This window comes from Bos javanicus, chromosome 15 (assembly GCF_032452875.1).
Source record: "Bos javanicus breed banteng chromosome 15, ARS-OSU_banteng_1.0, whole genome shotgun sequence".
NCBI lineage: Eukaryota > Metazoa > Chordata > Mammalia > Artiodactyla > Bovidae > Bos > Bos javanicus.
The window spans coordinates 21561833-21633921 of NC_083882.1; the positions used below are offsets into that span (position 1 = coordinate 21561833).

The window sequence follows — 72089 nt, forward strand, 5'->3', positions numbered from 1 at the left end:
TAGTATTTCTCTGCATTTTCATTATTTTTTTTTTTTTTAGCTTATTGTGTTTGAGGTCTCCTTTTCCCAGGCTTCAAGATTGAATTCTTTCTTCCTTTTGGTTTCTGTCCTCCTAAGTTTGATCCAGTGGTTTGTGTAAACTTAATATAAGGTGAGATTTGTGCTGAGATTTTGTTTGTTTATTTGTTTTTCCTCTGATGGGCAAGGCTGAGCGAGGTGGTAATCCTATTTGTTGATGATTTGTTGTTGTTGTTGTTCTGTTTGTTGTTTAAATGAGGCATTCTACACAGGGTGCTACTGGTGGTTGGGTGATGCTGGGTCTTATATTCAAATGGCTTCCTTTGTGTGAGTTCTCACTACTTGATACCCCCTAGGGTTAGCTCTCTGGTAGTCTAGGGTCTTGGAGTCAGTGCTCCCACTCCAAAGGCTCAGGGCTTGACCTCTGGTCAAGAACGAAGATTCCGGAAGTGGTTTGTTATTGTATTGTGAGATTTAAACAAATATCCAGAAACAAGAAACAAAGATGAACCCCAGGCAAATGGATGTTACAAAATCAGACAAATAATAATTAAAATAATGGAATATATACATATACATCTATGAGCAAAGTCAAAACTGTCCAACAAAAATAAAGTACAGTAGATTGACCAGGCAATCAAAGGAAATCAAAAATTATATTTACCAATTAAGAACAAAACTGACTAAAGCACAAACTGGAAAACAAAACTAGAGCAAGGTGCCAAGTGGGGAATAAAGCAATGAAAACAAAACTAACAAATATGTTGAGAGGAAAGGAAAGAAATAAAGAATAGACAGAATAGACATGCAAAGTTAAATAGAAGTAGATGAAGAAGATTTATATACATTAAAGATTAACTGCAAGAGGGAAAATCAGAAGGGAAGGCAAACAAAGGAATAAATGTAGAAAAAAATAATAGGTCTTTAAAAATTAAAAAAAGAGAAAAGAAAAAAATGGAAAAAGAAAGAAAAAAGGGGGAAAAAGGAAAACTCTACATAACTGCAAAAGCCCAATGTAGAGGCAGAGGTTTATAACAACAATGAAAAGTGTGACTGAATATACACATATACCCATAAGCAAAATCAAAACAGTCCAACAAAAATAAAATACAATAGATTGACCCAGCTAACAAAGGAAACCAAAAATGATATCTACCAGAACAAAACTAACTAAAGCAAAAACTGGAAAACAAAACTAAAGCAAGGTGCCTACTGGGGAATAAAGCAATGAAAATAAAACTAACAAATATATTGAGAGGAAAGAAAAGAAAGAAAGAATAGATAGGCAAAGTTAAATAGAGGTAGATAAAGAAGATTTATATACATTAAAGATTAACTGCAAGGGGAAAAGAACAGTAGGAAAAGAAAACAAAGGAATAAATGTAGAAAAATAATAATAGGTTTAAAAAATTTAAAAAAAAGAAAAGAAAAAAGGGGGGGGTGGACTCCACATAACTGCAAAAGTGGCAGAGGTTTATAACAACAATAAAAAATATGACTGAGGAAAATAAAAGCTCAAAAGCTTAATTAGATTTCATAGCGCCAATAAAATGAACAACTACAACAGAGTGGGAGGAAAGGAAGAAAAAGAAAAAAATCCAAAAGAATCTACAGAACAAGTCAAAACATAAGAATAATAAATGTTTTTCTAAGTCACTGCTGTCAGAGTCCTTTCCCTCCCTGGGAGTCACAGTACACCTTGCCTCCCTAGGACGCCCTCCAACACTGTGCTGATCTCTGGACCTGCTGTGGGGGCAGCTCAGATTCTAATCTGGTCCTATTCCTATGTGTTCTTGCCTCCAATGTCTACAACTATCAAAAGTAGTGTGTTTTCTTTTGTGGGAGCTCTAAATAACCTTTTATATAACCCATAGACACAGAGTCTGGTTAGTTGGTTGTGTGGATTTAATCTGCCGCTTGCACAGCTGGTGGGAAGGTTTTAGATATTCTTCCTTAGCCATACTGCCCCTGGTTTCAATTGTGGTTTTATATCCACCTCTGCATATGGGTCGTGCACTGGGTTTGCTCCTGAGGCTGCCCTGGAGGACTTGGGTTTGCCCCTGTGAGGGCCAGGTATGGAGGTGGTGCAGCTGCTTGGGTTGCAGGGGTTCTGGCAGCACGAGGTACTCAGGGGAGTTGGTGGCTAGGGTAGCAGGACATACAGTGCTCTAGAAGGGTATGGAAACCACTATTGGCCAATATGCTCCAGTATTCTTGCCTGGAGACCCCCCTCCCTGACAGAGAAGCCTGGTGCACCAGTCTACAGGGTCCCAAAGAGTTGGACACTACTGAAGTGACCCTGAGAGCATAGATGCAAGACTTTTTTAGCCTGTGGGAGCTCTGCCCCAGTGAGAGTTGAGCGTTAAGATGGTGCAGCTGCTTGGTTTGTGGGGACTCTGGCAGCACCAAGTGTGCTGGGATATGGACTGCTTCTGCCGCAGGAGTTATGGTCCTCTCAGAGTCTTTTTTCAAGCCTCTTGTAGATGGCAATCAGAAGGCCTCTTTGGCCAGTCTTTCTCTGTAGCTTCACCCATTCAAGCACTTAGAGGGCCCCCTTGCCTGGGGTCCTACTCTGTAGTTCAGTGCACCAAGCACTTAAGGGAGCATCCTGGCTGGGGTCCTGTTCTGTAGTTCAGTGCATCAGGCATTTGATAAGCCAGCTTCTCTATTGTTCAGCTGCTGATGCTGGTGTGTGGGGAGAGAGAGGCTATGGTGATGGCTCCACCCCCTACATGTGACTCAACAGTATCACCTTGCTTCCATGGCTGCCTGGCTTTCCTCCACAGTCATTCCCACCACAGCCTCCTCCCTCATATCCTCTCAATTCATCTCTCTGCAGTCGACAGCAGCCCTCACCCTGGGATTGCTACGCAATCCCTAAATTCTAGCTCCCAGCCACTGTGCCTTCCAGGGGACCTGCATCCCTGTCCAGGGTATGTATGGCTGTGGCGAGGACTGTCTGGTTCTCATTCCGATTAGGCTGCCACAGATCAGCTGTTACCCTCTCAGCCTTAAATGTTTCTCCTCTGACTCAGACAATTGCCCTGATGTGGGGATTGGATCCCTGCTTCAGTTCCCGGAGGGCAGGTCCAGTCCTACTAACACTTCTGTTTTTCCCCCTAGTTCCTTCATTCTACTGAGTTTTGCGTGGTTCTATATATTATTTTCCTCTGGTGAGGTACTCCTATCCACTCTCAGCTGTTGTTCTGCATGCACTTCTGTGTCTGAAGGTGTATTCCTGATGTGCCAGTGGAGAGAGAAGTACTCCACATTCACCTACTCCTCCGCCATCTTGTTCTCTCCAGGGGATTTCTTTTTAAATGTATCTAATTCTATGTAAACAATTCTGGAGTTCTATGCAAATACAGCAAGTGTACTACAGCGTACTTTTAAAGCTCAAGCTTGTATCGATTGCAAATCAATTTCTCAACTTCAGTGCAACTCAGGTCTCCCAATGATGTCTAATCTCTGAAATACTTCTGCAGTGTACTAGACATTTCTGCATTAAAATTCTAGAAAATCATCATGACTTTGAGCTATAGATGCAGGAGCAGCCTACAGGAAGATGGTTACAAACTCTTTGGTGTTGTGTTCAGTTGTGTTCAGTTTGTGGAAAGAGAAAGGTTATATAGGGTTGGCCAGAAACTTCATCCAGGTTTTTCTGCAACATCTTATGAACTTTCTGGCTAACTCAGTACTTGTGATAATGTTTCTCTACCATGAAAAATAATGGAATTCCCTCTGCTATGCTTTATTTCTTATTGCTACTTCTACCCAGTAACTGTCATCTCTGATGCATTCTGTAGCAGGGTTCAGTATGGCAGGCACTCGCTGGGGACTTCTAGGTGCACAGCACCATCAACACAGTTAAGAGCAGAATACAGAGCAGAAGGGAGAGGCATTCTGCCTGGGGATGGGGGGTGGCTACGCCAAAACCATTGACCAGAATAGAAAGCAGCATGAAATCAGTGCCATTAGAGACTCAAGCAAGAAGCACCATGAAATGGGCCACTGAATCCATCTTGATGAGTATACAGGCAAATTGCCTGGAGAAGGTAGCATTTCTGCTGAATCTTGAAAACCACTGAGTGGTCAGTTCTAGCTAAAGCAAGCCTTAACCTTCAGTATTTATTAAGAGCCACAATTATAATGTACAATGCAGATTATCTGACAGGATGGCCAGATTTATCCTAGATTCAGTAAATCTAAGATGGACTGCATTGATTGAGTGTTGCAGGTAATTCTGAGGCAGGTCAAGGCCCACACTCTGCACTGGGTTGGAGGTTGTGCTGGGGGAAGAAATGGTAGACAGGAAGAAAGATAGAATGGGCCAGACCATAGAAGTGCCATGCTGAGGAGGTTGAGCTCTTTTCTTTCAGCAGCAGGTGCTGTATCTATGTTTGTAAAAGGTTCCATTCTACTTGAAAGTTTTATAATGTTCCAGCTCTTTTAAAACTATAGCATTGAGAAGAATATACATGTTAAAGGATTGGCTGTGGCTTAAATTTTTATATTTTATTTTAATATAGAGCTATTGGTTCAAAGAGTAAGCAAGAATGAATTTGGACGCCCACCAGGGCACTCCTGCTTAAAATAGGATCCAAATCACAGGCTCTAGGACCAATGTGGTTATCCTCTCTCTGTGTCCTCTCATTTGCTTAAAAGAGTAAAGAAAACAGGTGCAGGAAACTGGAAAATTGAAATAAATTTTGTCATTTTGGTTTTCTTATAGAAATGTGGAGACCACAAAGGGGTTTTCTATCAGTAAGAGAAATGCAGACACAAGGTTCTTAAATCTACTGTGAGTTAGAACATTCCAGAAACTCATTTGAACTACAGATGTTCTTCCAGAGCAGAGTTTTCAAGCTATTCAGTCTCAGAACCCCTTACTTTTTTACACACTGTTGAGGACATCAACCAGCTTTTTATAGGACTTATAATCACATATATATATTACATTGTAAATTAAAACTCAGTTCAGTTCAGTTCACTCGCTCAGTCGTGTCCGACTCTTTGCAACCCCATGAATTGCAGCACGCCAGGCCTCCCTGTCCATCACCAACTCCCGGAGTTCACTCAGACTTACATCCATCGAGTCAGTGATGCCATCCAGCCATCTCATCCTCTGTTGTCCCCTTCTCCTCCTGCCCCCAATCCCTCCCAGCATCAGTCTTTTCCAATGAGTCAACTCTTCGCATGTGGTGGCCAAAGTACTGGAGTTTCAGCTTTAGCATCATTCCTTCCAAAGAACATCCAGGACTGATTTCCTTTAGAATGGACTGGTTGGATCTCCTTGCAGTCCAAGGGACTCTCAAGAGTCTTCTCCAGTTCAAAAGCATCAATTTTTCGGCACTCAGCTTTCTTCACAGTCCAACTCTCACAGCCATACATGACCACTGGAAAAACCATAGCCTTGACTAGACGGACCTTTGTTGGCAAAGTAGTGTCTCTGCTTTTTAATATGCTATCTAGGTTGGTCATAACTTTCCTTCCAAGGAGTAAGCGTCTTTTAATTTCATGGCTGCACTCACCATCTGCAGTGATTTTGGAGCCCAAAAAAATAAAGTCTGACATTGTTTCCACTGTTTCCCCATCTATTTCCCATGAAGTGATGGGACCAGATGCCATGATCTTCGTTTTCTGAATGTTGAGCTTTAAGCCAACTTTTTCGCTCTCCTCTTTCACTTTCATCAAGAGGCTTTTGAGTTCCTCTTCACTTTCTGCCATAAGGGTGGTGTCGTCTGCATATCTGAGGTTATTGATATTTCTTCCGACAATCTTGATTCCAGCTTGTGTTTCTTCCAGCCCAGTGTTTCTCATGATGTACTCTGCATATAAGTTAAATAAACAGGGTGACTATATACAGCCTTGATGTACTCCTTTTCCTATTTGGAACCAGTCTTTTGTTCCATGTCCAGTTCTAACTGTTGCTTCCTGACCTGCATATAGGTTTCTCAAGAGGCAGGTCAGGTGGTCTGGTATTCCCATCTCTTTCAGAATTTTCCACAGTTTATTGTGATCCACACAGTCAAAGGCTTTGGCATAGTCAATAAAGCAGAAATAGATGTTTTTCTGGAACTCTCTTGCTTTTTTGATGATCCAGCAGATGTTGGCAATTTGATCTCTGGTTCCTCTGCCTTTTCTAAAACTAGCTTGAACATCTGGAAGTTCACAGTTCACGTATTGCTGAAGCTTGGCTTGGATAATTTTGAGTATTACTTTACTAGCGTGTGAGATGAGAGCAATTATGCGGTAGTTTGAGCATTCTTTGGCATTGCCTATCTTTGGGATTGGAATGAAACTGACCTTTTCCAGTCCTGTGGCCACTGCTGAGTTTTCCAAATTTGCTGGCATATTGAGTGCAGCACTTTCACAGCATCATCTTTCAGGATTTGAAATAGCTTAACTGGAATTCCCTCACCACCACTAGCTTTGTTCGTAGTGATGCTTTCTAAGGCCCACTTGTCTTCACAGTCCAGGATGTCTGGCTCTAGGTGAGTGATCACACCATTGTGATTATCTTGGTCATGAAGATCTTTTCTGTACAGTTCTTCTGTGTATTCTTGCCACCTCTTCTTAATATCTTCTGCTTCTGTTAGGTCCATACCATTTCTGTCCTTTATTGAGCCCATCTTTGCATGAAAGTTTCCCTTGGTATCTCTAATTTTCTTGAAGCAATCTCTAGTCTTTCCCATTCTGTTGTTTTCCTCTATTTCTTTGCATTGATCACTGAGGAAGGCTTTCTTATCTCTCCTTGCTATTCTTTGGAACTCTGCATTCAGATGCTTATATCTTTCCTTTTCTCCTTTGCTTTTTGCTTCTCTTCTTTTCACAGCTATTTGTAAGGCCTCCCCAGACAGCCATTTTGCTTTTTTGCATTTCTTTTCCATGGGGATGGTCTTGATCCCTGTCTCCTATACAATGTATAGTATTTAAAATATTTATTATTCATTTAAAATAGTTGTGATAAACCATAACATGTCAACATAAATAACTTTTAATTAAAATAGCTATGATTTCCAAACCGCAAACAAATTTATTGAAAAGGGTAAGCACTGTTTTACAATTTTACAAATGGCCTGACTGCCTGGCTTCAGAAAAACAGCTGGACTCTATCTGCTTCTCCATTCAATATGCTATAGTATCACAGTTCATGTAGCTTCTAGAAAACTCCTCTGGGCAGTCATGAGAGAATGAGAGAATAGAGGGCAGCTAATTTTTTGTTTTTATTATGAAATCAATTTCAACTATGCTAATCTCCTGAACCAGTCTCCAGGACCTCGGAAGATGTCCAGAACACACTTTGACTAAAACACAACCACTGTTGTCTGGATTCCATCTGTCTGAAATGCACATGTGATGCAGACCTGGAGAACCACTTGTTGTCACCTATTTGAAGGCATGAAGTGTTGGTCGCTTAGTCATGTCTGACTCTTTGCAATCCTATGGATCGTAGCCCTCCAGGTTCCTCTGTCCATGGGGATTCTCCAGGCAAGAATACTGGAGTGGGTTGCCAAGGCCTCTTCCAGGGGATCTTCCTGACCCATGGATCAAATGCTGGTCTCCTGTATTGCAGGCAGATTCTTTACTGTCTGAGCTGCCAGGGAAGCCTGAAGTCTTGAAACACCAAGTGTTATACAAATCCAGAACAACCAGGAACTATCTTTGTCCAGGCCTGGGAGACCAAAATTAAGCTACAATAGTGGGTAAAAATAATGAAAATATCAGAAAGGACCTCAAATTTGGTTTCTTTAAATTTTGATCTAGAAGATTTTATGCTGACTGTGCATTAAAAAAAAAAAAAAACTTTTTTAAACTCAAAAAAATTTGTTTCAAAATATAGCTCTCTGAGCCCTAGTTCAAATGATTCCGAATTAGAATTGGCTGTGTGGTTGGGCAAAAATATTTTGTTGTTGTTGTTGTTTGTTTGTTTTGTTTTTGTTTTATTTTTAAACTTTACAATATTGTATTGGTTTTGCCATATATCAACATGAATCCGCCACAGGTATACATGTGGCGAAAGTATTTGTAAAAAGCTCCACTAGTGATTCTGTATTACTGCCAGGTTGTAGAAACCTCTAATATAGATATTTATGCTTTATATATAATAAAAAGGCTATCCCATTGTATTAAAGTGACATTCATTTTTCTTTTTATTCCTAAACAAAAACAACTTCCTTTCTGAATTCTATCTATATCTAAAAGATACCTAGCTTATAAACATCATGTATTCATAATTACAGAATTAACAGTATAATAACTATATATTCCCTACTGGGAAATAGGTTTTTTTCATGTACAGTATTTTTCAAAACCGAACTCTATGTAAAAAGGATAAAAAATTCCACAGCTATTCATAAAACAAATAATAGATTCCTTGTTTCCATAATAAATGTTTAAGAGAGTTTGTTCCTAATGGAAACTCATTGTTACTGAATAAAAATCTACTTGGGGAGGGAAAAAGTACCTTCATATATAATCTACACAGGGGATGCAAATTGTAGAGAAACAGACACCAAAGGATTTGCATTTAATCAAATCTAAAGCAAGTCATTTCAGAAGCATCATTACCATGTACAGAAGCCTTTCCCATCAGAATCAGGCTGACCTTTCCAGAAGACTGGCTCCCTTGTCAAGGAAAATCCACCATTCACCTGAAATCCTACGTTGCCATTAAGAAAGAAATTTACCAGAACCATCCAGAATGGAAAGTGGTGAGTCAATATCGATTATCTAAAACTTTTTTTAAAACTTGAGAATCCTAGTGTTTATTTTTGACATCACAAAGCTGTAACAGAAAGCAAAGGACAAGAAGAAATATCCCTAACTCTAGCTAGAGCATGAAAAGCTATCAAAACACAGACCAGAGATCAACAACTTAAAACTCTTGATAATATTTTCACAATTCTGTTCACATTTAATTACTAATTGTCGGATTTATTTTGCTGTATCAAGTACATGAGAGTATGTTTTCTGAAAGATCAATTATGCTGAACATTACTTTTATAAAATAAGAACCTGGATATTAAAGCATTCTTTTCCAGTATAGCCATATAGTATATCAGATGTAACAACTTCTAGCAAGTTTTCAACTGTAAGGAAAATGAAGGAGAAGAATCCACATTTATGGACAGCTTGAAATATCTTTTATTCATGCATCTTGCTTTTAAGATTAAGGATGAAGGGCTTTCCACGTACACATGGTAAGGAAGAGCTGTTATTACACGAATTCAAGCTGTATATAGATCTTTCCCAGATTGTTCACTCTGAGGATACAGATATTAGTGTCAACATAACAGTATTAGTCTAATATTAGTGTCAAGTTTGTGTTTCAGACACAAACTTGAGATTTAAAAGTTAGCATTGTAAATGTTAATAAATGATAATAGAAGAAATATTCTCTAAACACTTTGTAAAGTAGCTTGAAAGAAAAATTAATATTTTTTTAAATTCTACTGCTCCTCAAAGACTGATCCCAAAAGATTTTTTAAAAGCCTTAAGAGCATCTGTCTCCTGCAGTACAGAACTGGTTATAAATGGAAGTTTTAAGTTTTTGGATCCAGTTCTGAGGCTTAAAAAGTGCCAGGGGGTGACTACTGGGAGGGGCTCGTGGGTGCCTACGGTAAAGGGTAAACCAAACTTCTACAAAATCCTCACATATTAACTAATTTAGCTCCACTTCCTTAAAAGTTTTCATCTTTATTTCAGAGTGAAATTTCATAAGCAGTATATATAAATTAACATACTGAACATTTCCCGATTAGTTGCTGAACTTGTTTTTCCTTGTGTTCTCCTGGAGGCTTCCCATAATAAACTAGTATAGTATCATTTCCCCAGACCAGGAGCAGAACCACAGACACTGAGCCTTGAGTGGGCATGGAGGTAGCACTGTATTCCTACATGGGGATCTGCCTCCTCTTGGGGAGAGGGCTCTTGTCCTGAACAAGACAGGCTGAGGTTGGTGGGGACTGAGAGGGGTACCCACAGCCCCAGAACTGGCACCTGAGCCAGACTGTGGGCCCACTCACTGTATTGCCACTGGCCTGTCCAAGACCTCACTCTTGGCACTTCCCTGACAAGCAGAGAAATGGAACCACTGTGGATGCTGTTCACCAGTAATCCATCATTCAGGATGTTTATTCTGTTCTACTTGAGTGAGAGTGTACCTGCGTTTCATACCATCAGGAACTACAATTCAGAGAGACATCATCTCTTATCTTAAATTTACCATTGTCTAATGCTGTAACTCAAAATATGAATTGTCTTCTAAAGTTATGGAATGGTTTTTTGTTTCATCCTCATTTTGTTTCAAACTCTCTTTTTATTCCCTTACCTTATGTAACACACACCTGCTTAGAGACTCTAAAGAATTTAAAAGCAAGAAAATGTATTCCAGAGACTGTCATAAAAAGTAGTAAAATAAGGTGCTTCAAATGTCATAAATGTATTTTATATTTCATAACTAAAAACAATTGAGGAATATCCTACATTTTTAATAACAAGTTGCAGAATGTATGAGTTTGATTTGACAGAAAAAAAAACTTAAATTTTCAGAAACAATATTAAAGCAATAACATCATTAAATCTACTATGGACCAAGTTCTTCTTCAAAGTGAACAGGAATTAGGAAAAGGCGTGACTGAGACAATTTGCTAAGTATACATAGTCACAATAATAATGCAGAAATTTTTCCCCAAAATTCGAAAGGATGCATGGATTCTTATTAACAAATTTGCTTGTGCTTTCTCTCTGGAAACACGTCTTTGTTTTCTCAACAACTGATCTGAATGTATCTAGAATATTTGAATAAAAACTCTTCAGCATCTCCTGGTTTATACAGGTGTGCATTCTTTAAATAGACACAGTATACAAGGGGGAAATGATTTGAAAGTAGGAATATTGGCAATATTTTTAAACTCTAAATATCATTCCTCTTTTAAAAAGGATAGGGTAGGTTAAGGAACTTTCAGAATTCCCCAAAACAGGAAAAATAATCTAGGTAATAAGTTTAAAGAATTGTTAAAGTTTCCATGTTTTAATAAGATGTATTTTAATTAACCTTTTTTGTATCCCCTCAGAGCCTGGTTTATCCCCATTGTCCTTGTTTTCTTAACACCCATGCTCCAGATGAAACTGATCTGCCCCACATTCTAAAGATCTCCAGCCTTCTTTCTGTGCCCCCATTTTCCTCAGATTCTCTAAGGCATTTTATTTACTCCACAAATAGTTATTAAACACCTACCAAGTACTCTTGCCTGGAAAATCCTATGGATGGGGAAGCCTAGTAGGCTGCAGTCGATGGGGTTGCCAGGAGTTGGACACGACTGAGCAACTTCACTTTCACTTTTCACTTTCATGCATTGGAGAAGGAAATGGCAACCCACTCCAGTGTTCTTGCCTGGAGAATCCCAGGGACGGGTGAGCCTGGTGGGCTGTCGTCTATGGGGTCGCACAAAGTCAGACACGACTGAAGTGACTTAGCAGCAGCAGCAGCAGGTGCCAGATACTTGACACCACTGATTATTCCTCTTTCTCTACACTTCCTCTTTCCATCATGCCCCTGTTGCTACCATGCCACAGCATCACATACCTACATATCTGCCCTGTCCCCCACCCGCATCTGCCTTGACCATCCCCATCCCCTCCCTTTCCCTGGGCATCAGAACTATCACCTTTTCCCAGGGCTTGGATTTCTACTCCTTTTGCTAAAAAGTCTTCTTGAAGAACTTTATTTCCATAGTTCTAGTTAGCATAGTTTTAGAGAGGTTTCTTAGATATGCAATTCTAACCCTGGTCAAAGTTCTCATCTATCCAAAGGATAATTTCACTTTATTAAGCCACCACAACCTCAGAGTCAGCATATTCAAAACGGAACTCTTTTTTCCATGTCAGAACCAATCTTCCCTGGCTTCTTGGGTTCTCTTCTTAATCATAGTAATATGTGTCTGTACATGTGTGTGTGTGTGTGTTCTTTTGAAAAAGACGTTTAAGATTCCTTAAACCTGCCCTTTCCTGTTCATTTCCAAAGTTTCTGGCTAGCCTGTCACTGTGTTATCATTTCCCATCCTCTCTGCATCTGCATCATAACCCATCCTGAGGTGTGCCCTTAGATTAATCTTCCCCCCAGAATTCCAATTCTTTCTAAATATGGTAAAGTCATAATACTCCCCTATTCAAAAGGATTAGTGATGTTCACCATCTACAACCTAAAGAATAGAATTTTACAGCCTGATTTTCAAGATATTCAATATTTCCATTATTCTCAACCAAAAAAATATATATATACTTTCAACAGATATTTACTGGAGGGCTACTAATTGCCTTTCCATTACTCTGCCTGGAGAATTCCGTGAACTGTATAGTCCATGGGATTGCAAAGAGTTTGACACAAATGAGCAACTTTCACTTTACTAAGTGCCAAGTACTGTTCTAGGCAATGGCACTTAAAATGTTCCAATGAGTTAAAACAAGCAAAGATTCCCATCCTTGCGGAACTTACACTTTAGCAAGGAAAAGGAAGACAATTAACAATAAACTTAATAAATAAGGAAAGTACATAGGATATTTAAAAAGTGACAAGTGCCACATAGAAAAAGTAGAAGAGGGTAATTGCAACTTTAAATTAAATATGTTCTCCTTGAGAAAATGACATTTGAGCCAAATCTTGAGGGAGACAAGGGCATTTAGTCATGTGGGTGATGGAGGGAAGAATATTCCAGCTAGAGGGGACAGCCTCTAATGCAAAGGTCCTAAGGCAGAAGTGGTGTGGTTGATGTGTTTCAGAAACTGTCTGGAGTACATATAGTATCACGAGCTGAGATCAGAGGTGTGGGGGCACAAGTTTATGTTGGGCTATCGTGAGGACCTTGGCTTTTACTCTAAGTAAAATGGAGAGCCATTGTGTGGTTTTAAGAGAACTGAGGCAACTGGAATTTGTTTTAGAAAGAATTACTTTGGCTGCTGTGTTGAGATAGACTGGGGATGGAGGAAGAATACAAGCAAAGAGATGGGTTGGAAGGCTACTGCCATATCTTTATGAGAGATGACAGTCACTTGTACCTGGATATTAGCAGCAGGTCGTGGCGGGGAGCCGGGGGAGGCACTTCCCTGTGGCTCAGATGGTAAAGAATCTGCCTGCAATGCAGGAGACCTGGGTTCAATCCCTGGATTAGAAGATCTCCTGGAGAAAGGAATGGCTAACCACACCAGTATTCTTGCCTGGAAAACTCCATGGACAGAGGAGCCTCATGGGCTCCATGGGGTTGCAAAGAGTCAGACACAACTGAGTGACTAACAAACAGATTACCAGTAGAGCTGGAGGAAAATCTGCAGATTCTGGTCTGTTTCATAGGTGGCACCATCAGAAACTCCTAAAGGATGGATTGTGGGCTATGAGAGAAAAGAGAGGAACCAAGAGTGATTCTATAGCTTCTGGGCAATCAGAAGAATGGAGTTGCCAATCAACTGAGATAGGAAGGGGTCTTCCCAGGTGGCACAGTGATGAAGAATCCACCTGCCAATGCAGAATATGCAAGAGATGCAGGTTTGATCCTGAGGTTGCAAAGAATCCCTGGAGTAGGAAATGGCAACCCACTCCAATATTCTTGCTTGGAAATTCCATGGACAGAGGAGCCTAACAGGCTACAGTCCATGGGGCTGCAAAGAGTCGGACACAACTGAGCCCAGCACCACCACCACCACCGAGACAGGAAGGTTTCAGATAAGTAAATATAGAGGGAAGAACAAAGTTCAGAGGTGGGTATCTGGAGTTTGAAATGTCTACTATACATCTGAGAAAAGATGGACATCGAGGTCTAAAGTCCAGGATAGGTCTGGGCTAAGGGTACCCATTTGAACTTCATCTACATATTGATGGCATTTAAATCCATTAATTCCAGTGACCTTAGTTTGTTCCCTTTATTTCCACATGCCTTTCTCTTTCCCGCCTGCCTCTGTCTTTGCTCATGCCAAGTCTAATATACAAGACCCTTCTCCCTCCTCCTAACCTATCCACGTCAGTCTGAATCGAGCTTAAGTCCCACCCCTTCCCACAAAGTTTTCATCAACAAACCAAAACACACTCTTCCCCCTCCCTTAATCCCTCACAAGTGAATGTCTATTTCTCTCACTAAAATAAGATGTCTTTGAGGACATCTGTTATAAGTTCTAAATTTATTTTGCATCCCCTGTGGCATATAGCCCCATATTTTGCACTAAAGTCAGTGCCAACCAGCACATAAGACTGATTTTTTTATGGCAAAACTTCAGACGTTTTGATCTGTTTGTTTGTCATCTCGTGAATTTTATCCCTCTGTTAGTCTCCATGTGGTTATTTGTTAAACTTATTTAGAGTAGGTATATTTCCTCTAGGCTTTTTGGCATACATATAAAACATAAATAAATAATTTAGATTGAACCCATCAATTAAAAAGCCCTTCCCAAAAAAAGTAAAAACAAGAGAGTCTGCAAACACACAAAGGGTCAGCCTCGACCTCTTCAACATTCACCCCAAACTTCTCAGACCCAAGTCCACACCTCCATCAATCAGCCAGACATTCCCCCTTTTTGCTCAGCTAGGAATGCCTAGGTTAGAGCTGGCCCCCGCCTCCACAGAAAACTTATAAAACCCCTGCTGCTGCTGCTAAGTCGCTTCAGTCATGTCCGACTCTGTGAGATCCCACAGACAGCAGCCCACCAGGCTCCTCCATCCCTGGGATTCTCCAGGCAAGAACACTGGAGTGGATTGCCATTTCCTTCCCCAATGCAGGAAAGTGAAAAGTGAAAGTGAAGTCGTTCAGTCGTGCCCGACTCGTAGCGACCCCATGGACTGCAGCCCACCAGGCTCCTCCGTCCATGGGATTTTCCAGGCAAGAGTACTGGAGTGGGGTGCCATTGCCTTCTCCATAAAATCCCTACTCATTTGTATATCTTTGGTTCTCAGACTTCAGAGAACATCAGAATCACCCGAAGGGCTTGTTAAAACACAATTGCTGGGCCCGCCCCTACAGTTTCTGATTCAGTATATCTGAAGCAGGACCTGAGAACCTGCATTTTTAACACATTCTTAGCTAATGCTACTGTTCCTGACCCAAGGTTCACACTCTGAGGATCACTGGTGTGTACTCTCACTTGGAGTTCTCTGTCTTGCTTTGACTCCTGTTTTGTTCTCAATTTTAGTGCTTGAATCACTCTCATATACCAGGCTGCTAGATGGGCACCAGAGGCATCTTAGTTACTGACCACATGCTCCAACCACCACCCCTCCCCTGCCCTTCTTTATTCCAGGCTCAAAGATTGAAAGCCAGTTTGTGCCCTTGACCCCAATTTCTTGCTTCTTTTTGAAGATCTCCTTCCATCATTTTTCCCCTTTCCTAAATTTTCAGTCCCTCTCTCTTCCTGTTCAAATTCTCAAATATCTCCTATCCAGGAACTCACTAAATGGATAAAAAAACATACGCAAACCTCTCCTTGACCCTGTAGTTCTCTCCACTGATCATCCAACCTCTTGTTTCCCTTTCTACTTCAAACTTCAAGAAGTAGTCTCCCTGTCTCCCCCTCTGCCTTTGACATTAGTACCTGGCTTCTGGCGGCCTCACCCTCCCAAAATTGATCTTACTAAGTCAACACCAACCACTGGAGTGAAAGCAATGGATGTTTTGCAGTTCTTATCTTCCTGGACAATTCTTCTATATCTCATTCTTTTTCCTTCTTTCTCAAAATTCCTTCCCTCAAATTCTGTGATGTCTTATTCTCTTCTTGTTGTTGTTTTTCTGGTTCTTCTCTGACCATTTCTTTTTCACTAGGATCCCCTTCATCTCCTCTGACAACTCTTCAAATGTGGATATTCCCCAGGCTTCTATTTTTGATCATTTGGTCTACAGCTTCCCAAACAGTGTGTCAGGAATCATCATTGTAGGAGTTCCCAAAATAGTGATCCTCCTGAACACCTCTTCCACCTCCCTCCCCATCCCATCCCTCTGGTTGCTGATTCATGCCATGAATGGTGCACATGTGCTAAATTGCTTCAGTCATGTCTGACTGTGACCTGTAGCCCTCCAGGCTCCTCTGTCCATGGGATTCTCCAGGCAAGAATATTGGCATGGATTGCCATGCCCTCCTCCAGGGGATCTTCCCTACCTAGGGATTGCCTCCTGCATTGGCAGCTGAGTTCTTTACCACTAGGGCCACCTGGGAAGCCCATGCACAATGGTATGGTTCTAATTTGCAAACACTCCAAGAAAGTTTATTCTCTTTCTTGGTTTCATTACTACTGGCATTATGATGGCTCTGAAGCTTGTATACCCAGACCAATCCCATGGTGGAAGCCTGAGAATCACCCTTGAATGTTCCCTCCCCTTTCCCTCCTACATCTAAATAATAATTTCCAAAGCTGTCCTCTCCTTGCCCTCCTATCAACCCTTACTCAGACCCCACAATCTCTTGGCTGAATTATCCTGGAGTCCTGCTGACTGTTCTCCCTGTAGCTCTGTGATTCTTAAATCTGAATCCGCCCTTCATACAGCTGTTAGAAAAGTCTATCTCAAATGCAAATCTAACCACACTACCCCCATACTCAGAAGCCTCCAATGGCTCACTGCCGACAGGATGAAGCCCGAACTCCTTTACCCACGAGAAACTTTATGACTGAGGCCCATTCATTTCCTTTCCCCAACCTCATTTTCTCCCTCCTTCTGGTCTTGCCTCCAGGCCTTTGTCCTGCTGCCCTCCATACCTGGATTGTTCTTGCCCATTATCATCATACCCACCTCTACTATCGCCTTGCCTTCCCTAAATCCGTCCCCATACTCATGAAGAACTGACACGCTCTGTTTTTCTGAGTATTCTGTTCGTGCATATTTCTGTACTTGTACTTAGCACATTTGCCTTATAATTGAGTATTTCCTGCCTCCCACAAGATAGCATGTTCTTTTGTATTCCCAGCTCTAACACAATGCCTGACACATAAAAAATACTCAATAAATTATTGATAAATAAATGTACCCTTAGAGTTTTCCCCCAAAATAAGGCCTCAGACACAATTCTAAGAGCAATACTTAGATTCCTTTGGAACAAACATAAAATCCTTAAGCTTTCAATTTGAGGCTGATTTGAAAGAGATACTTCAAGCCTCTTTAACTAATACAATTATGTAAAGTTTAAAAATTAAATAAAATTAAAAAAAACAAGATACACAGACAAAATCCTGTCAAAATAAGACCCAAAGGATCAGTTAAATAACTTTGTTTTGCCAAAATCAGATTGCATGTGAACTTTATTTGAATTGAATGATAAATTGTCTTGGAACCTAGTTTTTTTTTTTTTTTTTTTGTCTCCCTCATTGTGTACAGACATTTTGTATTTACTTTGGTACTTTTTGTAACATTTTCATATGCATATCTTATAAAATTTTGCAGTCAGTTTTAGAGAGATTATTATACCCATTATACAGATGAAAAAAAAACAGGGCTGAGAAATTGTAATTTTCCCAAGTCAGTGGCTCATACGAAGTCAGCAAGCACTGATCGCCAGGTCAGCAGCCTCTTTCACCCAACGGTCCACTCTATCTCTCATTTTGATTTGGGTTTCTTCTTTCTTTCCTTCTTCTTATTCTTTTTGTAATAAGATTTGACTCATAAGTCAATCCTAGACTAGAGAAGATGTTTTGGTTCTATGCCGTACAGACTAATGCGGAGTTCTGTGCCTGCTGAAAGTGCTGGTAAGCCAGCAACACCTCAACTAAAATGAACTGAAACCAACCAACCTACTATAGAACAAGGAGTTCAGAGTTAGAAAACATCTTGTAATTCCTGTAGTCCAACTGCTAATTCAGTGCTTAAACGCTTTCTATAACACTCCAGACGAAAGGTGCTTCTGTCCCTGCCTGACCACCCTCAGTGACAATGAAGTCACTGCTTACAGCAGGAGTGGCGCCAATTTCAGAACATCGGGGGGATATTTTTGTCTATTGTCTGTTATCTCTCTGTTGTTTCATCGCAGTGAAAAGTGGAGATTTTTTGGTAATTCGAGCTACAATATGACCTAAAGCTGGATCCTAGCTCAGTTTACTAGCAGCTATGAAGCCTTTCAAATAACTTAGCCCCAGACCTCAGTTTCTTCATCTGTGAAGTGAATCAAATGAAATAACACAAGTAGCCTTGTATTTAACTTCAGAAATTAAAAATACATTAAGTAGGGGACTTCCCTGGTTGTCCAGTGGCTAAAGCTCCACACTTCCTATGCAGGTGAGCCAAGGTTCGATCCCTGATCAGGGAAGTAGATCCCACAGGCTGCAACTAAGACTAGTTGCAACTAAATAAATAAATTAATTTGAAAAAATAAAAATACATTAAGGATTAGCACAGTGAAGAGATTAAAAATAACTTCCTTCTTTAGAACATTATCTTCTTAAAACAGTTCAATTGACCTGTTCACCCACATCAGGTAGGAAGATGATGCAGCAAGAATGTCACTCTATAATCTGAATTATGCAAATCCAACTTCTGCATCATATGCTAAGCATTATTTCAAGTTGCATCCAATCCCTGATCTTGTAATTAGAGCATAAATTATAATCTTTCAGGAGTAAATCTTGGCAAATTAAGAATACAAAAAAGAGGACACTTTGAGGAGCTGTTGTATAAAGGAAGGAGAAGTGTTTCTTTCACTTAAGCAAATCTTGGATCGGTTTCTATCAGAGACCAGGCAATAGGACTAAATAAATGACCTCTGTTGAAACCACTTCAAATTCAAGTCTACCATTCTAATAAGAAAATAACATCACAAAAATTAGCCCTTGAATACATCCCTAGAGAGGTTAACCTAATTATACCATCTACATTTGATTCTTACTATTCCATTTGCTTAAGTCCCAGGAGACTACAGCAAACGAGTGTATCAAGGAGTGAGAGTGAAGCACACAGTGAAAGACCTACTGGCAGAAAAACGATCCAGGCAGACAAGTAACTCAAGATTTAATGTAAGTCTCAGTCAAATACGTTCTAAAGTCTTTGGGAACTACGTCCTCTATTATGGTTAGTTATCTCCCCTTCCTTTTATCTTCTTCACACCAGTCTCTCACCTCCTGAGTCTGATATTCTCCATAGCAAGTGTTAGCCAGGGTTTCCCTGGTGACTCACAAGGTAAAGAATCTGCCTGTAATGCAGGTGACCTGGGTTCGATCCCTGGATCAGGAAGATTCCCTGGAAAAGGGAATGACTACCCACTCCAGTATTCTTGTCTGGAGAATTCCATGGACAGAGGAGCCTGGTGGGCTACAGTCCACGGGGTCTCCATTGAACTGGCACACACTATATAATGACTATTATTAACATTATGGCACATCTGTCAGTCTATGAGCAAAGAATCCAAGAGCTCTATGAATCTATAGGTTGCCCACTTCAGCTCATGGACATGAAAGGATGATGTATCCTGACATTTCCATTTACTCCAGTCAGGAACTAGTAAAGGTTCATTTGGTAGAAATAATGCTGACCTTCACCCACAGCAGGGGAAGTCACTCATTCGTGTCCAACTCTGCGACTTCATGGACTGTAGCCTGCCAGGTTCCTCTGTCCATGGGATTTTACAGGCAAGAAGACTGGAGTGGGTTGCCATTTCCTTCTCCAGGGGATCTTCCTGACCCAGGGATTAAACCCAGGTCTCCCACACTGCAGGCAGACCTTCACCCCCATGTTATTCTAAATCTGATAGAGGCAACTTATGAACAAACAACTTCTCTGTAACATGCAAAATCAGATTTTAAAATCCTGGTAGGAATTGTCTTAAGTCTAAAATCTCTGTCTGTCACCCTTGTCTTCATAAATAGCTCTGCTCTATACCTACAATGTTTAAGTTAGTTACACCCAAATCTCCAACAATGATTCTTGAATGGAGATAGCAGTTGGGTATATAATCACTCATCTTATTGGGTGAAACATAACAACATGAATATCAGACATCCCCCAGGGCATTGCTAGGGTCAGGACATGGGAACAGATGACCAAGAATAAAGGAGGGTCCACATACAGCACCAAGCACAGGAGCTGAGACGCAGTGCAAACTGGTTCTTCCAGCGTGTTCTACTCCGAACATCAGCACCAGCTTCAACACTGCTGCAGAGTGAAACTTCTGGGACATGTTTCAAGTGAACTGACTCCAGATTCAATTTCCTGCCATCTAAGAACCCCTTTTATTTTGAGGTCTTCATTTCTTTGGAACCTCCTCTTATCTTCTAGTTCAACAAATGGAGCTTAGTTGATAAACAGAAATCTGAATAATTGGCTTCTCGTCTGCTCCTAGTACCATGTTTCTTCTAGAACTTCCTCAGGATCATCTGGGATGTGAGTTAAAAGCATCCCTATGAATCAAGTCTTTTGAGAGACAGAGAGAACTCAGGGTCTACTCTGAGTGAACCACAGCTGCATGGATGCAATGTGGAGTGCTTGGCCACTGCTACCGCCAGGGTTGTGAAACTTGCTAAAGTCCCAGGTGCACGGTCAGTTGGGAAGATAAGAGTAAAATGAGCACGATGCCATAGACAAGGAGCTGATAGTGTGTCTACCCCGTGAGTCAGGGCATGACTCCCTCCTCGACATCGTCACGGATACACACACACAACGATAAGGCGCTGTACCAGACAGAATTATATAACAAGACAAAAAGGTTCCTATTCAAATGGTGGAGGTAAATATATTTTTATTTAAAAATTCCCTAACATGATTTTTTTAAGCTCTGTGACTGTGTTTTCTTCATTTTTTTTTTTTGATGCATTAGCTTTTTTAAAAGACATAATATAAACAATAATAAGTCATATTATATTGTAATTTTAAAATTCAGACTCCTTGTCTTTGTACCATGTCTATGAACATAGATTTATTACAGGGCTGGGGCCAGGGAACAGTCATTTTTAACAAGCTCCTTGAGTGATTTCTTTGCACATCACAGTATAAGAACTTCACCACAGAGCAAAGAGCAACTATCAAACCCCCTCCCCCCAGCCAAGTTTCTTATCTCTACCCAGATAAGAATTTTCTGAGCTATTGTCACTGACCCGGTGACACTGTGAATGTTATACAGAAGTGGGTATAGGCACCATGTAATACATGGTCTGTGCCATTAAACATCAAATAACCTGGTGGAAAGGAAAAATGCGTATATATTTAAACAATATAAAACCATATAACCAAGCACTACACTGAATGCTCAAGACAGAAGATCAGGCAGCATGGCCACGTGATATGAAGACTGGGACACTATTTACATAAGCACAGTTTAAAGTGCACTTCCTGTGTGTTATCTTATTTGACAGACACACTAGCACTGCGAGACTGATATTGACGTGGTTTTCCATTTTATAGCTGAAAACGTTGAGGACAAAAGAAGGGAAGGGATTATTTGCAGGTTACGGTTAGCAAGTGGCAAGTCTTCCGATACTCAATTCCACACCATTTTTAAAGGGAAAAATCAATGTGGACTGGAGTAGAATCATTTCTGATTCATGAAGTTTTTATCCATTTGGACTGTCATCCCAAAATACCATAGATGAGATGGGGTAGCTTGTGTGCATATGTACTCAGTTGTGTCCAACTCTTTGGAACCCCATGGACTGTAGCACACCAGGCTCCTCTGCCCAGGAGATTTTCCAGACAAGACTACTGGAGTGGGTTGCCATTTCCTCCTCCAAGGGATCTTCCCAACCCAAGGATTGAACCTGAATCTCCTCATTGCAGGTAAATTCTTTACCACTGAGCCACCTGGGAAGCCAAGCTTATGAACAGAAAACATTTCTCACAGTTCTGGAGGCTGGAGGTCCAAGTTTTGGTTGCAGCATGGTCAGGCTCTGGTGAAGGCCCTATCCCTTTTCCGGGTTGCAGACTTCTCACTGTGTCCCCACTTGGTGGAAGAGCACAGGGAGCACTTTAGAGCCCTTTTATAAGGGCACTAATCCTATTCATAAGAGCTCCACCCTCATGACGCAGTCGCTTCCCAAAGGCCCCACCTCCTAATACAATACAATCACGTGGGACCTTAGGATTTCAAAGTGAGTTTGGGGAGGACACAAACATTCAGACCACAGCACATGCAAAGGAAATCAAAGCGTAAGAGAATATATCATATAGAAAGGACTGGAAAGGGGCAAAAACAGCTCTGACTCTGGTCATTCTTCTCAAGCATCAGGTACACAGGCATTATGAACTCAGCCCTAATTTCCTGTTGTCATATATTACTCAGTGTCTCACTGCTAGTAACTTACTCTCATCTTCATTTCAAAGATATTTTACATGTGGATAATTAAATGCACACAGTTCTAATATGTAACTATTTGGACTTTAGGTATCTCCATGAATTAATTTTACCATCTACTTGCTCACATTTCATCTCAACCACTCTTCCAAAATATCTGTATATTCCAAGAAAGATAGCATAACAATTAATCACCGACTCTTAACTTTTTCTGTCCCTGTGGTAAACACAACTCAATGAGCAGGAAACATGGAGAATCACATTACTGACAGCACCTATGGGGCTCTAATGGCTTGAGTAATACTGACACTCCATCCTCTTTTTCATCCCAGTTCACTAGGTGACAATGAGTCTGATATCTTAGATAAGTTCAGATAGGAAAGTCATCCTTACACGTGTTCAAAATTTGCTACTGATAATGTGGGTAATAACCAGTCAAAGGTTAACTTGAGGAGATCAGGGGCCCTACCATACTGTTTTTCTGTATATATCATCCAAGATCAAAAAACAGGGCTTTGCAGGTGTCAATAGTGGTAAAGAACCCACTTGCCAGTGCAGGCAATGTAAGAAATGTGGGTTTCATACCTGAATTGGGAAGATCCCCTGGATGAGGGCACAGCAACCCACTCCAGTATTCTTGCATGCAGAATCCCATGGACAGAGGAGCCTGGTGAGCTACAGCCCATAGGGTCACAAAGAATCAGATGTAACTGAAGTGACTTAGCACACATGCAGGCCAGAAGACAGACCCAAAAGATTCTACAGCAAATCCTGTGGAACCTGTGAATGCTCACTTAAGTGGCAAAATAAGGGATTAAGTAAAGGATCTTGAGTGAAGGTACTTATCCTCTTAGGAAAGAGGTGATCCCTAAATGCAACCCCATGTACTCTACAGAAGGGAGATTTGCGAGGAACACTCAGAAGAGAAGAGACACAGGAGAAGAAGTGGCTTGTGACCAAGTAGGCAGAGTTGGAGCCATGTGATCACATAGCAAGGAAGGCAAGCAGACACCAAAGCTGGAAGACCCAGAGTGGGTGCTCCCCTCGAGGCCCTGTAAGAAGCAAGTCCCACCAAGAACTCGATTTGGACTTCCGGCCCCCAGAGTATGAAAGAATAAATTTTGGTGTTTTTAAGCCACCCAGATAGTGATAATCTGTTCCAGGAACTCTAGGAAACTAGTACACAGATACGAAAACTGTGTCCCTCAGATAAGTACTCTCTAGGAGGCATCTATTTGATGCCCAAATTGCTTTTCTGCTCTCTGTGACAGCCCTTGGATAAGTTCACATGGGTTATGTTGACTCATCTTTACCACAGTTTCCTTCACGAACATCTGTTTTTGATACCATGAAATATTTTCACATTTTTGCAGTAGGAATCAAAGAGGAAAAAAAATCTCTTGCCTCAAAAGAGACTTTCACCAAAGATTGAACTTAAAACCACTTCTGTTCATTTTAGCCATAATCCTGTGGTTTCATAACTATTATCATGTATATCTGTTTTTAAGTAATTGCTTCCTTTTTTTTTCCCAAATTTTTTCTGTATTACTCCTTACTACACTACTAGATTTTCGACTAGAACACTCAAAATAGGAGCCACTCACCACCTCCTAGCACCAAGTTTATATTGCACTGTTTTCAATTACACTATTTCAATGACATTTCATAAAAATTGTTCATTGAAAATTTTTAACAATATCAACAAATTTCAGTAACTCTCAGTTATCATTAGTAAAATTTAAAAGAAGAAGAATAATCAATAGATGAATGGATAAAGAAACTGTGGTACATATATACAATGGAATGATACTCAGCCATAATAATGAGGTGGATGAACCTAGAGACGATTATACAGAATGAAATGCCAGAAAGAGAAAAACAAATATAGTGTATTAATGCATATATATGGAATCTAGAAAGATGGCCCTGATGAACCTATGTGCAGGGCCAGAATAGAGATGCAGACATAGAGAACCAACTGTGGACACAGCGGGGGAAGGAGAGGGTGAGACGAATTGAGAGAGCAACATGGAAACATATACATTACCATATTTAAATTAGAGAGCCAGTGGGGATTTGTTGTATGACACAGGAAGCTCAAACCTGTGCTCTGTGACAACCCAGAGGGGTAGGATACCGTTTGACGTGGAAGAGAGATTCATGAGCGTGCGGATATATGTATACCTATGGCTGATTCATGTTGATATATGCAGAAACCAACACAACATTGCAAATAATTATCCTCCAATTAAAAATTAATCAAATTTTAAAAGTACACCTGGCTAAAATAAATAAATAAAACCAAAATAATCAAATATTTTTTAAAAAAAGAAGAGGCAGTAAATCTAATAGCCACAATTTTTCATTTCATTTTGAACTCCACTGAACAGTTTGCAGGCTATTGAACTGTCTAATCAATTTTTCCTCAAACTATGATTAGGATTCATTTAAAATTATTGAATATACAAAAGTTGCAAGAGGGGAAAAATTCTAAACTTGATAAGTAGGAAACGGAGCTCAGCTTGGAGTTAAACCTGAGTAGTGGAATGGGGGAATACGGTGCAGTATGGGGGTTTATGAATGGGCTTCGTAATCAGGGTCTGATGTTTACTTTATTTTATTGGTTTATGGACATCCTAGTAGTTATCCTGTTCTGCTCATTCATCAAAATGCTATAGTGATGAACAATAAGGAAATAGATATGAAAGTGATTTTAAGTTAATATTCTACATAAACCAGAGGAAAAACAAACGATGACTCCTGGTGGTTTTTAGAAGACCCAAACTGAGAAAAATGTTGAGGAGCTATATCCCAAGTGAGAAAGATATTTGGATTAGACCAGCCTTGAATTATATATCATATACATACACAGACCAAAATCTATTTCCACTCGACATGATCCTTTTTATATTAAACTCAAGTATCTGCTTTCCAAATAGTAAGCATCAATAGTTACAGTTATTTTCTTTTTCTATATGTTCCTGAATCCTTACACTTTAATTAGCCGCTAAAATCTCTACATCAAGAACATACAGGATAAGGCTGCACTGTCAGCTGGGTATCTTGGTTAATCACCCTTTCCTGATTATTTTTGGAAGTAAAACATTGTAAACGCAAAAAGAAGCATGACAATAGTAGATACTGATGGAAAAAACTGGAAGAACAGAAGGTGAATGGAAGTCATATAATACGTTTATGACATAGATTATATGAAAGTGTTTGATCTTCCTTAAGAGGTCGGCGACCTCTAACTGTAGAACAGATGCACATTGTCCAGCTCCATCTGTAACAACTGTCTTTCCATCAGGACTGCTAGTTAGAGATTTGTTTTGTTCTATTCCCAGCTGCTGTTTTGTGGCACCAGTCACACGCGCATTTCGGTTACCACCAAATGTAAACATGATGTTCGTATCTGTGATTTGCATTTGAGTTTCTCATGAAGTATTAAAAAATGAAAATAGGCAATTAAAAATTGCATGTTATAGCGTCTCAAAGTTTCTTTGATTTCCCTGAAACTTTGGAAAACACATCTGAGACTTCTCTTTGGTGTTAAAAAAGAAATTGCTCCCTCCTCGGTCTGTTTGAATCCCCTCCTGCTGGCCATCAGTGGTCTCCAGGAATTCCTCTCTCCTCTCTGGGCCTCTGTCCTTGTCAATAAAAGCAGAATTTGGTTGGTCCTATTTCAGTATTCAATTTTAATACTCAAATTTTTAACAGTTTATCCCGTCCCCTTACTTCTTTACTATTTGTATTTCAAATGTTCCCATCTCGCTATGGTTTGAAATATATCTCAATCTCTGAGAACCAGCTCATATTCCAATTCCAGCATCCTTGAGCTGAAGTTTCAGATCACTCTGTCATCTGAGAACCCTCAGTGCTTAGATTCGCAGGGGTTTTTCATCTAAGGCACAGGCAGCATAGCATGATGAAGAGTTTGGACTCTGGATCCAGATGACCTGAATGCAAATCCCAGCACTGCCATTTACCAACTGTATGATGACTGTAAAAGTACTTTAATCTTAGTGTCAAAGGAAGATGATAATATCTGCCTCCCAAAGTTATTGTAAGTGTTAGATTTAACATGTGTCAAGGGCTTTGCACATAGTATGTGTTCAATCAATGCTAGAGCATCAGATACTTCATCTAATGAACATTAGTATTCAAATGATACAAGAAATTCACTGAACTGAAGAAATGTACAGTCCAGCTGAGAGAAGGAATTACGCATGAAATAAGTGATTAAAAATTAAAAGACAGCTTTGGTATCCAAGTGCCAAACATGACAGTGACCATTGGAGAGCAGGACAGAGGTTGCAAAGAGGGCGAGCAAGCCATGGTCAGGGTAGGTGAAAGACTTCTTGGAGGAGCGTGAGCCTTGAGCTGAGCTGGGAGAGAAGAAAACTAGATAGGCAGTGAGGAGCGGCAGAGTTCAAAAGAACGCGAGGAGGGGTGACCGTCCGGAGGGAGAGGAGAGACTCTGTGATATGCAGTGGGTGGACCCTCTTGGTCCAAACGGTGGAGAAGTGAAGTGGTGTGTGACCTTTCAAAATTTAGTTCTAGTCTTGCCTGCAGAGGACTCCCAGACACTCCCCTCTATGCCCATAGCCTCTGGTTGGCTGGTACATGGTGCATGGTATGTTCTAAGTGCTCAGAAAATGGCAGCTCTTATGGTTTTCCTAGTATTTGGAGCATGGTAGCATTTGACAAATGTTATCTGTCATGTTAGTGTGCTGTGAAAAGGAAGATATCCATAGGTGGTGGTGAGCTCTGAACAGCAACCTGGGTGAATAGACACTTCTGTCATCATTCCTACAAATCCTAATACTGTATAAATAAACTGGCTACTAGAAAGGCCATGGGATGCCTTTTGTAGATTCGAAAAATTGATTCACTGTGAGCAAATGAAACGACAAAACAATGGAAGCAACAGTCAGCAACATTACTTTTATTCTGACTCGGCAACACCAGCCTTACACCACTCACTCCTCCCTTATACATGTGCTTAGTCACTTAGCCATGTCCAGCTCTTTGTAACCCCATGAACTGCAGCCTACCAGGCTCCTCCATCCATGGGATTTTCCAGGCAAGAGTCTACAATTCCTCAATTACAAAGGATCATGTAATCATATGAATGGTACGGGTGGGAGGGGACCAGTACTCATAGTGTTTCTGATGTGTCCCCCATCTCCCCACTGGGTATACAGCTGTTTAACTTTCTGCTTTGCTAGATTTTCCCGACCTCAGAACGTGTTCCACCCTACCCCCAACCTGATGGGTCTACCAAAGCCAAGCTGTAATCCCGTCTTTATTTTGGGAAAGATAAATCTCCTTTCTTCTAGTTCAGCTAGAGTTGCAAATTGAGTTTGCAAGGGAAATAGGCAATAGAAAAATCACATGAGGCAAGAACAATTACATGGAGTGCAAATGTTCTACACTAGCTTAAATATCTAGTCAAAGACTGGCATGGATAGAACAGTTGAGGTGACTTCTGGGCCTGAGTCCTCTTCTGTCCCCTCAATTTTTCTTTGGGGTAAATAAGAATTCTTAATAATAATAGCTAACATTTCTTCTAGGCTCCAAAGTAAAGATGTCACAAATATTTTCATTTATTCATTTTAGAGTAAATGTCACTTATCAACAAGGAGCACAATAGCTTTAAGAGGGTGACGCTCATATCTATTTTTCAGATGAGGAAACTAAGAATGGGGTAGGAATCAGTGGAGCATAGATTTGAAACCAGGTTTGTTGGACTTCACAGTCTTTATTTTACCCACCATATTGCCTCCTTAAGTTTACATTTCTGGTCCAAGGAAGGACCAGCTTTGGGAATAAATAACCACTTTGCTTCGGGTCCTTGCTCAGTCCTGCGCCCACCCTCCACACTCCACACAGGCCATGGCCCATCGTGTCTTTTACCCCTTCTCAGCCACAAGTCTGTCTCCCGGCCTGTCCCTGCAGTGATTCTGTATACTGCTCAGATGATGCCATACCCAGTCCAAACCAGAGCCAGGACCTTCCTCTCCTTTGACACCCAGACATCTTGGAAGAAACTGGACTTAATTTCCTTATAGAACCTATCTCTAGCTGCATCCCAGAACCTGCTACCCGAGTGTCATTCCTCTCAGCCATCCCCCACCTCTCCTGGACTCTTGTTCCCCTGGGCTCTGCATGGTGCCTGGCACTCCCTGTAAAAGAGGAAAGCATTTCCGGAGCCAGAGTCCAAGCACACCACACGGACCTCACAGAAGCCTCTCTCCGGCTCTTCTTGAGCTCTCCAGGTCTGCCTCAGCCAACCCATTTCACTCTGACCTCCTCTTCTTGCCTGAAGCTTGCTTCTCTGCTCTGCCTTCAGCTGAAGTCTGATTTTTTTCTGAAAGTTGCTGACCTGACCTGAGAGGCTGGTAGCACATGACTCGCTCCTGGGACAAGATGTAATATGCCACTCTCCCACCCAAGGAGGAGGAGACCCATCTCAGCTCCTTTCTGAAGGCTGGAAGAGACCCCAGGCTCAGGGAAATGCCGAGCTTACCAGTTCACTCTGGTCATCCACCTCTTAGATGCTCTCCCAACCTACATGGTGTTCCAGCACTCTCTCACAGTTGTACACACTCAAGAATCATATGCATACACTGAATAAATAAAATAGCTAGTAAGGAAAGGGGAGGGTAATTTCCTTCTGCTCTTATCTTCTTATGAATATATGGTAAAAGATGGAGAGAGACAGACTACCAAAAATCTCATTTCCTGCATGGGTCTTAGAATTCCATGCTGAAGACAGATATAATCAAGATATAATTTCCCAACTTTTCTAAAACTTGGGCAATTTATATATATTGTGCTATTTCTCTTTGATATTCTAATGGTGGTATTAAATAACAATGAAAATTCTAAGTGAAAGGAAGAGACAGAGTGTGAATAAGCCCACAAACTGATTTGTGCATGTAGGCTAAGTCTCTTCAGTCCTGTCCGAGTCTGTATGACCCTATGGACTGCAGCCCTTAAGGCTCCTCTATCCGTGGGGTTCTCCAGACAGGAATATTGGGTTGCCATGCCCACCTATCCTCCTCCATGCTTTAAATATAAATTTAAATTTATAAATTCAAGGAAGCCACACATAAATTCAAGGAAGACACCACAGCCATTGCAGCCCTCTCTGGACTTGTCAAGTCAAGAGCAGAGAATAGGCATAATCTGTTGATTCCATGTTCTGGTCAGAGGCATCTCAAGCTTTGAAGACATGTAAGTGCAAACTGGACTTCCCTGGTGGCTCAGACAGTAAAGAATCCACCTACAATGCGGGAGACCTGGGTTCAGTCCCTGGATTGGATAGATCCCCTGGAGGAGGGCGTGGCAACCCACTCCAGTATTCTTGCCTGCAGAATCCCCACAGACAGAGGTGCCTGGTGGGCTACAGTCCATGAGGTTGCAAAGAGTCAGACATGACTGAATGACTAAACACAAGTGCAAATTATCTGGACCAGTGCTATTACAAGAAATCTTCATGCTCTTCTATGATTTCTAAAAATTTACCATAAAAATTAGTTTTCATCTCTTCAACTCTTATAAACCCATCCTATAATGTAGTCTGGCTTTAGTAAGAATTTCATGCTTTCCTGGGCACTGCAATTGGTCATCAGATGGCCCAGTGTGTATCTTCCTGCTTTGCTAATGTTTTATTTTTCTTACTTAAAAAAAAAATTATTTTAGAAGTACCTGTTCTTGTCATGTTTGAATATTAAATTCTTAGAGGAAAATATGGTTTTTTTTCCTTAAGGAGTACATCTCACTTGCCCTTGTTACTTTTTTCTGAGTTGCCTGCGGAAGGATCCATTCATTTGTAATGTTTGTATGGTTATCGATAAAGGGAATCAGTGTCTACCCTGGGAATGCTCCCCCACACCTTTCGCTCACTCTCATAGCACAGTGCTTTGCATATTGCTTGTTAACATTGCCAACTAACCCCCTTCTGAGCCCAGAAAGAACTTAAAAAGAAAGAAAGAAACATTTTCGGAGCAGGCAAGGCCTGCCCTGTAAACTCAAAACGCCAATGTTTGAATATAGAAGTACGTATTATATCCCTGACATTCATTTGAATGAATGTTTTATCTAAAGATTACAAAATGGCCCATTGTCTGACTTTAATTAGCCCACAGTCCTGCCTGTTCGGAGAACTGAACCAGATTTCCAGGGCTGTCCATGTTCCCCACCCAACCACCTGCTCTTTCACAATTGCAGAAACTTTTTAAAAAATAATATTAATAAAGGCAAACATTTTGCAAGCACCTTATTTTTTTCAGCTGTCTTATTGGTTCTGTAGTGGTTGTTTTTAATGTCATGAAATTTAAAATATTTCCGGGTGGTGAATTCTTTTACTCAGCTTGCAAAAGTAATCAAGTTTTTCAGTGAAACAGCCATGGCAAGTCCATCTGGCAGAGCTGAAGTTCTGCACATTTCGTTCTGGCCAAAATGTACGATACCATTTATTAATGTGCATCCCAGTAGCTCCTGTCATTCTAACTTAGCTATCGATCTACATAAATACAAATAGCATTCCAAAGGCGCGCCAAGACCCACGGGTGAAAAAAAAATGTGTTTCATTTTGTAACTCAGGCAACAGAAATAACTTTCTCACAGAGGCAGCCTGGACATAATTTTGTGCCAAGCAGGAAAGTTTTAACAGTAAAATTTTAAGAAACTGTCAGAAGTTTGGAATTCTATAACAGTGTTACTTTCCAAAGGGCATAAAATAGTTCATAGACCAGAAATGTAAGACAGTTGGAACCACAGATTTTTTTTTTAATTTTGAAATCTACAATAAAGATATAAGACCTAAATTCTGGTTTTTAATTTATATTAACTAGTTTCAATTACAAAAATAACACATGGTAAAATTTCAAACTTAATAAAACAGCATAAATTTTTTTTAAGTCTACTGACCTTCCCTTCCTACTTGTTCTACTTCCCAGGGTCATGTGCAATCTTCCAGAATTTCTCTATGACATTTTATTATAAAGAAATTAAGTTGTTGCACCAAGGTAATCAATATCAAAATCTATGTTATTTACATGCACTATTACAAAAATACATGGTGTTCTCGTGGTGAATTCCCTTCTCCCAAGAGAAAATTTAAACAGGTCTCTTTTAGTCTTCATTTTACCTCTCTATGTTTGAAGGCATCAGTCAAAGCACCTCATACTATCATATCTCCATCTTATATCAATCACATAGTCCCTACTTCCACCTGAGATGGTGATATTGGAGCTAAGGTGCCCCAAATCAACTCTTTCTTTGTGAAATAAATACTCTATAATCTAGGCTTTATAGAAGCAAGCCAAATGTTTTTAAAGATATATGTTTCAATATTGCTTCCTCACAAATTCTTACAGGCTTTAGGATTGAACCTATACAATGACCTCTTAAATCATTTAAGGACATAGGGTTTTTTTCCTTTGTAAATAGGGCCTTATGAGGGAGACATGCCAGGCCCCTCTTTACACATGGGTATCAACCGAGGAGGCTGGCGATAAAGAAGAAAAGAGAGAAAGAGCCCTGGGAATCGGTACAACCAGGACAGGTGGCCAGCAGCCCTTAGTACCCACAGGGCAGGTATCAGCCTTCACCAGGCTCCAACACAAAGCCAAATAGAGGTGGATATAAATGTCACCTGCTAGCCTCCCCAACCCCACCCCACCGAGAGCCCATCAGACCTGTATCGTGGATCTGGGAAGCTCCAGCAGCCCATGTTCTCACCACACCAACCATTTCTGACCATCATTTTCAGCCCCTGATTAAATTTCCTAGAATGCCACTTTTAATACATCTACACTGCTAATAGCCATCTAAAGAACCACTTCCTGTTAGTGGACAAAGTCCAGGTTCCTTCAGCCTGGCTCAAAAAATGCTCTTTATAACCTGGCCCTTGCTCCTTCCTCCAGCTTTCCTGTCTGCATATTTCCACATCTGTGACATGCTGTCCACACATTTGAGCCTTTGCTTTGCCTCTCAATGACGAGACCCCCTATCCTATCTGCTTACTGATTTCCTGTCATCCTTCAAAACAGGACTCCTATATCGCCTCCAGCGTGATGTGTTCAGTCACCTTCCTCAGGACAGCAGCTCATGGCCACTGCTACTCTCATCCTTACCCCAACCTCCCCTCTCTACGTGCACAGCCCGAGCAGGTCTAGTAGAATCCGGCCTCGTCACTCACTAGTTCTGTGACCTTGACAGTCTTTACACTGCCTATAAATTTTCTGATCTGTAATCTAAAGATAATTACTTACAGCAGTCTATTTCATTGGTTAACGGCAAGGCTTTAGTGGAACAATGTGAATCACTTAGCATTATGTAGAGTATATAAAGTACACAAATGTTAATTACTAAAAGTGATGAAACACACTAATATATATACAGTGCATGGCACAGAGTCTGGCATGAAGCAGGTATTCATAAAATGCTAGTCCACATTCTACTAGCCAAATCAAGTCACAAAACCATCCCAGATTCAAGACGGTAGAAGTATGCTGCTGCTGCTGCTGCTGCTGCTAAGTCGCTTCAGTTGTGTCCGACTCCGTGTGACCCCATAAACAGCAGCCCACCAGGCTCTGCCGTCCCTGGGATTCTCCAGGCAAGAACACTGGAGTGGGTTGCCATTTCCTTCTCCAATGCATGAAAGTAAAAAGTGAAAGTGAAGTCCCTCAGTCATGTCCGACTCTTCACAACCCCGTGGACTGCAGCCTACCAAGCTCCTAGGTCCATGGGATTTTCCAGGCAAGAGTACTGGAGTGGGGTGCCATTGCCTTCTCCGAGGTAGAAGTATAGATGCCACTTATTGATGGGAAGAGCTGCAAAGTAATTGTGGCCATATTTAATCTATAGCAAATGGCTTATGTCCCTAAGTAGATCCTAATCTAAGCCCTTTGGTTGCATTTTTTCTAGCACCTGAGACATTCAACATTGTGCCTAGCACATCAGAGGTGCCAGGAGATATCTTTGGCTTGATAGAAGGGCTAGGGCACACAACCTACTGGTTATGTCACTGAGAGCTTGAGGGGGAATAAATCTTAGAGAGTTTGGGTTTAAATCCTAGTCCTGCAATTTATAAGACAGACAATTTGGGACACATCACTTAACTTCTCTGATGCTTGGTTTCCTCTTTTATAAACTTGAGGTGATAATATCTACTTTATAATAAGATAGCATTACATAAAGCATCTGGCACATGGTAGATGCTTAGAACTCTAGTTCCTATTCATTATGGAGCATTTCTCTTATCCATATTTATGACTGAATTACTAGGTAACTCAGATAACTGGTCCATAAATTAAAACCTTTTTCAAACTTTGCAAAATTAATAAGACTTATTAGAACAGGTTTGTTATAGCTGAGTCACTGCATAAGAGCTCACACCAATCAGAATGCCCCAGTTCTACTATATACTTGTCACATTAGCTAAGCATCTAATTCTCTACGCCCATTTTCTTGTGGAGGAAGAAGGTATTCCATCCTAACACAGGTACCTATTTAAAGGATAACAACATTATACCTGGCACTGACTTTACATTCATTTCAAAGTTGGAAGAAAATTGTTTGACTAATGGTTGTTCTCAATTCAGATATTAAAACATGGTTTTAAAATGTTCAGTATATCATATCTCCACCTCTCTCCCAATCATAGATATGATGATAGTGAGAAATTAAATATGCTGTGAATTCCTTGAAAAGGAATCCCAGCCATTCAGAAGGGGCTATGATTTTTATTTAAGCATTAGCAGCAATATCTTCAAGTTTAAAGGGACACTTTCAGACTATATAGTTGGAATTTTTTAAATATATCATGAAAAATCTTACACTCCTTGCAGTCCTCTTCTTTAGTACACTTCACATGGTCTTTCAGTTTTCAGGCTGGCACCTAAAAATATTATAGGGTCATAAAAATGACAATAAATGTAGTGAAGGGAAACTCCTGATCTTATCACTTTACTATCATGGTGACCTATTAGTTCAAATTAACTCATTTTCATGGAGGGGCTTTCGGGGCAGCTGTGAGGCTGCTGTGTTAGCTACAGGAAGTTGCACACTGGCAAATTTCATTCAAATGTAAACCTCTAAATTTGGCTACCTGGCATTGCAAGATCCTGTTGTTTGCTGTATGCAAAATAAAAATTATATACCATCTTGTTTGGTCAAAAGTTATGGGCTTTTCAATATTAATTTCAATATTATTTCTAAAGAATTCATATGGTGAGATGCAACTGAATGAATATAATGTCTTGAACAAGGTAAAAAGAAATGTGTTTTCCCTTCACATGAGCAAAGATACTTAGTGCGCATGTTGAAGGCTCATGTCTTAGGTTGTTCTTTCTCAACATATGAATCTGGTATACCAGCTCTGAAATCAGTCCAGTGAAACCCCTCCTGGTCCCAGAATAGGCCTTTTAGAACTCTTCTATGTTCTGTGAGATGAACAGAAGTTGTGTGCTATCATTGCCTTTTATATGACTTATCCAATCTAAATATTTCCCAGGTCACCATAAGCACTGATTATAGCTATAAATAATTAATTATGTGGAAATGTTTTATATCACAATGGGGGAGATCACGTAGGAGTTTTTTGAAATGGTCAAAATTGATCAAATTATATGCTTACAAGTTGGAAATTGTATTGTACATAAATTATGCTTTATCAAATTTGAACCTCCTCCCCCCAAAATGGAATACTTACTGAAGGCTAAAAATGTATAGATATATACATATAGATATGGAAGTATATATATATACACACACACACACACACACACACACACGGAAATATACCTCCCACTGAATCTTCTTTGTGAGCATTTATTTAATTATATGGTTTCTCTGAATGTCGTCAGTTCAGTTCAGTTCAGTCACTCAGTTGTTTCCGATTCTTTGCAACCCCGTAGACTGCAGCACCGGAGAAGGCAATGGCACCCCACTCCAGTATTCTTGCCTGGCAAATCCCATGGATGGAGGAGCCTGGTAGGCTGCAGTCCATGGAGTCTCGAAGAGTGACTTCACTTTCACTTTTCACTTTCATGCATTGGAGAAGGAAATGGCAACCCACTCCAGTGTTCTTGCCTGGAGAATCCCAGGGACAGGGGAGCCTGGTGGGCTGCCGTCTATGGGTCTCATAGAGTCGGACACGACTGAAGCGACTTAGCAGCAGCAGCAGCAGCAGCAGACTGCAGCACACCAGGTTTCCATGTCCATCACCAGCTCCCAGAGCTTGCTCAAACTCAGGTCCACTGAGTCAGTAATGCTGAATATCCTAAGTCTCCTTTTTTACTAAATTTTTAAACTATGACGTTTTCCCACTTTTATTTTCAAGGTATTAAAGCTCTTGGAAGGCAGTCTGGTGTGGTAGTTATGAGATAAGTTTTGAACAGAAGTAGAGTCACAGATGTAGAAAACAAACTTTCGGTTCACAGGGGATGGGGGAGGGATAAATTGGGAGATTGGGATTGACATATACATACTACAAATATAAAATAGATAACTAATAAGAACATACTGTATAGCACAAGGAATTCTACTCAATACTCCATAATGGCCTATATGAGAAAAGAATCTTAAAAAGAGTGGATATATGTATATCTATAACTGATTCCCTTTGCTGTATACCTGAAAGTAACATAACATTATAAATCAACTACACTCCAATAAAAATTTTTTTAAAAAATAAAAGAAACAGACCCTGAAATCACACCATTACCACCAGCAACAACCCTACCTGCAGAGAAACCTGAGTTGTTCTCTATTTCAATTTCCTCATCATTAAGATGAAAATAATATTACTTACCTTCTGGAGTGGTTTGATAATTAATGAGATAGCAATATAACATATTTGGTCATGTGCCTAATAGTGTGCTTATAAAATTTCTACAAGTATGTGCCTATGAATTTTATTATAATTCATATCTCTGCTGGAACATGTTGGAAGTCATAGAAAAAAATTTTTTTAATCTGGTGTTTGAAAGACAGGACAGCATATACTCCTATTTCTAATCCTTGGGGATGTGATTTTGTTTCAGGCAGAGTCAATGGTCTGGAGGTAGGGAGATTATACCCACAACAAAACTGGATCCTGCATAAAAATTTTTTTGCGGATTTGTTGAGCTGGTAGGATGTAAGGGAAATCAATAAAGCTAGGCGGTTTGGTGGGGTGATTTGAGGGGTGACATGGAAGGGAGGGGAAATGTTTGAGCAGAAGTAAAGACACTGAATGATGAGAAGATGATCACCCCAGAAAGGCAGATTCCCCTAAGGACAGGGGTCCAAACTAGCTTTCTATGTGAAGACTGACTGGTCCTTGAGCTAGTTTTGCTAAGTTTGGGGTAGCTCAACCTGGGACTGGGGAACCTGGAAGGGAGCTGCTTCCCAAGAAATATAAGCATATATCTTCAGGAGAAACACAACGTTAGGAACTCAGATTTTCACAGATTAAGATCAACCCAGATACATGTTTCAATCAGAGATCACCAAATGCATAAGGAAACAAATAACTAGGAATGAGAGTCCTAGCATGAACAATAAAGTTAAATTCCCAGGACTTTTGGGAATTTTGGTATTAGCATAACCAAATACAAAATTTTTAAAAATAACAATAATAATAAAAATAAATAGTGTACACTCAACAAAAGACCAACCAATATTTTTAATAGATCAAACAGAATTTATAGGACTGAGAAAATATCTAATCATAGATACTAAAAAAAAAAAAAATCAATGCATGAGTTAAACAGCAAATAAGCTACAGTTGAAGAAGGAATTAGTGAACTGGGTGTAGAGCTGAAGAAATCTATACCAATCTGTTCCAAAATATAGAACATAGAATCATGGATAGAGGGAAAGTAACAAGAAGTTGAGAATTTATTGGGGATAAAAGTAAAAGATTTAACAAACATCAAAGACTCAGAAGGAGAGAATACAGATAATACAGACAAGATAATATTTAAGAAAAAGATGGTTGAAACTTTTCCAAAAGACATGCATCCCCAGTCACATGAAGTACATCCTATACAAGCTGAATACATTTTAAAAATCTATCTCAAGATAAAAGGAGGTGAAGCTGAAAACTCTTAAAGCCAAAAGGAGTATACTTTAAAGGGTAGTCAGAAAAGAAAGAAAGATTCTTGTATAGAATATCTGTAAGTTTAATAGCAAACTTCTCAACAGCAATCATGGAAGCCACAAGACAGTGAAATGAAATCTTTAAAGTGCTGAGAGAAGAATACTTATAAAATTACAATTGTGAATCCAGAAATAGTGTCTTTTAAGTACAAAGGAAAAAGGAATTATATTTTCATTTACATAAAAGCTGGAAATTGCCACCAACACTGACTTCCCAGGTGACTTAGTCAGTAAAGAACTCGCCTGCAATGCGAGAGACGTGGGTTCGATCCTTGGGTTGGGAAGATCCCCTGGGGAAGAAAATGGCAACCCACTCCAGTATTCTTGCCTGGGAAATTTCATGGATAGAGGAGCCTGGTGGGCTGCAGTCCATAGGATCACAAAGAGTCAGACACGACTTAGCAGCTAAACCACCGCCTACAGGAAAGGAATTTTCTAAAGGGTTCTTCCAGAAGGAGGAAAATGAACCTAGAAAAAAGTTTGGAGGACAGATAAGAAAAGAAAATGATAAACATGTAGTAAGTCTAATACATATTTACTTGCCAAAATGATGATGAAAATAATCATGATGTTTAATTTGTGGAGGTTTAAGCTAAAATTCAAGAAAATACATACTCATGTAAATTAGTGAGGTCGCTCAGCCTTGTCCCACTCTTTGTGACCCCGTGTTCTGTAGTCTACCTGGCTCCTCCATCCATGGGATTTTCCAGGCAAGAGTACTGGAGTGGGTTGCCATTTCCTTCTCCAGGGGATCTTCCCAACCCAGGGATCGAACCCAGGTCTCCCGCATTGCGGCAGACGCTTTACCGCCTGAGCCACCAGGGAAGCCCTGATGTAAATTAGGAGAGGAGCAAAAAGAGTTAACGTCCTAAGGGTCGTGTCTGTCAGTGGGAGGCTTAAGATACTCTTTGTAGGCTTTGTTAAATACGCAAGGTAAAATTTTATGACTAATCATAAAGCATGGAAATAGAGTGTTTAATTTCCACAGCAGGTAAAGGGCAAAATTATACAGGGGAAATGAACACAAGAGGCTTCTTTTCATCAAATAACAAATAAAATCAACTAGCCTAGTCATTATGAAAGTTCCTCAGGTATTAAAACTGGATTGGGAGTACAGGGCTGGCAATTCCACAGTAATAAGTAAAAGTGGGCAGAAGGAAAAGGAACCGAAGAAGATTGTTGGTGGCCCTGGTGGTGGCAGACACTGCAGGGACTGTGTGAGCCCAGAGTAACCTTTGCTCATGCTTCAGGCAGAGGCCAGGGAGGGCTGGGCCAGCTGATGAACCGATGCATTATGGAGAGATGCTCATAATTCTGTCTGTCCAGCTGGACGTGCACCCTGCCTTTCACAGGAAGCCTCACTCCAGGCTCCAGCCTTGGCCAGAGCAGTTAAAGAGGAGCAAGCAGAGAAAAGGAGGCAAGAGGGCAACAGGACACCCCCCAAGGCAGCACCAGGGATGGCCACCATCCTGCCACACTCTGCTTCCCCAGGGAAGGAGGCTGAGGCAAGAGGCAGGGGGAATGGGCCCTGGCACAGGCCTTTGAAGAAAGAGATGGAAAGCAGAGGGGAACACTAGATACCATGGGCCCTGGCAACATGGGAAAATGTGCCTGAACACAAGCTCTTCTCTAATTAATCATTACCTCCTTTGCTTCCCGTACAAGACATCACAGCATCCTGACCTTGGACCCCACACACACTGTTTACCTACTAAGAAGTTTAGGATTAACAGAGGCAAACCACTATAAGTAGAATGGATGTTTTGTAAAAATAAAAAAAAAATCCTACTGTATAGCACAGGGAATCATATTCAGTATCCTGTAATAAACCATAACGGAAAAGAATATGAAAAAGAATGTGTATAACTGAATCATTTTGCTCTATAGCAGAAACTAACACAACATTGTAAATCAACTATACATCAGTAAAATAATTTTTAAAGAATTTTAACATCAAACACGGTGACATGTTTATCGGAATAAACCATGGAGTTTAAGAAATGTAAAAATGCATCTGAGTGATAATAGCTAATACTTATGCCCTCCTTACTCAAAACTAGGAATTATTCTCAGTGCATGACATATAAGATCATATTTAATCTTCATGTGCCTAAGATCACACAGCAAACAAGAAGCAGAGCTGGGTTTCAAATATAGACACTCATTCCAGAGTCTTCTCTTTCAAATACCGTGCTACCTCTGAGTGGCTGTTGTTCAGTCGCTAAGCCATGTCTGATGCTCAGTCACGTCCCACTCTTTGAGACCCCATGGACTGCAGCATGCCAGGCTTCCCTGTCCTCCACTATCTCCCAGAGTTTGCTCAAACTCATGTCCATTGAGTCAGTGATGCCATCCAACCATCTCATTCTCTGTTGTCCCCTTCTCCTGCCTTCAATCTTTCCCAGCAACAGGGTCTTTTCCAATGAGTCAGTTCTTCGCATCAGGTGGCCAAAAAATTGGAGCTTCAGCTTCAGTCCTTTCAACAAACATTCAGGGGTGATTTCTTTTTTAGTATTGGTTGGTTGGATCTCCTTGCAGTCCAAGGGACTCTCAAGATTCTTCTCCAGCACCAGAGTTCAAAATTCTTCGGTGCTCAGCTTTCTTTATAGTCCAACTCTCACATCCATACATGACTACTGGAAAAACCATAGTTTTGGCTATCCGGACCTTTGTTGGCAAAATGGTGTCTCTGCTTTTTAATATGCTGTCTAGGTTTCTCATAGCTTTCCTTCCAAGGAGGAAGTATCTTTTAGTTTCATGGCTGCAATCACTATTCTCGGGGATTTTGGAGCCCCCAAAACTAAAATCTGCCAATTGGTGGATATTTCCCTAGAGAAGATAGAATTCCAATTTAGTCCTATGGATGGAAAGTTTGTATACCTCACCTACTTCTTTTGTAATTCATATGTTAAAGCCTTGGTCCCAGTATGATGGTATTTTAAGTTGGGGCCTTTGGGGTGGTAATGAAGTCATGAGAGTTAAGTCATATGAATGGGACTGGTGCTCCCACAAGAAGAGACATATGGAAAAGATGATCTCTCTTTGTGCCGCATGAAGACACTGCAAGGAAACAGCCAACTGCAAGTCAGGATGAAAGCCCCTCAAAGGACCCAACCATGCTGGCACCCTGATTTCAAACTTCCAGCCTCCATAACTGGGAGAAATGTTTTTTGTTTAAGCCACCAAGTCTATGGTATTTGTAATATCAGCCCAGTCTGATTAAGACAGTTGGGAAATGATGGGTTACTCTCAGATATTTGAAGAGCTATTTATGGAAGAAGGGTTTAACTTTTTCAGTATAGACCAAGGAGATTAGAAATAAGTACATTTGTAACAGAGGTTGCCAAAGAATAAATTGGCTTTCTCAGAGAGTGCAGAGTTCTCCATCACTAGAAGCTGAATGCACCCAGGGTTAATAACAGTGGAGAGGATTTCAGCATTGAGTGCTGGTTGAATAAGACTCTATAAAATCCCTCCAACTCTTGAGAGTCTGTAGGATTATCAGGGTCAGGACAGAACTAAGAACTCAAATCCGAAAACGTGGATGTTGATACCTCTTCACTTTTACAACAGCTACATTTTCCACTTAGTTTGTTCCTGGGCCTCTTGGAGTCAGAATTTGCATTTTAAGACTCGACACACCTGGATACCCTTCCTTCAGCGGTCAGCTTGAGCATCTCCTCTTCCAGGATGTGTTCCCCACCCCATCCTTAATGGGGGGACACCAGCTTAGGTCCACCTCACCCCATCTTACTACTACAGTGCCACTTCCCACACTGAGGTGAATTCTGTTTCATCATCAATCACACTCTGTATTAGGGCATGTCCTAAGGCTGCAGTAACAAATTACCGCAAACAAGCAGCTTAAAATAATTATTTATTTTCTTACAGATCTGGAGGCTAGAAGTCCAAAATCGAGTTGTCAGGAGAGCCAGGTTCTCTGAAGGCTTTAGGGGTACCCCCTTCTTTGCCTCTTCCTAGCTTCTGGCATAGGTGCGTGCGTGCCTAGTTGCTTCAGTCGTGTCCAACTCTTTGAGACCCCATGGACTGTAGCCCACCAGGCTCCTCTCTCCATGGAATTCTCCAGGCAAGAATACTAGAGTGGGTTTTCATGCCCTCCTCCAGGGGATCTTCCCAACCCAGGGATCAAACCCTTGTCTCCTGCATCTCCTGCATTGCAGGCAGATTCTTTAGTGCTGAGCCACTGGGGAAGCCCGCACCCCCACCCCCACAAGCTTCTGAAGGTTGTTGGCAAACCTTAGTGGTCCTTACTTGAAGTTGTAGCTCTCAAATTTCTGCCTGTTTCTTCAGACTGCCTTCTCCCCTTTGTGTCTGTGTTTGTCTCGCCTCTTCTTATAAGGACACCGATCATATTAGATTTAGGGCCACATCCTTCAGAGTAAATTCATTTTAAATTGACTAGTCACTGCTTCAAAGATCCTGTTTCCAAATAAGTTCACATTCACAGGTACTGGTAATTATGACCTCAATATATCTTTTCAGGGGACATAATTCAACTGACAACAGCCTCAACCTCCTACGCTCATTAAACTGCTATTTTTATTCCACATATTTCTGTTGTGTCTACTATGAATCACTCCCTGTTCCAGCCGCAGAGAACAAGTTACAGTCAAAGTTTCTACCCTTAGTGAAGCTTCCATTCTACAGGGAGGCAGACAGCTTAAAGGGGGCCATTCAGTGATAAAACCAAATACAACCTTATTTGTGTATGTATGTATGTATCTATATAAATGTGCGTGTGATATGCGTGCTAAGTTGCTTCAGTAGTCTTTGCAACCCTATGGACTGTAGCCCGCCAGGCTCCTCTGTCCATGGGATTCTCCAGGCAAGAATACTGGAGTGAGTGGGTTGCCGTGCCCTCCTCCAGGGGATCTTCCCAACCCAGGGATCAAACCTGCATCTCCCATGTCCTTCACATTGGCAGGTGGGTTCTTTACCACTAGCGCCACCTGGGAAGCCCATAACCCATTTATATAAATCACTGATACATATTTGAAAAAGGATATTGTGGCTCAGCTGGTAAAGAATCCGCCTTCAATGTGGGAGACCGTGGGTTCCATCCCTGGGTTGGGAAGATCCCCTGGAGAAGGGAAAGGCTACCCACTCCAGTATCCTGGCCTGGAGAATTCCATAAACTGTATAGTCCATGGGGTTGCAAAGAGTTGGACATGACTAAGCAGCTTTCACTTTCATTAACACAAACAGTAGAGGGAAAAAAAAAGGGGGAAGGAAGAGAGAGGAGGGTTCGGAGGGAGGGTACACGTGTATGCCTATGGCCAATTCATTCTCACATATGGCAAAAACCATCACAATATTGTGAAGCAATTATCCACCAATTAAAAATTTTTTAAAAGAATAAAACACGCATGCCTCTCTATCTTTCAGGGCAGTGTCGGTTCCGCTCAGTCTCCATTTGGCCCAGTGCCAGGTAAGTATTGCAGTTCACAGGGGTCGATTCCTTCCTTTTTGAAGTAAATCAGGCATTTAGGCTTCCATTCTTTCAAAGATGCCTTACAAGACTTTGAACGTTTTGCTGCTTTAAAATACTTGTTTTTAAAATGTATTCTTTACTTATCTTTTTTTTTTAATTTTATTTTATTTTTAAACTTTACAAATTGTATTAGTTTTGCCAAATATCAAAATGAATCCACCACAGGTATACATGTGTTCCCCATCCTGAGCCCTCCTCCCTCCTCCCTCCCCATACCATCCCTCTGGGTCGTCGCAGTGCACTAGCCCCAAGCATCCAGTATCGTGCATCGAACCTGGACTGGCATCTCGTTTCATACACGATATTTTACATGTTTCAAAGCCATTCTCCCAAATCTTCCCACCCTCTCCCTCTCCCACAGAGTCCATAAGACTGTTCTATACATCACTGTAAAATCAGTAAAGGCAGACCTCATGCAGCCGTTCCTGAATTTGGAATGCATTTTGTCTAGTATAAGCTTATTGGGCAAAAGCAAGAGCAATTAGGCCCTTTATACAGTTTTTACAGCTTCCCCAGTGACTCAGATGGTAAAGAATCTGCCTGCAATGCAGGAGACCCCGGTTCAAACCCTGGGTTGGGAAGATCGCCTGGAGAAGGGAATGGCAACCCACTCCAGTATTCTTGCCTGGAGAATTCCACTTCCAAGCTCAGAAGCGGCATAGGTTTCCCAGTAATTTGGGTCATCTTCAGAGCTGGATAAGGGAAAGAAATTAGAGCAGAAGAAGATCCCGCATGTCTGAATGTCTCTATACCGTGTTTCCCAATCACATTTACTGTCATTGGAATTTGCCTGTATCTGCTCCATTCTACAGAAGAAAATTTCTGCAGCCTCTCTCATCATCTGGAATGGCTCTTCCTCTTTTTAAATAGAAAAAATACATGTTTAAACACCAAAGGATTTTTTCTCTGTGTTTTTTTATTTGGAAATTGGAAATGCAGACAGGAGAGCCTGGTAGCCTTTTTTACTTAGTCTCCTTGCTGTTTGTAGCCTTAACCACTACGACAGACACAGATTCATGGCATGAAACAAAACCTTATTTGTTGGTATTGATTTTCACGGGCACAGATATTTTTTTCTAGAGAAGTATGCTTATGACGAAACCTCTAACTGCAGCTTTCAAATTCATGAGCAGATTAGAATTCAGGGGCTACAGAATTTAAGATGGAAATGGAGTGAGTGGAATTGTGCTGTTAAGTTTCTGCGAGGAATTTTGATTTGAATGAATGAATAAATTTACATGAATTGTTGCACATAGTATTATACTACTGGGTTTACAGAAAATGTATAAGATGTAAGTTCTGCCCGCATAGGGCTGGTGGGTCAACTGGAAAGAGGACTACGCTCAGATGAGAGAGTGTTGAGCACAATGCAATGTGCCGCCTTGGGTAGCAGGGGTCTAAGCGCTGTGTCTGGACAGTGGTGTAAGACTGAGTCAGGGTAATAGGGAGGAGGTTCTTGATGAGTCTGTCTTCTCTCCCAGAGAGCAGGCAGGGTGGGCAGGGACAAAGCTCAAAAGCAGTGCACTGCGGTTGTGGAAAGTAAGAAAGACAAGCACCTGCAACTTCCTCTCAGATCAACTCTTTTGTGACTAAGAGAGTAGGTCTGAGCTAACTGGATCACACCCAACACCAGCTGGAGGGGAAAAAAAAAAAAAAATCTGTTTTACAGTCCTCGAGTCTGTGCTCCTGAACACGTTCTAAATGATACAGGGTTCCCTGATACAATTGAACTGCAGGTTCAGAAAACGTTTAGCAAACACATCTCTTCTCGTCTGGGACTATTTCGCTGGGCCTTACCTTAAATGAGATTCTTAGTTTCAGCCTCTCCAGGTTTCCACCAAGGGGGCTTTCTGTGCCAGGTTTTCCCTTCTCAAGCTTGCAGGGCCCAGGGGAGCTGAGTGGGGACTCAAATTGGCCACAAGAGGGCAGCAAATAACACCAGACTCTTCAAAGCCAAGAAAACCTTTATCGTGGTCCTCTAACTTGGCTTCCCAGAAGCAAAGCAAGGCAAACCATTTTCGGTTGCCTGCTAGGTGCAAGTCACCGTCAGTGTACAAAAATTAAAAGAAGAGTACAACTTGCCGCTGATTCCGGGTGAGGTCACCTTATCTAGAGAAACTGAATCTCACATATCATGCCCCAGAAGCAGCCTCTTAATCTATGGGGGCAAGGCTTAGAAGCTGTGAAAAAGATGCTTCATTAGATAACAGCAAATGCCAGGGGATTCTTATCCTGTCCTCTTTAGCCCAGCCCCTTCCTAGTAGAGCGCCTCACATACAGAAGGTGTACCAAAAAAATGTGTATGTGAGAGGCACTGGGCAGTAATAACTCCATGTAAAGTGAGCTCATTACCTAAGGCAGCTCGACCTTAAACATACCAGTTTGGGGGACCAGAGTAGTTAAAAGCCATAATGCCACCCTACTGAATGCTTTTCAAGCCATCTATCTATTTAAATGTTGGCCTTGGCGTCAGGCCTGCGTTAGAAACACCATGTCACACGTGGAAAGACCGGGCTGCCATAGACATGCCTTGACTTCCTCCGAGGAGACATTTGTCCGTCTGTTTTCCCTTTGGCAACAGGCTCACCGGTGATGTCAGGTTACTATGGTGTCAGGAGAGCCTTCCTCTCCGACCCGGACTTTCACAACACCAAGCAGTTTGCCAACGACGCCTGCACGTCAAGCGCGGCCAAGCCCTTTGCCTGCGAGTCCTCAGCAGGGCAGGGCCACGGGGCCCTGCTGGACCCCTACTTCCCGGAGCCTTACGGGGACCACCGCCCCACGGCCCTGACCCCCAACAGCGGCACCCTGTTCAGCGCCTCGGCCCTGCCGCCGCTCCTGCCGCCGCCCTTCCCCAGCGACCCCGCACACTTCGCGCTGGTAAGTACTCAGAGGTTTAGTTTAGGGGGGGTCACCGAGGTCGGGTTCCCGCGGCCCTGGACAGCCCGTGCGCCCAGCAGCCAAGGGTCTACTCGCCCAGGCAGAAGCCAGAATCCACGTTCAGAGAGCCTTCCTCGGGGCTTCGGGCCAGCCACGCGGGAGGAGGCTCTGTGTATCCAGGGGTTGAGGCGGGACGACTAAATAGGACGGGATGTACAGCCATTGTGTTAACACTCTAGATTTTGCCAGATGGTCCCCCATCATTCCGCCAGCGCTTAAGGAAAGAGCACTGTTTTACCTCGCAGACCCAGCGAGGCCGTCCCCGGGGCATATCCATCAGGAAGCCTCTGACCTTCCCCTTCGTTCCTCTTTCCCCGACGGTATTTCTACCCTTTAGAACCTGCTTCTCTCGCAGTCCTTCCGGAGATGAGTTCATAAGAAAGAGCACGAATAACTTTTTTATACAAAACTGTAAAGCCCGCGACCACAAAGGAATAAGTCTGTGGACATGGGGTTTTAGACCAAACAGGCCTCAAGAGATTGGGAATTACGTGTACATGTTCATTTAATACTGGCAACAACTCAGGGTATAGTTATTAAAGCCCCATTTGACAGAAGAACAAAGTGAGGCACTCAGAGTTAGGAAGCTAGTAAGTGGCCTAGCATTGAATCAAACCTAAACCTTTCCAGCCCCCAACCTATGAGGCTCCAGGTCTTTGCTCCTTGGGGGGCAGGGTAGCCGTCCCAGCCCCCTTAGAAGCCCACCCTGTAATTTAGAGGCTTCTCCTTCCAGGAGTAGATGAAACGCTGCCTAAATGTTCATTTTATCATTTTCACATTTACTCATTTAAAGTTTTCTGGGGAAAGGACTCTATTTACACACACACACACACGCACACACACACACCCAATTCTAGACTGAGAAAGGCACTAAAACGTTCAGTGTCCAACAGCAGAGGAGAGAGCCGCCTGTAAGGAGGCGCTGGACAGCACAGGGAGGACCCCAAGCCTGCTTTGGAAGACACGGGCCCCTGTGTCGGGAAGGAAATGTGTCCCCGTCAGACCATCACCTAGTGACTAACCCCAGTGACCTTTCCATCCTCCTCAGAGGGACTCGTGGGAGCAGACGGTGCCCGAAGGCCTCAGCCAGCCAGACCCCGTGCCGGCGGACACCCTGCAGAGCTTGGCACCCAGCACCGGCTCCCTCTCGCAGCTGGAGTCGGGCGGTGCGGCCCAGCACAGGAGCGCCGGCTGGGGGGGCCCCCTCACCGGGGTTCAGTCCTACTCGCTGCATGCGCTGGAGGATTTGTACCACACACAGGGGTACCCCACCCCGGCCCCCTACCCTTTCACCTCTTTCATGACGATGTCCAATGACCCACCGCCCAAGGTGGGGCCCTTCTCCCAGGACGAGGGGGCAGACACCTCTGCCCTCCAGGACACTTCTCCGTGGACCAAAGAAGACGGGAGCCTGGCGTGGGGGACATACGAATGCCGCAGAGCCTACTGAGGGCACCGGAGGACTTCTGTGCTTTAAGTCAGTTCTCTGTATTCACAGACTCTTGTGGTGTGGCAGTTCTTTCAGAAGTGGGTTTTCAGGACAAGTCGTTGTCCTGAAAAGACAAGACGACGGCATTTATTTGTGATCCACCCACCATAACCCCACTGAAACACACCACAATGTGAATTCAGTGTGCCAGGGATAGACAGCCTGACAGTGAGGTTTTGGGGCCTAATAACCCATTATGTTTTGAATCTTTTGTTATCTTTGAAGTATCATTTTAAGACTGGTAGTTTTGCTTAAATTACATTAAAAACTTTATGCAGCTCATAAAACATACTAATTTTCCTGTCTAATTTTTCTTAGTTATGTACTATGTGTGTTCCTCAATAAAAGAGAATGTATAGGGTATAAAATAAATTAGGGCACAAAAAACAAAATGCACTTTATAGCATGTGACTTTATAAAGTGTGAAGTATTACATACATTTCTCACCTTACAGGGACTTACAAATAATAACTTGCAAGTAATAAATGTGATGCCATTAAAAAAAATGCTTTATTGTCATTAAAGTAGGATGAAGCCAGGACACCATTGGCTTCATAACTACATGGTTTTGACTCTGCACTAAAGCCCAAGATGTCCAAAAATTAGGCTAATCCAAAAAACAATAAAGGCCAAAAACTGTCTTTGACCAAAGCCCTCTTTGAGCAATTAAGCTAGATATTGTTTTTCTGATGGAATACACCAACAGTTCTCAGAGTGGATTAGTAAAATGGACATTCTATAATCAAATAAGAATGCATGCATTATAAGGAAAACACAGACAGCAGGCCTGGACTGTCGACAAGAACACCAGAAGCAAAGGGGCTCTGAAGAAGGACAGTGTCAGGTATACACACACCTCCTATTTAAAGAGAGACCTTGCTGGTGGCTCATTGGTCAGAAATATATAGGTCTTACTTTGTATAAATGAAGAAACGGACATTTGAAGCCTCAATCTGTCTCATATAAGTCTGATTGGTTTGGATTCCTTTGCAAGTTAAGCTCTCACAGTTATTCCCACCATGTACCATGCCTGTCTGCAGGCCAAGCCCATCATAAACACCCTGCACACACTTTAACTTGGCAAAGCCTGTCTCAAGCTCCGCAGGTTACACCCAGAATCTTCCTTTTGTCTTCTTACCATCTTCCTTTCTTTATTCCCTTCATCACATTTTTCTAACCCTTCTGGTTTATCCTAATCCAATGTTTTTTCCCTGCATCTCCATCTCCTAGGGGCCCAAAGCCACTCAAAACAGTTTCCATCGCATCCTCTGTGACAGGGTCCCATGCTCTGTTTAGAAGTCTAGAAAGTCAAAAACAGATATTAGTTCACACTTAGAAGTGAATAATTGATGTTCCTCCTTCTCTGGGCATTCAAGAGTATATTCTGGTTGAGCAAACACACTCTTAATTTGCGGCGTCCCCACAGAAATGCTTGAATAGGAGCCTCTTTTACTCACACTCTTCACCCCACTCCTGGGAGAGCATCCTCAGAGGACCAGGCACTGATGGAAGGAGCACTGGTGGTCATTAGCTGCTGGACTGCACTCTCCCAGGTCCCCTGGCTACTCCTTCCTCCCACACTCCTTCCCACAGCCTAATCTTTACTTCGCTCAGTATTCACTTTGAGCCACTGTGGAAGGGGGTAGCTTCTACAATGGGAGAGGGAGCTGCCCTTCTGCAGTCTGATCAAACTGGAGAACTTAGTCCTGATTACCAGTATCTTTAGCAGAGCCATCTGTCATCCAGCCTCACTCATACCTGGACGACAAGCCCCTCATCAGGAGAAGATCTGGCCATCCCTGGAGGTACAGGAGCCTTCACAAGGAAGGGTCTTAAAGTCACTTTTCTAGATCGACTGTATAAAATTGATAATAATTACAGTCATCTACTGCTTATGTGTGTTACCAAGTATCACGCAACACAGATATTATACATGTATGTGTACATAATAAATATATGTTCCTGTAACTTTAATTTTGATTTGATTATAACACTAAATATTAGGCATGCTTATTTCTCTTGGTTTGCTGCTTTCTGCTCACCTGTCATGTTCTTCTTCTCACAACCTGGCTCTCAGATAAGTAGAGCTCAGTGACCAGTGGTGTCTACATCCTTCTTAGAGCACACAAGTCCTTTCATTGTGTTTGGGAAATTTAATTTATAAAAAAGGAGACACGCACCAGCCCATAGGCTGGTTAGTGTCCTTTTCAGTTCCCCAGTCTAAAAGGCCAAGTGGAGTGGGGAATGGCAGTAATAATTTCAAACAGTAAATAATTTTTAAGAATCCTATTTAGCTTGACAGTGCATTGCTATACTGCATATATTTTCATTTAATTCTGTTTTATTGCTCTGGGAATTTACAATACTTGTTAAAAAGTGAAACCAAGATATAAACTTATGTCAGGGAAGTTAATTCTATTGCCCTATTCCATTTCCCATTCAAGTACTCTCTGTTTCCTAGAGCACTCCAGAGACTAACTGTGCTTTCTGTAATAATGCACAACGTCAAAAAAAAAAAAAAATACACCTTCTCCTTTTCCTCTCCTTATTAGACCTGCTCTTCTCAGACTCACAGCTTTCCTGGGGAAGTGAGAGAAAATTTAAGAGCTTAGGTTCAAAACACCATCCCTTTTAGGTCCCTTAAGATGTGAAATAAGCAGAGATTAGAGGGATTGACATATACACCCTACTATATATAAAATAAATAACTAATAGGAACTTGCTGTATAGCAGAGGAAACTCTACTCCATACTCTGTAATGACCTATTGGGAAAATAATCTAAAAAAGAGTACATATATGTATATGTATAACTGGTTCACTTTGCTGTACACCTGAAACTAACACAATGATGTAAATAAATTATACCCCAATAACAATTTTAAAATAAACAAAGTAAGTAAGCAGAGATGGTGATATCAAGTTCAAGCTAAGAAATCTCCCTAGAAGGATAATGTCCGCAAAAAATGGAAAGCAAACTTTGCCCATGCAAAAACTAAAATAGAGGCTATTGCCTATAAATCACTAAATACAGATATTATAGTATGTAGTTGAAAGTGTTTGTATTTCTCTTATAATACTATACAAATCCCAAAGAATGAGAGAAGAAAACAATAGCTTTACCTCATTTATTTAATAACTTCTTGTAAATGAGCATTATGACTTGCTACAGCTCAGTTAATATTTAATACAATATGATGGCACTATAGTGGGAAAGGCGGAGATTTTAGTACTAGAGTACTGTAAGAAAATTCCACAAAGGGAAAAGAATTACTAACCCCAATAGTAAAATAAATATTTGCATGTATATTTATATGTGTGTGTGTGTGTGTGTATAAAGCTATTAGTAGTTTCTCTGTGATCCATTTTTACTATGTAAATCTAAATAATACATTCATAAAAATAAAACATTAGTTATATTTAAAGAACTGAAATAAAAATTGGTGTCCAGGGTTTAAGTCACATTACATTACAGTCATTCTACACAAAAAAAAATTACTAAAATTATCCTCTTTTAAAAATTTTTTTATTTACTCCTTCACTTTATTTTGGCTCCACTGAGTCTTCCTAGCTGCGTGTGGGCTTTCTCTAGGTGCAGCAAGTGGGGCTGCTCTAGCTGTGTTGCATGGGCTTCCCATTGCAAAGGCTTTTCTTGTTGCAGAGCCTGGGCTCTAGGCGTGCGGGCTCAGTTGTGGCACCCTGGCTTAGTTGCCCAGCAGCATGTGGGATCTTAGTTCCCTGGCCAGGGATCAAACACATGTCCCTTGCATGGCAAAGTGAATTCTTAACCATTGGACCGCCAAGGAAGTCCCTATACTCATGCTTTATATTCTGTCACTAAGTTCTTTATCAGGTAGCCCTTCTGTTGAAAACAATATTACCCTGTTCCTCTTATATACCATACTCGATAAATGCTGACTCTTGAGGGGTTAAGTGCAAAATTGTACCCTCTGGCTAAAGAGGCTTCTCTAACTAGACTCATCAAGGAAAAGACTCCTGATTGTTTCAATTCTGTGTCCTCAGAAGCTGGCTTAGCGTCCAACGGGCTGTAGGTGTTCCATTAGTCTTTGTTAAATTGAGCAAAAATGATACCACAAAGATGAATAACAACTTAGATCCCAACACCGTGGATGACAGTTCTGATGTATAAGAAAATCCTCACCAGGTTTAATGTTTAACTTAGTCATACTCTTTGCAAATCCAGGCAGTACTGGATATTGAGTTTTACTGGTAATATATTTAAGATGATTGATTTTGTATTTTTAAATGTCTTTAACAAGGAAAATTACTGAACCTTTGAAGTAGCACAGATAATGTTTTATGAATTCATTTAGGATCTATGTAGACTGTACATATTACTGAGAATTCTTAGAAATAAAAGTTACTCAATGTTTGGTATTATATCTGGTGTGATTAAAACAAATATGATAAATAGATTAAGAATTAGAATCCCTAAAGATCAGATTAAATAAGAAAATCTTTTATACTTATTTGTAAATGATGAGACTTATTTGATCTTTGATATTAAAGTGTCCTTTATTCATAATTTCTGATAAATAAGATATGTGGGTTTGCAATATGCAATTGTCAGTATATTACAAGGAAAAGAGGTAAAAAATGTCCAAGTTCCGAAAGGAAAAAATGTGGATAAAACAAATAATATCTAAGAATTAGCTCTTCACCTTAGGAAAATCGATAGCCTTCTCTCAATCAAATATCTTAGGTGGAAAAAAATCCAAAAAATTAAACATAAATGAGTGATTACTTATTTCTTAGCCTTGATAATATTTCTTAACCTTGATAATATATTCATAGGCTTTTATCGTGGTAATCTCAATGCTTTTGTATGTCTTAAATGTTGCGTAATAAAAATGTTTTAAGTAAAAGATGAGCTTTTCAAGAAGAATTTGATGGTATCTTCCTAAATGATAAACTATCCAATGCTCATCCCCATGGAAGTCTCTTAAAGTAAAAACTTTGAATCTCTTTTATGGAAAGAGTTTGACTTACCACAGATCATTAAATAACCTTCGTATAATAGTTTTCCTGGTCCTTTTCATACAGACCAGCATTCACACTGGTCCCAGTAAGTACTTGTTTCCTCCGTATTTCTGGAACTTGATATTACCCACAGGTTTGGTAACAGTGTTCCTCAGTAAGAATGACAAAAGAACTTTGCATTAATAAAGAGAATTTACAGCCATAGTCAAATTTAGAGGGAATAAACTCCTTCTTTTTCTAATACTGAAAGTCTTTCCATATCCATGTGTCAAATGTGTGTAATTTAATAAAATCTCCTACTTTGGGGGGAAAATATAATGCTTTACAGTGTCATTTGCATACAAAAGCCTGCAAAACTTTTCAGTTAAAATATTCAGCTTAAAACTTTAAAAAGAAATGTATGCTATTCCCATTATTTTGGTGCTACAGGACTTCAAGACAGTCAAGGACCAACTAAGAGTTTCTAAGATCAGTGGCTCAGAGATCTGAAATATTGCAATACATGAAGACTTAGAGAAACTATGGATGGTGAACCTCAAAAAGAAAAGGTTTGCAGTAGGAGTGGAAGAAGTGTGATAACTTCTTCAGGCTTAGCTCTGGGCCTGGTCAAAGCAGGTCATCATTATACACTTGTTGAATGAATGAATGAACCAATGAATGTACTGGACAGACCCATAATGAAGGAGCAGCAGTGTGGAAGTGGGAGAACAGGTAATCCACATTACTCACCAAGCAGTTGATGGCAGAAAGCAGGACTATCTGTCTTTGTATTCCTGGTGCTTGATACCAGGCCAAGCATGTAGATGGTGCTCGACTAACACAACACATTGGATTTTGCTCAGCCTGTGATCATTATATTTACAGCAGTGGAACAGGCTGCCTGACATGCAGTGAGCTCCCATTTCCTTAAGACTCATTTACAGGCCTACAGCTGACCCCAAGAGCTAGGCCAGACGACCACCAGCAGGGATGTTTGAAAAACACGCCAAGTCTGTCTCAGTACCTCAGAGATCCCTTTAAACATCAAAACATCAGGACCCTATGTTACATTTTGAGGCAAGAGAAACTGTTAAAGTCCACAACATTTTATTTTTCAGTCTTTTACTAAAAACTCCAAAGGGATGATCAGGACCTCAGGGCAGACACTTAGCAGGTAACCATGAGGGTAGCTCAGTGGGTAAAGAATCCATCTGCAATGAAGGAGACCCCAGTTCAATTCCTGGGTTGGTAAGTTCCCCTGGAGAAGCAATAGTCTACCCACTCCAGTATTCTTGGGCTTCCCTGGTGGCTCAGATGGTAAAGAATCCACCTGCAGTGTGGGACACCTGAGTTTGATCCCTGGGTTGGGAAGATCCCCTGGAGGAGGGCATGGCAACTTATTCCAGTATTCTTGCCTAGAGAATCCCCATGGACAGAGGAGCCTGGAGGGCTACAGTCCATGGGGTCACACACAGTTGGACACGACTGAATGACTAAGCACAGCACATGCCCCCAGCAAGAAAGAAGAGTTCCCAGTCCGAGGCACACAAGCTGTCATTAGCATAATTAGCAGCTCCTCCTCCCCTCCAGGCAGCCTCTTCTCGGGTTCCGGTGACCCCAGTGTTTACAGACCACTCTCCAGTCAGTATCTGCACTGCCCCAGCCTCCCCACACATGCCAACAGCACAGCAGACAGCACACACACTGTCCACACGCAACAGCATGTGCTGTTCAAAGCTCTGACCAGTGGGTCTGCATGTCTCACAGCCAGTATTTTCCAATGTTAGTCACAACTCATCAGCGGATCATTATATTATCTCAGCGACTCCCAATCAACATAGATTTTTCCTAAATAATATGAGATGGAAAAGATGAAACAGAAAATTTCAGAACATCTTACACACATAGGTGTACATTGTTCCACGAAAATTTATTCTATAAACATATAAATACTGTTATAGTTTGTGAACGTGTAAGATGAATTTCTTAGTCGTAGGTTGAAGTCTAAAAAGTTTGAAAGCGTCTGCTATAAAAGATCAGGGAGATAACTATAATAGTTAAGAGTAAGGGATTTATGAAACTTTGATTCCTACATGTACCTGCTCAGTAATCTTGACCGTGTTGCTCATCCCTCTGACCCTGTTTCCTCGTCTTGGATCTGGGGAGGTTCTACCATTTAGTGCGTAACATGCAACAAACACTCAGTGAAGAACAAACTCTAAAAAGTCCATGAGGAACATTGAAGGCTATGGGGTCTCAGAACCGAGCTCACTGCTCCAGGCCACAAGACTCACATGGCCCCACAAGGAGAATTTACGAACGCAAGTTAGAAAGAACGCTCCCTCACCTCTACAGGCGTGGTATCTGGCTCTTAAGTATCTGTGCTAGGGTTTTGCAATTATAGAAACAGTGGAAACCAAACTCCTTAATGTTAGGCTACAAACTGAGGCGGGAGGGGGGCCTTGTTTCTCAAATCAAGGCTCCAGCCTAAGGAAATCAGTTTTCCAAAGCTGCTAGCCAGCCACAGCACTGGAACATCCATCACTTCAGCTAGGGGCCAACGCAGAAGCCCCCAGAATTGCTGCTCTGGTTTGCGCAGAGGCTTCTGGAGGAAGGGACAGAGAAGTCTCTGCTGTCCCTACAGAGCCTGTGGCCTCCACACCACTCACCTCTCACCCAGCCCTGCCTGCCTTCTCCAAAGGGCAACCAGTCACCACCATCAGTTTCCATGATGTCGCTAAGGGCACTCTATGGCTCCTGCCATCCCCGCCCATCTCCACATAAAAGGAGAAATTAGGAAGGCGACTAAGCCTGAAAAACTGAGACAGCGCCCCAGAACATGGGAAAACAGACACACACACAAAGCCCAGGAGAAAAACAGCAATGCAGATCAGGAATGGAGGAAAGTGATGACAAAAAGAGAGATGGAAAAAAAAGAAACCCAGAAAAAAAATAATAACACAAAGGTGCAAGAGAAGATTTTATTTAAAGCAAGCCAAAAGAAAATAAGTATAAAATAAAAAGGAGGGCAAAAAAGAAGTCATGGAAGAAGCTAGATGGACAAGAGACTGTCCCTAATTCTACGCTGCTTGACTCACTGTTTCCTGAGAAGGGCTATGCCCATGCACAACAGGGCATGGAGAAAGGAAACAGGGGCTCTCCTCTCTAAACTCCCGGTGGCTTTCCCCTCCTCACCAGGCTGGTCCTGAGGTCCATCAGGAAAACACAGGCTCAGTGCCTTTGGAGAAAGAAGCTCCAGAGCTGACAGATTCCGGGTGGACTCGTGACAAATGTACTGCCAGGGGCCACCTCAAGGGTCCCCAGCCCTGATCTCCTCCCGGAGACATGGCTCCACTTGTCAGGCAACTTACCCATCACACTCTTGGTGTCTTGTCACTCTTAGAGAACTCCTTTCTCCACTCTGTGTGCTCCACCCTGCAACCAACACATCCCAGAGCATCTGGGTATTTTTATGCTCAAATCCACTTTATGCATTTCAGAGAATAAAGAACAGGAGCCTATAAGTGTTGCCTGTCCTGGCAACATGGAAATGTCTTGGCTTACCCGGAAAGGGAACTCCACTCTGCCTCCCCTTGGGGGCTAGGAGAGGATCTGGCCTGGCACCCACTCGCTCTCTGGGCCACTTATATCTTCTCAAGCTTCCAAATCACAGAGAAAAGGTACAGCAGGTGGTTGGAGAACATAACCCAGCGCAATCTCAGGTCATTTGTGAGGGGATTAGGCTGGGACCGAAGGGGCAGCTGACCTCAAAGCCCTCCCACCTCTCACCCAAAGTGTGAAGGCCTGAACCCAAATCCATATCCTTTCAGCTAAAGTGAGCAGAAGCCAAGCTTATCATCCTTTCTCAACACACGCTCCTGTGGCCAAAAGGCAGGGGTGGTTCCAGAGGGGGAAAAGGAGAGGAAAAAAAACAAAAAGGGAACTTCATAGTGAAAAACCACCAGACTCAGACACTCTCCAGAGGGTGAGGCCCCAGAGGCATCCCCAGCTCTGTGGGGAGGAGCAAAGGGTCTTAATGTGCAGGTATTCTGAACTGAAACCCCAGTGTCTGGGGCACAGACAGAGAGCGGGGGAAAAGGGGAGGGAAGCCGGCACGTGGCCAGGCGGGGCCAGAAGGAGATGAGGCACAGAGCGAAGGCCTCTGCAGGCCTCCAGCCTGCAACCTGGGCACAGAGTGACTCCTTGCCAGGCCATACATACTGGCTGCCATGTTCACTCCCCAAAACCTGAGATTTTCCCTTAAAACAGAGACTGAGGAGATGGAAACCAGTCAGCCCAGTCAGTCTGGCTCAGGTGGACATGAAGGGCAGCCTAGGTCACTCATGGATCCCAGAGCTCCCTTTGAGGCAGAAACACAGAGCATCTTTGAGGATTCCTGCTCTCTCTGTGGGGAGGTGGGCAAAATGCTCAAAATACAGTAAAAGCAAGGGTCAGGACCCAAAGGGGTCTCACTCCCTGTTTCTCTGGACTCTCCCTGGGGTGCCTGTGTGCAGGATTTCTGCAGAAGATAGTCCATTTTGTTAAGCCTTTGAATATTCAAATTGAAAGTATCGCGCAATCATTGATTGTCAAATCATGGGTTTCTAGAGGTTTTAAATACTTGGCATGAGGGGGAAAAAACTCAAACCTATACCCGAAGGTATAAAACATTAATTCTGTTTGTCTCCTGCTCCAGGAACCTGGGTGCAGCTGGATGCTTTGTGAAACTTTAAAAATGTTGCATCTCTGCTTCTCCCCCTGCACAGGAGCCCTCCTCCACGCTGAGTCCCTGCAGCTGCAGCATCCAGCCACCGCCTCAGCTTCTGCTGACCACGATGTCGGGTAACTCGACTGCTTCTTCTGGGGTAGGGTCACGAGGGCGAGGGGCGTTTTGATACGGGTGTATTTCCACGACTTTTCCTGCATGGAACAGAGAGGCACAAAGTCAGGGCATGCAAGTAGGAGCCCGGGATCTGGAGAGGGCACGGGCCACGCTGTGGCCGCTCCCACTCGGCGCCTGGTCCCCAGGGCAGAGGCCCAGAGACCGAGTTGGCCGCCGTGGCGGTCCGCGTCCCGCGGTCCACCACCGGCCCTCTCACTTGGCCACAGATGTGACCCTGGGACTTGTCGGCTGAGCGAACTCTGCGCGCGCAGCAGCGGCGGCGGGGGGAGCTAGAGGCTCGCGATGAGCCCGGGACGCGCGCCGGCCGCCCAGAGCCGGGCCGTGGCGGTTCCTGCGCGGACCCCGGGCCGCACTCGCTGCCCCTGGGGCCGCGGACCCGGGGAGGAAGTCTCCGGGAGACGGTGGATGGCGGCAAGGGTGCGGCGCCCAGCCCCGCGGGCCAGATGCGGATCCCCTGGGTCTGGGCGACGAACTCAGGACCTCCTTTTCCGGGGGGAGACGTCTAGCCCCCGGGGCCGGGTCCCGGGGGCTCCCACCAGTCCTGCGGCGGTCTCAGCAGTGACCAGGCGAGGCGCTGGCGGCCCGACACGGTCGCGGGCGCTCCGGCCGATTGCGCGGCCCGCCCCCTCCCCGCGCGCCTGTCCCGCGCTCGCGCACTCCGGGGTCGAGGTCAGGGCCGGGGTCGCGCCCGGACTCCCTCGCCCACCTCCCCGCGAACGCTCGCCCGGCCCGACCAACTCACCGCGGCTCCGAGTCCCCCCACCCGCCACTCGGGGCCGCGGCTGCCCGGAGCTCCCGGCGCGCAGGACGCCCTCCCCGCCGACCCCTCGGGCGCTCGGCCTCTCCCGGCAGCCGGGCAGCCCCGGGCGGCCCCTTCTAGAGGGCGGCTTCCCTGCCGAGAGCGCGCGGTCCTGGGCCGCCCCGCACGCTTCCCCAGGGCTCGCGCTGCGCGGACTCGACTTGGAGTCTGGGCGCCGCAGGGAAATGCCAGCCTCAGAAAGGGAGGGGGTGGGGAGAGACGGGAAAAGGGGCGAGCAGGAGCAGGGCCTAAGGAGGGAGGCGGGAAAGAGGCGAAGGCGCAGAAAGGGGGCAAGGAGAGAGGAGGCAGGAGAAAAAGACGGGAGGGAGGGGGGCAGTTCTCAAGTCTGGTCCCTTTACTGGGCTCAGCCTATTGAGCTCCTCGCCGATCCAAGGGCCCAGGGTCGGCCAAACCCCACCCGCTCGCTGCTTGCCCCAGGGCTGGCTTCCAGACCAGGGGCACACTGAAGTCAGAGGCTCCCCAGAAGCCACGACTGGTCCCGTGAGAAAGGAAGGGACTCGGAACTTCCACTGGAGTGGGAGTCGGGTGGGCTAGGTCAGTGCTGATGCATCCAGCCCCTCCCCCGGTCTCTCTTTCAGACCAGAACCCTGGGTTTCCCTAACTGAGCCAAGGAGGAGAGCTTCCCTAGACTGGTCTCCACGTTCCTGAGCAGAAAAACCTGTGCCCAGCCTGGGGCGGGTGGGCCCACAGATTTCCATAGGTTCTGTTTCCACTGGGGCCCTGAAACCTGCCCATGGTAATCTCTTCATCCTTTCAAGTTTGAGGAATTTGAGTTTCTTTCCCATCTGCCTTTTAGCATTCTCTTTGTGTTATCCAGTCCTAGAGATCTGGCGTTAGATGCCATAGTTTATAAAGACCCCTACACCCTTGCCTGACACTGCAGACCTTACCCTTGACCACTGACTCAGTTGCCTTTCCCCAGAAAAACCTAAGGTGTATCAAGGTGTCCGGGTGAAGATCACAGTGAAGGAGCTGCTGCAGCAGAGAAGGGCACACCAGGCAGCCTCAGGGGGAACCGTAAGCATAAACCCTTCACTTGTTCCCAAATGGTGTTCTGCTTCATTCTGCCCTGTGTCTGGGAAAGTGTAGGAGGCCTCCCTGGGCCCATCACCATCCCCAGACCTGGCCTTCTTTAGCTGATCTTACAACATCTGTGCCCACCTTCATCCCACTTCACCACAGAGAACAGACATGTTGTAGGGCTCAGGACCTGGGGGAGTCCAGCCCTCACTGATCATAGTCGATCGTGTTGGTCCAATGCAGGGAGAGAAGCAGCCAGTAGGTAAGTAGGTTCTTATTCTGTAGGAAGATAGTGTATGTGCCCTCACATAGGCAAAGGAAATCTCTCCCAGAAATGTCCTTTTAGGAAGCCCTTCATGGGGCGATTCTCCATGGAACCTCCCCCCCCCACCGCACTCTCTGTCCTCATTTTTCTGATCCCAAGCACTGAAATTACCTAGCTGAAAGGGGCTGTGTAGCCTCAGAGGAGACAGCTTGGGATATAGAACCACCTCCTTATATGTGATGAAGCCTTAAGCAGTTCCGGGTTATGAGATAGACCTGGGCAGTCATAAGGGTACCTACCACTTTATGTGCATCCTAAAGCAGAAGATACTAGCAAGAATGTTCAGCAGCAGAACCAAATAAATAGGGTGGTTCCCCCAAGAGAGGGCAATTAGAGCCCTTGATCACACAGTTGCCTTTGGGTTGGTTTGGGTGTAGATTCAGATACGAAGGATGGGCCCATATTGCCAGTGTTAAGACTGGTCCTGTCTTCAGCTTATTGGCATCTGTCCCACAACAGTGTTTGTGTCCAGTGCTGTTTGTGTGCAATGCCTGAGTTCATAAAATGGGCCTTTTAGGGAAGATGCAGATGCTGTAGCGGTGGTGAACACAGGTTCTGAAACCAGTGAACTGGGTTCAGACCTCAGTTCCTCCATTGTGTGAAGGCTTGAGCAAGTTACTCAGTCTCTCATGTCTCGGTTTCCTCATCTTTAAGCTGGAGATAATGGGATTTTGTGAGGAGTAAATGGGTTATTACACATAAACACTTAGAAGAACACTTTCCACTTAGAAAGTGCTCAATACATGTTAGCTGTCATTATTATTATTTGTGAAAAGTAGCTAAAATAAAATTAGAATCAGAAGTTAAAAGCCAGATATTCACTAGTGTTCACTCACACCCTTTGCTCAGAGTTTAGAGGTTGCTGTGATATGGCATGGGCAGCACAAATTTTATATTTGCTGGATGTCAAGTCAGTGGGCTTCCCAGGTAGCTCAGTGGTAAAAAAAAAAAAAAATCCACCTGCCAATGTAAGAGACACGGGAGATGTAGGTTCAATCCCTGGATCAAGAAGATCCCCTGGAGGAGGAAATAGCAACCTACTCCAGTATTCTTGCCTGGATAATCCCATGGACAGAAGAGCCTGCGGGTTGCGAAGTCCGTGGGGTTGCAAAGAGTCGGACACTTCTGAGCCAGTGAGCATGCATGCAAAGGCAGTACCTCCATATGTAGAACTTCAGCTCATGCTAAAATTTTAAACTTTCTTCCATTTGTAGAGGGCTTTCCAGTGGTTCTTTTAAAGCACTTTTGCACACTCACTATTTCTTTTAGTTCTTATAATAACCAGGAGAGGTGAGTGGATCAGGGATCTGTATGCCTCTATTACAGCTAAAGTTCAAAGCCTTACAGTTGCTAATGGTAGAGCAAAAAGTGGGACCAAGACCTGCTTATTCTTTGGAAAAAAAAAAAAAACTTTCCCACCTGTTGGCTCCCTAAATTCATCTTCCTGCAGATCCAGCTGTACTGAGCAGGAGTCTTGTAGCCTTAACTACCAACTCCTTTATTTCAGAGATTACTTTAAAATTAATAAAACCAGGAACAAAGGAACTAGGATATACTAGTGGTGCCAAAAAAGAAAAAAAAATCATCAGGATGTTCCTAACAAAATGTAATCTTTCATTAGGGGGCTTTGGGACCTTGTACAGTTCTGCTCCAGCTGCAACCTGGAGAAGCACCACTTGCACGTGGCTACTGTATTATTCTTGGCCACTTCCGGGTTGGTTTGGCCACTGTTTCCCTGTTAGCTAGCTGCTGGAATGAAAGCAAGGCTGAAACATTTCATTTGTGTATCTGACCAGTATCTATTCCCTAGAGCAGTTTGACTTATCTAAATTTTTCTGAATTCCTCTCTGAAAAATAATCAAGCAGTACTTCTAAACCAGTGCCTTGCAGGAACATGCAGGGCAAAGCTGGCCCCAACTTTGCTTTCTGGAAGATGATATCCACCCAGGTCCTCATAGGCATGGAGGAGTAACACAGAGATGATTTAACTATGAGAGTCAGATGTAAAATTCCTCACTGGGAACCAGCAGAAGGATCTGGGATTCTAGGAAGCCTAGGAGGTATAGTCAGTAGACATGGATGGCACATAGAAGGGGATAGTGTATATATGCCTGCTTCTGGTTTAACAGAGATCATCTCCAATTTGTTCAGTGGTTGAAGGAGACCTTTGGGAAGCATAAAGCCAAGGAAAGAGTTGATTTTTTTATCAAATATGTAAAGCAGGAAGAAATTTATCATAATTTGTTGTAAAAACAGAGTAGTATCCACAATTTGAAATTTTAAGAAGGCAATCCTGGATGGAAGTTATAGATTGAGACAAATGTTAAGGTATCCAGTTGTGCCAGGAGACACACATGCATGTCAGATTTGTCAATTTCAAAAACTTACTTCAGCAGAATCCGTTTACAAACAGCCCTACACACATATACACACACACACATACACACACACACATACACACACACACACACACACACACACACAACTCTCTCACCTACAGGATAAAGAGAAACTTGAATTAGTACTTACCAAAAAACATAATTTACCCTTTTCTACTATTAATTTTTTTAAACAGATGATGTGTTTTTATAAATCATAGATTGTGGATTTTTGCGCTGTTTGAAATCTAGGGAAAGGAGACTGTCTTTGTTTTCTTGGAGCAGAGTAGAAAGTGAACCCATGACTAGCGAGATAATATCACGTAGGATATTGTAAACATACCTGAGGGAGATAACCTGGGGAGGTCTACAAAGGGACCATTCCGGGGGAGGAATGGGGTTAACGAGAGCTCTACAATGAAGCCGAGTTTTTAAAACCCACTCCTTCCAAGTGCTTGAGCTCAAGCTGCAGCCAAATATTTGCATAAAGAGCTGGTGAAGGATTCCAGCTTCCTGGTTCATGACATTACAGCATGGATCGTTTTCAAAATTAACACCACCTCCTATTTCAGCAGCGACTGAGTGTGCAGGCTCCCAGGGGCTCAGTGTACAGCTGTGAGTGTACCCCGCGAGACAGGAGACAGGCATGCGGAGCTCTGCTTCCTGGCACAGACTCTCGGAGCAAGGCTGGCTGGTCCCTTTAAACTTTAAAGCCACCACCTGAAACCTAAAATAAAAAAGTCCTAAATTACTCGATTAGTACAGTTATTAATTTAACCAGAAGACACAGGCTGCTTTACTTTGAATAGTTAAAAGGAACAGACTCGTAAACTTCAGGTATCTATTGTAGTGAAAAAAAGCAAGTTTTATAGAAGATAGCATAAAAAGTCCAGAGAAGTAAAATATTTCCCAACCATTAAGTACAATGTAGATAAGCTACAGGTTACTGACTACAACTTTAAGAAAATATTTTCTGTTATATCATAGCTAGGAAGAACATGTGACTACTTTAAGCTATCCAAGATTAAGCCAACAGATAGTGTAAGAAAATTTTGAGGAAAATGATTGACTGAGTTATAGCTAGTTGGGATTAAATAAATGTTAGTCCTTATTAATTTTAAATTAAATAGTTTAATAGACTCTCTACTGAGTTTTCTTGAATTGTTCATTTATGTAATATAAAAATAATTTAAATTAATTTTTATCAAAATTAATAAAAATTTAAGTGGGAGACATTAGAAAAAAATCCCCAAGCAAAAATAAAAGTTGAATATGAATACGATATAACATCGGTTGTATTTCACAACGGCAAGTTTTTTAAGAAGAAAGGATCTGGCTTACCTTAAAGTAGAAGGCAACATAGTTCATGTCAAAATGTTTTAGCTTTCCCTTTAAAGAACTCTTATTTCACTTTGCTTTGTGGTCATCTTGCTTTGGCAGCAGTCCGGAGGCAACAGTGTCCACCTTTCAGACCCAGTCCCACCATCTTCTGCAGGTCAGTACAGCCAGCCTTACAATTCCCTCAAAAACACTTGCAAAAGTCCATCTCGAAAGGCTTTTAGTACTTGATTCAGGGGTTAAGATAGGCACCACCATTTAATTGGAATCCAACCAATCAGAAGGTGAAAAAAAAGGCATGGTGACTCCAAATATAAGCCCAGCAAGGAAACAGGTACAACATTTTGTCCTCATTTCTGAACTGTATTCTCTGCTCTCTACTCTGTCCCAAGAGCTTGTTCCTCACATTAGTTCCAGGTCCTCATTTCCAAGTAACTAATCTTGATTAAAAGATCAGAATTGCTTTCTGAAACCTGTTATCTTTTAAGTGTACTATTAGGTGGAAAACCGGACATCCCAAGGTCCTAGAATAATGCCTTTGCTCTTGTTTCACTTAGTTTCTAGCCGACAGGGGCTTCCCTCCCCTCCTTTACTCTCTTCCCAGAAAGCAGTTCAAACAAGTGTGTTTTCTCAGCCCATTACGAATAACGCTATTGCATAAACACTCCTATCCATGCCACTCGCAGCTCAGAGTTGAGGGAGGTCATCTATAAGGAAACCTGCGCTATGGGAACTCCCCACTGAATGTGCCACTTTAACTTAACCTTAAAGGAGCCTTGAGACTTCAAAACCTCCAGTGTTCCGTCATTCCTCTAAGCCTATCTTCTTTGAGCATTTCAGGATAATAATCAGAATTGGGGCCTATTAATACTAAAATGGAAAAGGAGTCATGTTTTTGGAGCTATTCTTGTTTTGTATTTAAGCACTTAGATTAATTCCTTGATCACGTGTAACGTAATGTGTTCACTAAGGAAACATTTTTGCCTTTTGTAATATAAAACAATACTAGTTTGTATTCTGTATTCCTGGTTTCTCCCTTTTATGATTTGTGTTGCCATTTATAATACTCCTCAAAATATAAGTTCAGTTCAGTTCAGTTCGTCACTCAGTGTGAAAACTTTTAGAAAACAATTAACCCTAGATCAAGAGGATTATTTGCCATGGCATCAGTTTTCTTAAAGCCTCAAGCAACTCTACAGTTTACTTTTGAGAGATGAGGTTCATGTGGACTGCAGATAGGGGCTGGATGTTGGTGCTTATAGTCCAAGAAAGTGGACAGTGAAAGTTTGAGCTTGGCTGTGACAGTTGGACAAAAATTGGATCACCATTCTTTTCTTTTCACCTTCTGAATAAATCTCCAAGTTATTAATCAGATTCATTCCACTGGGCTTGAATTAACTAAGGCAACTTTTAAAATCCAAATTGCCTGCCTATTTACTTTTCTCAAACTTTCCCCTTTTCCCTCTAGATGTAGGAAATATTCAGAATATAGACTAGAACTCCATTCAAATATGTAAGTGCGGTTTTTAAACCAAAACCTCTCCTGTTCATTTTTCTTCTAGGACTGTATTTTGAGCCTGAACCAATTCCTTCCACACCCAATTATTTCCAACCCCGAGAATTTTCCAGTTGTGTTTCTTGTGAAGAAAACCCAGGTTTTCTGGACCAGATATTTGATTCCTACCTTCAGCCAGAGACACACCCGGATCCTTCGCTCAGTTCCATGCAAAGTACTCCACACTATTTCCCAGACAGCTTCCAAGCTGCCCCTTTCTGCTTTAACCAGAGCCTGGTAATTTATCTCTGTTCTTTACAAAACCTGTTATTGCCTACTATGGGGCAGAGAGTTTGTATCATCTCGTGAGAAATCATACAAACGCTATCAACAAGGAAATCATCCAGGAAGCCAGCAAAGACTGATGTAAAACCCAACAGAGGTAGAAATAGCCACATATTGAAGGGCAAAAACCTGTGGAAACACGTGTAATCACGATTTCCTGAGTCAGCTATGCCCAGAGTACATTGGTGTGTGGCCATAAAAAGGTTTCCTGGCAATATTCATTTAATGTTTTTAAACTGTAAAATTCAGACTTCTCTCTGTTGGAAATTACTGATTTAAACAATGGCCCTTGGATTTTTGAGTTCTAGAAAATGGAATTAAGGCTGTGTCAACAAGGCAAACTGTCATCTGATAAGGAGCTATTTCTGTTTTATTTTGACACTTAATTGGCTCTCCTAACTGGTCATATTGGTCTGGTACAGGCATAAGAGCCCATTTTAGTCTGAGATGGTTGGTAAAAAATGAAGCCCTAATAGTTGAAAACATTTACATTGTCTGTTCATATCAGACCTTAAATTATTGAAAATGTGTTATCAGTTTAAATGGAGTGAGGCTTCCATTGGTAGTTACCAGTTGTTGAAGATGTCTTTTAGATACTGTTAAAAACCTTAAAAACAGGGTTTTTTTTAATATAAATTCTTTCTTGCTTTTGGTTTGTCAAAAGTCCATGTAAGTAAGTGAATTTTAAGGGGATAAGAAATTAACTCTACAGGATATACACACAGGGCCCCCCAAATATCCACTTCTCTTCCAGCTCCCAAGTTAGGCTTTCTCAGTAACAATCGTGGACCCGCTTAAGAGGGAGCAGAAAGTACCTTTTTCCACAGAGGACAAGACTTTAGTGCCTATAACAGGATTTTGGAGTCTTGGAGCCTCCCAGACACTGGCTCTGTGAGGATCCCAGCTCTCCCTGTGTATTCACCTTCTTCTCCACAGTCAAGGGTGTGGAGAAACATCCAGGGTGCCACCTGCCCCTTACATCAAGGCACAAGCAATATTTGATGTGCAGGTGACCACGCACAATGGGATTTTGTGGTTTCAAGAACAAAGCATCCTGTAAAGTATGCTTATAACAAAGAAAGCCAGTGAAGCAGGGCAGTTTATTGTTGGGAAAGAAATAGGTAAATAGAGAATGTGGTGTCATGAAATCACACAGCCAGCAAATAAAATTACTTCTGCAGATTTGGGTTGGGTCGGATGGTTTTGTTATGCTTTTTTTTTTTTTTCACCCCTAATGTTCTTTTACTCTGAGTTAATAAATCCGCTCTATTCAGTTCTTTTAATCCTGTCTAATTTATCACGCCTTTTGGTCCTTGGTTTTCATCTCTTTAGACGACGCCAGAATCGCCTTCGGATTCCTCCACTCTCTCTAGCTCCTTAGACTACAATTACTGTCCTGCTCAGCTGCCTTCATACACCGCGGAGAGCCACACCGCTCTCCCGCAGCTGGACACCAGGAACTGCGGCCACCCGTCGGAAGATTACACCTACTCTCACCCGCCCGCGCACGCCCAGTATGACAGCTTCTCCCCCGCCTCCATCTGCTGCTGTGCCTCCTGTGAGGCCGAACGCTTGGACGCCTTCAGAGCCTCAGACTGCTTTTCCTACCCCAGCACAGACTATGTGAATTTCGCTCCCTCCGCAGCAGCAAGCAGTGATTTCTATAAGAGGGAAACAAATTGGGACATTTGCTACAGTTAATAGAAATGACGCCTATTTGGAACATGACGTGTACATCTTTTTTTTTTTTTTTCTTTTTTGACCACCTCTAGATGACAACTCAAAATATACAACCTGCTAACAAAATATCACAGGTGCAGTTTACATGTCACCGTTTTTGGTTTTCTGACACTAACTGAGGCATCAAGACAGAGTCCTTAGGCTCAGTCATACTGCCACTCCTACTTTGTATGCTTAACGGTTAAAATTTTTGTAGGGAACATTCGGTTGTTTTACTTTTTTGTGTGTAACGAACAAATGATAATTTTTTAACTAATAAATAATTTTGTATTACTAAAAGTTGGCTTGTTTTTTAAATTTTCCACTAGTCATTCCCCAACTGATATGAATAATATCAAGTTATTCTGGAAATCAAGAATTACTCTTTAGTATTTAATCCCACTTGTTCACAGATTGAAAATTATTTTAATGTGGTGAGGTGCCTTGGCTCCCGTGGGCATGGAGGGTAGACACAGCTGTGATGGCTGAAACGGGACATTCAGCCTCCACTGCTAGACGAGTGTATACATCTTGGGGTAACATCAGAGAAAGACATGTATGAATCATTAGTTCCTCACGTGTATCAGTGGTCAATGGAAGGTTAAGATGCCTCAAAAGCACATCATACCTACAGCAGGGTTAAACTGTAGATAATTCTTTTCATACCCCAAATCCTGTTTTGTAAACTTCGAGGGCAAATACTTAATCTTTCTCTTGAGAGCTGCCATGCAGTTGATGTACCACAAAGGTTAGAATTCTTTGTTACTTTCTATTTCTGAATTTCTGCTTTAGGTCTTTAAATATGCATCACTTATTTACAGATTGATTTATAGAATTGACCATGTTATTTACAATTGAACTTCCTCTGATTAATCTGTTTGAACAAGGCCAACTGCCTTTCAAGGTGAAGAGGAGCTACTAAAGCTATCTGTCCTAAACTATACTGTTGAATCCTGTTTGTTGAGGGCATGAAGGCACAGGACTTCATCTTCACAGTGAGGTCTGGGGGCATTTTCCATGTCCTGAGGTTCAGCACAATGGAAGCAATACTGGTACCACTGGTACTGGCCACAGCTACCATTTTCCGAGCCCTTCCTATGTGCCAGAATTGTCTATTGATCTTCTCACACATCATCTCAATCTTCACAATAACATTGATAGCAAAATGAGAAGTCTGAGGTTCAGAGAAGTTAAGCCACCTGCCCACTGTCACGCAGCCAATAAGTGGCTGCGCTTGGGTCTGAAAAATACCAAGAAGTGCTCCCTACTCTCCGCTGGTGAAACGTTTGAGCTGCCATTTGTGAAAGACTGCTCAGGAGCCTGAGGAATCATTCTCCATTAAACCCCAACCTCCCTGTTGACACAAAACTGTGTTCCCAGCTGCCTACAAATAGTCAGAGCTTTCCAGCTGGGTCGGACTGTCCACAGGAAAAAAGGTGCCAAGCACAAGAGCTGGAAGATGGAGGGGAAGAAGGTGACAAGCCTCCACCTCAGTGAGTTTCTTTTGATCAGGAGACACATTTGCTTTCAAACTGACACCATCTGACTGTCCCTTCCCTGGGGACTCTACTAAGGCTTGGGCAAACATGACGAGTTACAACCTGCCTCTGGGATAGATGTGCCAGGGGAACAGAACAATCACTGCCTTTCTGAGACACCAATAAAAATAAAATTTTAATAGTTTCAAACCAAACTGAAACTGGTCTATTGTCAACAAATGTCTGTGCACACAGCCCAAAGCCCCTGCACACCTTGTACCCACCCCCAGCAGCTGCCCCAAAGAGACAAAGAGCAAAGAACACACAGATGTCCAGTGGTTGGCACCAAAATCTCTTTCCTGGATGCCATTCTTTTTTTCATTCCCCACTTCTATCCTCTGCTTTCTGAATCGGTGACCTTGCAGCGTTGAGAGCACTTCCTGCTTCCTTGTATCTGGTTCTTTCTTCACATGTCCTTTAATTTTTCCCCTAAATCTGACATGGAAAAAGATTCATTTTTTAAAAATGTGAGACAAGAGCTAAAATCTCTACTGTGTATTATGATGAATAACTCCAACTTTAAAATGGACTTCACAGGTGGTGCTAGTGGATAAATATCCACCTGCCAATGCAGGAGATGCAAGAGATGCAGGTTCAATCCCCTGGGTTGGGAAGATCCCCTGGAATAGAAAATGGCACCCCACTCCAGTATTCTTACCTGGAAAATCCCATGGGCAGAGGAGCCTGGCAGACTATATACAGTCCATGCGTTTGCAAAGAGTCAGACATGACTGAGCACAAAGCATATAAAATGGTCCTTAAGATCTTTGCAAAAATTTGGGGCCACAGAACACCTGACACGCTACAAAGTCAATGGACACAGTCCACCTAGCCTCTTACCCACTGCAGCTCACACAGTGACATGGGAGCTGCACAGCAGCTCTGAGACAGCCCAGAACGCTTCTCATCAATAGATGCCTAAGAAGCTGGATAAAATACAGGTGCCCAGGAAAAGGTCAGTTTTCATTCCAATCCCAAAGACAATACCAATGAATGCTCAAATTACTGTACAATTGCACTCATTTCACAATTGTTATCAAAATTATGTTCAAAACCCTTAAAGCTAGGCTTCAGCAGTATTTGAACTGAGAAATTCTAGATGTTCAAGCAGGATTTAGAAAAGGCAGAGAACCAGAGATCAAATTGCCCACATCCGTTGGATCATAAAAAAAAAATCAAGAGAATTCCAGAAAAACATCTACTTCTGCTTCATTGATTATGCTAAAGCTTTTGACTGTGTGGATCACAACAAACTGTGGAAAATTCTTACAGAAATGGAAGTACCAGACCATATTACCTGTCTCCTGAAAAGTCTGTATGCAGGTTAAGAAGCAACAGTTAGAACCGGACATGGAACAACAGATTGGTTCAAAATTGGGAAAGGAGTACGTCAAGGCTTGTTTAACCTGTCACCCTGCTTGTTTAACTTCTGTGCAGAGTACAGGCTGGATGAAGCACAAACTGGAATCAAGATTGCCAGGAGAAATATCAATAACCTCAGATATGCAGATCACACCACCCTTATGGCAGAAAACAAAGAGGAACTAAAGAGCCTCTTGATGAAGGTGAAAGAGGAGAGTGAAAAAGCTGGCTTGAAACTCAACATTCAAAAAACGAAGATCTGGCATCCACCCCCATCACTTCATGGCAAATTGATGGGGAAAAAGTGGAAACAGTGACAGACTCTATTTTGGGGGCTCCAAAATCACTGTGGATGTGATTGCAGCCACGAAATTAAAGGACACCTGCTCCTTGCTATGACACACCTAGACGGTGTATTAAAAAACAGTGACATCTTGCCAACAAAGGTCCACGTGGTCAAAGCTATGGTTTTTCCAATAGTCACTCACATACAGTTGTGAGAGTTGGACAATAAAGAAGGCTGAGCACCGAAGAATTGATGCTTTCAACATGTGGTGCTAGAGAAAACTGTTGTGAGCCCCTTGAGACAGCAAGATTAAACCAGTCAGTCCTAAAGGAAATCAACTCTGAATATTCAATGGAAAGACTGATGTTGAAGCTAAAGCTCCAATACTTTGGTCACCTGATGTGAAGACTCTTTGGAAAAGGCCCTGATACTGAGAAAGATTGAGGACAAGAGGAGAAGAGGGCAACAGAGAATGAGATGGTTGGATGGCATCACTGACTCAATGGAAATAAATTTGAGCAAGCTCAAGGAGATAATGAAGGACAGGGAAGTTTGGCGTGCTACAGTCCATGGTGTCGAAAAGGTTTGGGCAGGACTGAGTGACTGAACAATAGCACCTCGGTGTGAGAAAGCATGATCAGTAAGTCAGTGGTAGGGCCCAGGCATCTGCCTGTTTAAATGTATCTAAGTTGATTCTTTTTTTTTTTTCATTCAGTAAGTCGTTGGTTGATTCTGATTTAGGTGGTCCTCTGTCTACACTTAAAACACTGATATGGATGTATGGCAGAAACCAATGTTGTAAAGTAATTATCCTCCAATTAAAAATAAAACGAAATAACACTGATGTTCCGTGTCTGGATTGTTCCCTTGTAACTTGGAAGAACTCAGAAGCTTTAATAATAGCTTATATGGACTGAGTTCTTTCTGTGGGCCAACGCAGTGGGCCCTATCTTGTTTAATCTTCAAACAACCACACAAGATAGACACTATAATGGTCTCATTTTTCTCAATGATAAAATTGCTGTTTTGAGAGATGAAATAACTTGCCCATGGTCACACAACCTATAAATCAAGACAGAGTCCTCAAATTCTGTTTATCTGATGCCACAGTCAGACCTTCTAATAGTCTCAGCATGCATTCCATGCATTAGACGTGGAGGAATAATCTATTTGGAATTTGATCTTTGCCCTAAAAGTTGCATGTGTATCTGGACACGAATATTTGTAGCCAGTTCCTCATACCACAGAGACATTTAATAAGGTTACAAATATAAGTTCAAATGAATGAATAATTTTGTTATTCAGAACCCTTGAAAGTGAAAATGAAGTCACTCAGCTGTGTCCGACCCTTTGCGACCCCATGGACTATACCCTACCAGGTTCCTCCGTCCATGAGATTTTCCAGGCAAGAATACTGGAGTGGGTTGCCATTTCCTACTGCAGGAAATCTTCCCAACCCAGGGGTTGAACCCGAGTCTCCCACATTGTAGGCAGATGCTTTACCGTCTGAGCCACCAGGAAAGTCCATTCAGAACCATTAGGAACATTAATAAAGCAAAATATTGATTAAGTGCTTATCATGTGCAAGACTGATTACATGCCTTCAAAATTCAGTCAAAAATTTAAAAGAGAGACGTAGAGAATGGACTAGTGGGCACAGAGAGGCAGAAGCATTGACATGTATACACTCTCATGTGTAAAACAGATAGCTAGTTGGAAACTGCTATGTAACACAGGGAGCCCAGTTTGGCACTCTGTAATGATCTAGAGGTGCGGAATCGTGGTGAAGGCTTAAGAGGGAAGGGCATATAAATATGATGATAATTGATTTGCACTGATGTACATCAGAGACCTCCACAACATTGTAAAGCAATTATCCTCTAATAAAAATTTTTAATTAAATTTAAAAACACACAAGAAATAAGGATGTGATTTTTAAAATTTAAAACTGGGAGGATGGGCATGGACTGATTTTCAAATTCTTAGGAAATTTATATTAGGGTCAAACCTTAAAGCCTGAGAGAGATGAGATAAAGTTTAAAGTAGTAAACATTTGGAAACCATTACCTCGATCAATGGCCCAGAGCAGTGACATTTGTCAGCTGGCCTAAGACTGCAAGTAGACATCAGAGAGCAAAGTACAATTAAAGATAACTGGAATGATGGAGCCAGGCAGAGCTGAGGAGAGGGGCCATGCAGTGCCTCTTTTCAGTAGAAAATGGTTT

The 72089-nt window shown here is 42.2% G+C and overlaps 2 protein-coding genes and 1 long non-coding RNA gene across 3 annotated transcripts in view; 2 read left to right on the forward strand and 1 right to left on the reverse strand.

Annotated features, from left to right (window-relative positions):
• The first annotated feature begins 8594 nt into the window (after positions 1 to 8594).
• On the forward strand, positions 8595 to 47677 carry POU2AF2 (POU class 2 homeobox associating factor 2). The gene is made up of 5 exons (XM_061440247.1): positions 8595 to 8732; positions 18885 to 18994; positions 42823 to 42865; positions 45510 to 45808; positions 46917 to 47677. Exons 1-5 carry the CDS (start codon positions 8723 to 8725, stop codon positions 47316 to 47318), a joined length of 864 nt encoding a protein of 287 aa, XP_061296231.1. The 5' UTR covers positions 8595 to 8722; the 3' UTR covers positions 47319 to 47677.
• Positions 47678 to 57170: 9493 nt separating this feature from the next.
• Positions 57171 to 66712, forward strand: POU2AF3 (POU class 2 homeobox associating factor 3). The gene is made up of 6 exons (XM_061440041.1): positions 57171 to 57177; positions 57458 to 57655; positions 58981 to 59075; positions 63222 to 63276; positions 64682 to 64911; positions 66292 to 66712. The coding sequence occupies exons 1-6, from the start codon at positions 57171 to 57173 to the stop codon at positions 66658 to 66660; spliced, it is 954 nt and encodes a 317-aa protein (XP_061296025.1). The 3' UTR covers positions 66661 to 66712.
• A 1438-nt stretch (positions 66713 to 68150) lies between these two features.
• The window catches only part of LOC133261178 (uncharacterized), a 6834-nt gene continuing 2895 nt past the window's right edge, over positions 68151 to 72089 (reverse strand). The window contains exons 3-4 of the long non-coding RNA XR_009741037.1: positions 71932 to 72089; positions 68151 to 68651 (exon numbers count right to left, since the gene is read on the reverse strand). The exon at positions 71932 to 72089 is cut by the window's right edge and continues 18 nt beyond it. This is a non-coding gene — a long non-coding RNA (uncharacterized LOC133261178). The remainder of the gene's footprint in view (positions 68652 to 71931) is intronic.

Coding starts and splice junctions, on each gene's coding strand:
- POU2AF2 (XM_061440247.1), top strand. Junction 42,866..45,509: donor TCCATTTGGCCCAGTGCCAG/GTAAGTATTGCA, acceptor CTTTGGCAACAG/GCTCACCGGTGATGTCAGGT. Junction 45,809..46,916: donor ACCCCGCACACTTCGCGCTG/GTAAGTACTCAG, acceptor CATCCTCCTCAG/AGGGACTCGTGGGAGCAGAC.
- POU2AF3 (XM_061440041.1), top strand. Junction 57,656..58,980: donor GACGGTGGATGGCGGCAAGG/GTGCGGCGCCCA, acceptor GCCTTTCCCCAG/AAAAACCTAAGGTGTATCAA. Junction 59,076..63,221: donor AGGCAGCCTCAGGGGGAACC/GTAAGCATAAAC, acceptor TTGCTTTGGCAG/CAGTCCGGAGGCAACAGTGT.